The sequence below is a fragment of the Netta rufina genome (assembly GCF_964035555.1).
Source record: "Netta rufina genome assembly, chromosome: 12".
Lineage (NCBI taxonomy): Eukaryota > Metazoa > Chordata > Aves > Anseriformes > Anatidae > Netta > Netta rufina.
Genome location: NC_140135.1, coordinates 21,454,960 through 21,525,217, shown reverse-complemented (window position 1 = coordinate 21,525,217; position 70,258 = coordinate 21,454,960). Strand labels below are relative to the sequence as shown.

The 70,258-nt window shown below is 48.1% G+C and overlaps 2 protein-coding genes across 6 annotated transcripts; one reads left to right on the top strand and one right to left on the bottom strand.

Annotated features, from left to right (window-relative positions):
* The first annotated feature begins 23,790 nt into the window (after window positions 1–23,790).
* Window positions 23,791–40,007, top strand: LOC311213677 (G-protein coupled receptor 83-like). 4 transcript variants are annotated; one of them, XM_084293841.1, is made up of 7 exons: window positions 23,791–23,952; window positions 26,791–26,932; window positions 27,413–27,663; window positions 28,416–28,541; window positions 29,648–29,781; window positions 33,604–34,212; window positions 39,608–40,007. In XM_084293841.1, the coding sequence occupies exons 3-6, from the start codon at window positions 27,526–27,528 to the stop codon at window positions 34,196–34,198; spliced, it is 993 nt and encodes a 330-aa protein (XP_084149967.1). In that variant the 5' UTR covers window positions 23,791–23,952; window positions 26,791–26,932; window positions 27,413–27,525; the 3' UTR covers window positions 34,199–34,212; window positions 39,608–40,007. The 4 variants fall into 4 exon arrangements, with proteins under 4 accessions (XP_084149967.1, XP_084149964.1, XP_084149966.1 ...); XM_084293838.1 differs by having other exon boundaries at window positions 26,791–27,663; XM_084293840.1 differs by having other exon boundaries at window positions 23,791–23,973; window positions 26,791–27,663.
* Window positions 40,008–46,643: 6,636 nt separating this feature from the next.
* Window positions 46,644–62,158, bottom strand: EDA2R (ectodysplasin A2 receptor). 2 transcript variants are annotated; one of them, XM_084294168.1, is made up of 9 exons: window positions 61,967–62,158; window positions 56,811–56,920; window positions 55,952–56,130; window positions 54,975–55,060; window positions 54,501–54,665; window positions 53,823–53,969; window positions 52,927–53,441; window positions 52,064–52,112; window positions 46,644–51,638 (listed from the first exon to the last, which is right to left on the bottom strand). In XM_084294168.1, the coding sequence occupies exons 2-9, from the start codon at window positions 56,895–56,897 to the stop codon at window positions 51,343–51,345; spliced, it is 1,524 nt and encodes a 507-aa protein (XP_084150294.1). In that variant the 5' UTR covers window positions 56,898–56,920; window positions 61,967–62,158; the 3' UTR covers window positions 46,644–51,342. The 2 variants fall into 2 exon arrangements, with proteins under 2 accessions (XP_084150294.1, XP_084150295.1); XM_084294169.1 differs by lacking the exon at window positions 61,967–62,158 and adding an exon at window positions 58,123–58,251.
* Between the last annotated feature and the right edge of the window lie 8,100 nt (window positions 62,159–70,258).

Sequence of the window (70,258 nt, the reverse complement as noted above, 5' to 3'; positions counted from 1 at the left end):
AAATGAAATGTATCATCTTGTCCTTCCCTATGATAGTAGGAAAAGACAAAAATAAAAATAAAAAGTTTTTAAAAAGAGACTTGTCTATTAAAACACTTCCCCTGACCCACCACCCTCCCCAACTCCATTATCATTGTGGTACCTTTGTGGCTACCTGAAGAGCCAAGTAACCCTAGTATCACTCTAGCCTGTTTGCTAAGGCAGTGCATAGTGAGGCATTCATGTTTCCTGTAAAGCCCCTTGTTTTTATATTAGGCTGTTCATACCTGCTGCTTGCCATAATATCTTAAGCCATATTATTTAGTAATGTCCACACAGAGGTATCTGTACAGAACTTTTCCCTGCCTAGGGCTCCCAGCAGGTCTGGGGCAGAAATGGCCTTGAGCACCTTTAGCAAGTGGTAACTGGATCTGTTTGTGCTGCTGGTGGACCTGGTGATTTTGGTTTTGGCATCACTTGCTAGAGATGAAGTGATCTATAACCAATGTATGAGGCAAAAGTAGGGATCCCAGGGGGTTCTGCTATTCCTTGGCAGCCTCTTCTGTTGCAAGTTTCTCAAAAATGCCTGGGATAACTTGCCACAGGGAGTTAAGGCAGGAAATGGAAGTATTAAGAGCACATGAAGCTGGTATGCCAATGGTCTGTCACAGAAGACTTGAAAAATGTTTTATGAAAATACTTGTTTCACTAGAGATCTAGCCAGAAAAAGGAATCATCAACTGCCATGTAAGAATCATTTTTTTTATATATAATGGTTGTTTATATTTTAAGCTATTTTTAACTGAATAAACCTCGGGAAAATTTTCTATAAGAAACTTAAAATCATATTTTATAATTTTCTTTTGTGGACACCCTATTTTCTGCTTTTTTTTTTTTTTTTTTTTTTTTTGTATAGGAATCTCTTGCTGTTCTAAGCAAAGAGCTTGTGTTTCTTTCATCAGGACAGACATGGAAAAGCCATATTTTTTTCTCCCTGTCAGTCCTCCGGCTGCCTGAGTTAAGGCTTCCTATCAGGTTGCTGTAGCCTGAACCCACCTGTGGGTTCATGTCACCAACTTCATCACTCCCAGTTAAAAGATTTTTTTTTTTTTTTTTTTACTGAGTTAGCATGCCTACAAAGAAATAAATTAATCCCTGCTGTAGATGCACCTTGTTCCTCCTCTGCCTTTCTTGTCCCTTGGAAAATTGCTTCCTCTGGTGCAGTCTGTGCAACCAGGCACTTGCCCCAGTTTCCTCCCATGGATAGACAATTCTAAAGACTTGAGAGACACAGCAGTTTGGCTATATTGATTCTGAAACGTTCAAACTTGCTTTTAATGTCTTTGCTAATGAGCCTGCTGGCCTAGTATGATCTCCCATAAACTGCTTCTTTAACCTCTTCAGGGAGCACTTTATAAAATAATGCAGACCCCAGAAAAAGGTTTTGAAATGTAAAATACTGAAACAATGTGAAGAAAGGATTGCAAAACTACTGGTGCTTTGCTAGGCCCAATGAATCATAGAATTACTTGGTTTGGAATGGACCTTAAAGAACATCTAATTCCACCCCCCCCCCCCCCCCGTGCCATGGGCAGGGACACTTCCCACTAGATCAGGTTGCTCAAAGCCCCATCCAGTCTGGCCCTGATTGTTCACGGGAAGATTGCCAGATCTGCTATTACTTGATTTAAAGCCTATTGAAACAAATATCAATGAGTTCTAAACAGGGATTTAAAAATCCTTATAAAATTTTTCTGGGATTATAGCATTGGAGAAAAGGAATCACCTTGCCATGAGTGTCAGCAGGCATCAGATACTACTTTTTAACCAACACATGCTATAGTAATTCCCTTGGTTAACGTGTCTTGAGACCTCCTGGAAGAGAGGATGCTGCAGCAATATCCCATCATCATTTGAAGTTTAAAACTGAAATCCTATCTCTGCTGATAGTGGTGAAACAAGCAGTATGAAGATTTACTTTCCCTTTTTAATGTATCTTACTGATTTGCCAATCATTAAATTTTAGTAAGAAGAAAGCAGTGGTTTAAAGTAATAATAAGCAGTTCTAGAAACAGTGTTGTTGGTAGAGTCATCAACCCTATTAAATAAATGGGGAAGTCTAAAAGATTAGCACTGACTGTAAATCTTAAAACCTTGCCTAGCATCTTAAATGATCAATTGACAAATGAAAGTCCAGTTTAGAAAGGGATCTCAGTATAGAAGAATGGGTTCAAGAAATTTGGAGACAGTATGAGAAGGCAGAAAAAAGTCTTTCCAGAAAGATGAATGTCACCTGGAAGAATTAAGAGGTTTTTTTTAAGTTCCAAATAAGCATGTGTTTGTTAGTGCAAGCTGCGACAACATTAAGGTGGCAAGAAGCCCATGAGGAATAAATAGAAATGATGTTGTGAGCACGCAATCAGCTATGAGTCACCAGCATTCCTTTGCTACTCACATCATAATGGGAGCAGAACATCTGGGCAGTGTAGTTCTTAAAAGGGCTGAGCATCTGCCAGATCAGGCAAGGGAAAAAAAGGCATTTTCATGAGTCCTTCTAAACCAGGCATGAATTCTTCCCCGTGCTCTGAATCAAATATGAAGCAACATCATTCTTTAGTTCCATGACATTTTAGAAAGCATGATTTCCAATTATTCCCTCTTGAAAATGTGTGTATATGCACATGGTTATATGTAAATAAGCATAAAAGCCTCATTTGAAATATGTCCTTCATAGATACTAGTAAGAGTGGTGGAACTTTTCTAAGTTTGCAGAAACTAGCAGAATTAGGTCACAATTTTGGTTCAAGATCTTATATGAGATTGGATCACATTTTGGCACTTGTTGCAGTTACCACCCTTCCATGATGCCTTGCAAGTTAGAATAAAAATATGCTTAACGGACCCATCTGGGACTTTCTGCTCAAAGTCAAGCCCAGAGGCTCTTCAGTGGTATCACCAAAATCTCCCTCCCCAGACTGGATAATCAGATATTTTTTTTTCAGTTTCTGGAGACTGAGAAATGAAATCCAAACCAGGTGCAAGGAAATTCTCTGCTCATTAGCAGCTTCACCTGCTGTCATGGTCTATTTAACTGCTATTCCCCCTCAGTAAATCACAGCTTGCTGAGAACACTACAGGTACAGATTTGTAGTGAAAATGAACTCATTTAAGTAGTGAAGGAGTTAATTACTGGTAAAATAGCCAGAGTTAATGGAAGTAAGTATGGGTCATGTGAAACTGAGAGGGTGTGCGGCAATCAATAAGCTGGTGTCAGGATGAGGCCATTAGGGCCTATTCTACTCAGATTTGGAACTGCCTGTATTTTGGCACAGGATCTTTTCTGGAGACAGGTAAAAGTTTAGCTGTTTCTGAATATTTTTAGGTCAAAGTCTTGTAAGCAGTTGTGCTATTTCCCATCCTTCCCATTACTTGAGGTGACCTTCCCATAATGATCCCCACTTCTCCATGTGACTAGTGGGACCTTGTCCTTTCTGGTCCCTTCTTCCTATTTGTTTTGTCTCCTGGTGAGGCTGAGCTAGTCATCCTAGGAACAAAGCCATGAGGGGGAGGAGGGTGCATTTTTCCTTGTCCATGATTAATGGACAGTGTGCTTGGAGCTAGTAAGTGAGATGAGTCTTTAAAACAACATTCATCAAAGGAAAGAGCTTGTTGGTTGCTAATTTATGAGGGAGAGTGATTACCCTCCCTCCGTGGGCTGCTAATCCAGAACTGACTCACTGACTAAAATTGTTTAAACCATAATATTCCTGAAGTATTACGTTTCAGATTGAGGCTTAAAGGGCCAGGAGCATAACTGGCTGACACCGTTATGCATGTGTCCTCATCTATCTTGAGGGAGTACTGCGGCAGCAGGAGCAAAGCCCAAAAGCTCTGGTGGTAGAGCATGCCTCTCTGGTTCTCCCAATAACCCCAGTGCTGTTCCCCTTCTCCCTCTTGCCACATGCTTTGCACATGAAAGCCATGTGCTTTGAAAAGAGGCAGTACACTTAGGAATTTGGTAATTTGAATAAAGGCACAGAAAAGAGATTCTTTTCAGTGGTGTCTTCTGAGTGGCTTGGCCAGGTAAGCTTTCATAAGGCACACCAGCCATCTGCAGGCAGAACTGGAGTGATTATCACAGCTACACTCATACCCAAACTGTGTAACTAAATCATTTGCCCAGCAAGGGGAAGTTGTTCTCAGTGGGAGGATCTCCTCCCAAGCCCAAGGAGACTTTGGCCTGCGAACCTTGCTTCCTTGAAGAGTTCCCTTGCCTCCAGCAAACGCCCACACAGGAAGACTGCCTGAGACAGACCCTCCTGTGGAAAGCTCTTCTACTTTATGTGGAAACTAAAAATCATCTAAAAATGAATCAGTTACTTAGCAGTCTAGTAGAGGACTAATCATCTCTCAGCACGGCCACCTAAGTAGGAAGAGATGCGCACACTCCAAGCTGGTGCAGCTGAGCCCTGTGAGCATCTCCTCTGGGGGCAGTGAATCTCCTCTGCTGCCTGAGGGGTGGGGACAACACTAAGAAATCCATGGTCTCGCACAGGAATGTGCGTGGCATATGCCTGGGATCTTGGCAGGGACTGTACAAAGACTTGCTTTTATAAACCCAGCTCCAGAGTCTCTATTCTGGTTGTCCCAGTTGAGTGTCCGGGCGCTTGTTCCAGGAGGAGAGCGCTGTCGAGCGAGCAGCAAGAAAGACCCGTGCCGGTTCGGGGAGCGCGCTCCTCAGCCCCGCCGCACAGCCGGTGCTCAGCCTTTAGCTCCCCGTGCGCGGATGGGCCGCGATGCCCGGCGGGACGCCCCCCGCGGGGCGCCGCCGCTCGTCCTGGAGCGCCGCGGCCGGACCACCAGGTGTCACCGCTGCGCTGCTCCCCGGGGCCTGGCAGGAGCTCACCCGTGGGCTGCGGTGGTGGGGGAACCACCCCAAAAGTGAGCTGCACAGACCAAGCCTGTTAACTCGTTCCGTTTCTGGAGCTCTCGGGCCGAACGCATCTCCCACAGAATCTGCAGGTTCTCTGCTCCTCGCTCTCCATTTGTTGGTTTGCTGCTTCCCTGTTTCCCAGGCTCTGATCCAGGCTTCTCCAAAACTGGGTTTATTCAGGTGCTGAGATGTGTGCAATCCTGACTTCCTTCTGGAGGTTTCCATCCAGCCTCAAAGGCAGCATCCTGGATAGCATCAGGAGTTCCTGTTTGCTGCCTGGCACGTCCCGTTCAACTGAGCATAGCCTGCAGTGCAGGCACAGAGAGCTGGAGGCAAATTATAGACTTGCACTCTCTGTCATGGTTTCCCCCTGTATTTGTATAATGTTTAGCAAGCAGTTGTTAGAACTGCCTACGTCCTAGTAATTCTGTCAACTTGGAGACAAGTTTGGATTGGTTATGCAGTTGCTAAAATACAAACAAATATTAAAAAGGTCAAAGAAAAATACAGGCTTTGTAGAATGATCAGAAAGATTTTTTTTTCTTTCTTGGAGTCTTCCTCAGGTTTCTGCAAATGCTTAACAAAAGTTAAAGGTCTGAAAATGACCCCAAAACCGCCATGAGTTACATGTTTGGGTTTCTTGATAGCCTGTGAATGGAAGCCTGCTGTAACCCAGTTCTGCAATTATTAATGCGATTTTAACTTCCAATACATGTCAGGAAAGCATTTAATGTCTTAATACTTCCTCTTGATAGTGCTCCCAAATTGACCCTGTGATCTGTTTCTACCTTGTCAGAAAAGATTGGTGCAAAACCAGTGGAGGGTATTTGTTTTCTGTTTGTCTCTTTGGGCCAAAGGTGACAGCATGGGTCTTCCTTTTGCTGTGCTCCTGAGGCAGAACCACTTCTCTGCTTCCCGGATGCATGGCTTTGCAGTGAGCAACTCTGTTCTTGCTTCTCTTCCTCCAGCAGCAGCTGAAGTTGCTCAAGGCCTTTAATTAGGTACAAACTATCTGAAGTTAATCATCACATGGGTAAGTACGGACCCCAGAAAAACACACTTCAATGTTTTCTGGGCCTGACTGTTACAGACTTGGGCTGGGAACACAACCCCAGTCCAGTCTGCTCCTAGTCATTTATGAATCCTAAAGGCTGGAGAAGTCTCATTAAGTCCACTGAGCCTTCTGCAATCAGTTAGTAACAGCATCTTTATGGTGATTTTTTTTTACTGGTAAAGCCATACCTCAGGCTACAAGGAAACTCTTTTAATGGATGCATTTCTTAGAAAAATAAACACACACCAAAAAGTGCAAAATTAATTAGAGAAATAAAATCCCCTCTGAAATAAAATGGGAGAAAGAGAAAAGAAAAACTAAGTGGCTTGATTGTACAATGTGGTAATTTTCTTAAGTCTGAATAAAAATTTGTCACTAATGACAGAAAAAAAGTGTACCCTAAACTGTTGTGTACACTCTTCTTTGCCTTTAGTTATAATTGCAGGCTGCAGCATCCTATGTGTGTGACAAAATCAATGCGTTGTACAAACAGTTTTTCAGGGTTATTGTACTTCACAGACTGAGCTTGTCCAGAGCTTCAGAAATATCTTTACTGACACCTCCTCAAGCTGAGTTCTAGATTTTGGCAATCCAGTCTCCTGTGAGCTGAGATATGAGTTTCCAGTATATGCAGCATTAAAAACGGATACACGCCGATTGCTGAGAAGCAGCACTTGTTTTGTTCCCGTGTCAAGCATTGTCGGCACGTTCTTTGCGACTCGGCTGCATGACAGCTGGGAACCAGCTAACTGCTCCTATTTGTCAAACATGTCACTCAGCAAAAATAAAAACAGCTGAGAAAGCCCTGGCTTCTGGGAAGTCGGCAGATACCATCTCTGCATGTCAGAGCCATGACTGTGTCAGGGAACAACATTATCACTGTACCTTGGCATTGTGCGTGGAGCTCTCATCAGCCTGCTCCCACTGCGCACAAAACCCTTGGTGAAGGCAGAGCCACGCAGATGCTGGGCAGCCCTGAGCTGCTCAAGTTGCTCCTGCACCCATCCCACCTCAAAGATGTCAGAGGTGGAGCCTGATCATGCATACAGAGCGTGCTCTCACCAAGAAGGGGCATGGTGTCATCTTCAGGCTGATGGAAAGGGGCACTGAATGCAGAAAGTCTCAAGACTTTGCTGCCAGTCTGCCTGATAGAAGAGTGAGAGAAGGAAGACTTCTTTTACTGTCTTAATGCCTGAAGAATCCCAGAATTTATTTTTAAAAAGGTTGTATAGAATTAAAAAAAGAAAAGATGTGACTATAATGTGGTGTGGGACTGTGTTGGCTACCTGGAGAAGGACAGCTGGGGCTTGGGATACTGGCAACAGGTGGACCTTTGAGCTCATACTCCCACATTGACAGATTCTCCCTCTTTGTGTTCAGCAAATCACTTTATATTTCCACTCTCCCCTTTCTGTAAAGTGAGGTTAACGATAGCAATTTCTGTGCTTCACAGGACTGCTGGGTAGGAATTAACATTTGCCAAATAATGAGACATAAAAGACATGATATTAATGTGGAATAAAATTGCTGCAGAGGAAATGCATTTTTTAAATTGTTGGGATCTCAGGAGTGAAATAGCTGGGCATGATGGGTCTAGACTGAGGAATAAGAATTAGATCTCAAAAACATTTGGGAGTTCATGTAATCTGGACTGGAATGCCTATGGCTAAAGCAGTAAGAGCGTGGGGTTGTCTTCAGGGTACAAAAAATGTAAATTCTTTCACTGGAAATAGAAAGGAAATCCTCACGTTAATGGGATCCTTAGGTAAAGGATCCCAGCAATGGGTGCTTTTTTTGTCTTCCTTTTTGAGTTGGCAAATTTAATATTAAAACTCATGATTTTAAGATAAAAATTCATAGCAGCAGACAGAAGTGATCTCCCTTGCCCTTTACCTCCCAGCCACAATGTGGAAAGCCTCGTCCAATGTTTATAACGATTCCAGCACTGAGGAAGATAAATGAGGAATTTGTATTGTTGGACTAGATTGTGTGTTTGTCAATAATTCCGAAGTAGTTCCTGAGTTAGTCTATTATTAATAATCTATTTTCACCATAAATGGGAGGACAAGAAGTTCTAGCAGGCAATGCATGAGACATCCAGGAGAAACTGATTAAAACAAAGCCAGAAATATCATCATACTAGAGTTGTGAGTCAGATCCTGACCTTTCAAATAAGCACCACAGCGAGACAGCTCATGCGGCTGGGATGCTGGTGACCCAGGTGACACTAACTGGACAGCTCAGTACGGCAAGCTTTTAACAGAGGGGGGAACTGGGAAGGTCACACAGTGACTCTGGTGTGGAGGAGGCACGAGGGGCTTTGGGAAAGGCTCTCCTGGCCCAGGGCCTGCCTCCTGCCAGGAGACTCGCTATCCAACTCCGAGCAGGTCCTCCTGTGGGGCTGGGGAGCAGTGCCCTCCCCAGCCAGCCCTGGCTTGAGACCGGTCCATGCCTCCGGAGCACTCGGCTGTGGTTCTGCGGGGGACAGCAGCCCGGGTCAAGCCAGTGTCAGGCGCTGCAAGGGGCAGGATGAGTCCTGAGCCTGTCCCTGGTTCCAGCAACAAGTAGCAGAGGCATGCCATGGCAAAGTGTGCATTTGGTAGGAGCAGAATGCTGCTAATGCCCATTTGGGTTCTCCTCCTAATTTTGGCTCAGGATCCAGACTTTCACCGAAGTCAGAACTGATTAGTCTGGTGTATGACTCAGGCCATAGGCAGCACAGAACTACCAGCTCCTCAGCAAGCGAGGATGTAACGTAAGCCTAACCCTCAGCCTGTGTTTATCTCAAACTTGTGCCTCTCCTTTATCCCTCTTTGTGTTTTGTGCCAGCCGTCCCCACCAAAGTGCCCGACAGGATCCAGGGCCGCTGTGTGCCGGGGGTTTTGCTGTGCTTGCCCTGCCAGGTCCTGCAGCCCCAGAGCGATGCAGCGAGCTCTGCTCCCGGCGCTGCGGCAGACGGGAAGGAGATTCCAAGCATGTTAATCAGCTGAGCTGCTGACCTTATCCATTCTGCTGCAGGAAAACATTTTCTATTGCTCCCTCTTAACAACGACACACTGCCTCCCTTGTTCAGTCACCAAGGATCTCCACAAAGGCAGAGAAGAAAGCCCCATCTTCTCCATGAGCAGAGATCCACGGGGTCCTGCATACTCTGTGCCGAGGCCTCCTTTGGGGAAACTTTGTGGTGCCTGAGTCCCAGCTGCCGCTGCGGGACGCTGTGGGTGCTGGAGAGCTGCCAGCTCCAGCAGCCCTGGCTCTGGCCCCGCGGCCCTGGGCGCTGCCCCGGCGTGACGCCCAGGCAGTGGAGGGGATGCTCCAGCGCTGCCGACCCAGCCTCCCGGGGAGTCGCTCGCCCGCCTGCCCACCCGCAGCCCTGGCATGCAAAGAGGGCGAGAGCTTCCACGCCTTGGACCCAGGGCCCGAAGCTGTGTTATCCGTCGCCTTGCCTTCCTGTTCCCCAGGGAGCTGGGCAGATAGCCGCCTGGCTTACGCACACAAAGCCGTTAAAATGTACAGACAGCTGCTGGCAGGAAAACAGCGTTTGTCTGTATTAATTCACTGATAAAAAGCTAAGTCTTTTTTAAGGTCATGGGCAGCGGAGTTGTTATGTCACATCCTGCTGTTTATTCCTCCACAGCAGCCCTTCACTTTCTGAACACGCAGAGCAGCAATGCCTCTTTCCAATAAATTAGCTCTGCTCACCAGCATTGCTTGGTAGCAGCAACAACCAGCAGGCCACGCTCCAGCAGCAGGAGCACGAAGAGCAGCAGCACATGATCAAATGGCGAGGTGATACCCGGGCAGCCTGTGGTGCTTTGCTCTCACTGAACTGTGGGAGTTGCTGCCTGTGCAGCTCAGCAGTCAGCAAAGCCTAATCAAAAGCTAGGAGGTGGAATGAATAATTAGAAAATTGTCTTCATATTTAGTTTCCAAGCCCAGAGTTACTCGCCTTGCCTGGGGGCTGTGGATGTTTGACAGGGATCTTGGTTGTTTCCTGGGGTCATGGACACAATTTTCTTCCTCCAAGGCAGAAAATAGCCAGATAAAAACAAACAAAAGATACTGCTTGTGTTGATTCATGAGGAAACAATTTCCCTTCTACTTTAGCACCATACCAGCAGGAAACTGGAGGGCAATATGCCACAGGGACATAGAAAATGACACTACGTACAGATTTCCTGGGTGTTAGATAATTCCTTGATGGCCCTAAAATCTGTAAGTAGGTTTACACTGAACAATATGATGTAGATTAAAGATATTTATCTCAGTCTCTAGTAAGCTTCAACACAAGAAGGAGCTTAAATCATAGAATCATTAAGGTTGGAGTAGACAACCAAGATCATCTGATCCAACCACCCCCTCTACCACCAATGTCACCCACTAATCCATGTCCCTCAGCACCTCGTCCAACCTCTCCTTGAACACCCCCAGGGACGGTGACTCCACCACCTCCCTGGGAAACCCGTCCCAATGCCTGACTGCTCTTTCTGAGAAGAAATGTCTCTCGATTTCCAATCTAAACCTTCCCTGGCACAACTTGAGGCAATTCCCTCTAGTCCTATCGCTAGGTAGTTGTGAGAAGAGGCTGCTCCCCAGCTCCCCACACCTTCCTTTCAGGCAGTTGCAGAGGGCAATGAGGTCTGCCCCGAGCCTCCTCTTCTCCAGACTAAACAACCCCAGTGCCCTCAGCTGCTCCTCACAGGACTTGTGTCCCAGACCCTTCACCAGCCTTGTAGCCCTTCTCTGCACATGCTCCAGGGCCTTGATGTCCTTCTCCTAGCGAGGAGCCCAAAGCTGAACACAGCACTTGAAGTGCAGCCACACCAGAGTAGAGCACAGGGGGACAATCAGCTCCCTGGTCCTGCTGGCCGCACTATTCCTGACACAAGCCAGGATGCCGTTGGCCTTCTTGGCCACCTGGGCACACTGCTGGCTCATGTTCATGTGAGTATCAATCAGCACCCCCAGATCCTTTTCCTCTGCACAGCTTTTGAGCCATTCTCAGTGGAGTGTTATCTACACCACTGGAAAACGGGATGGGAAGGATAGGGAACAGGAAGGGAAGTGAATCTCCTTGGTGCTCCCTGCTGTCAGCTGTGCTGGGACTTGTGCATGAGATTTCTCCAGGTTTGTATCCACACCTTGCAAGTGGCTCTGCTTTTGAGCCACTCAACTCAAGTTTCAGTCCCCACATCTTGAAGCACTTAAGAGTTTTAATAGCTTAGATTTCACTTTGCAACTAAAAGCCTTATTTGCTACCCGTATAATTGCCTATTATTATCTGCTTTTCAAGTCACAAAGGGGTTTCTTCCTCCTGTGAATCTTTCCGTAATACCTCACTCCTCTGTCAGTGACAAGGCAGTTTCACAACTCTGACTTCTCTGAGCATAGCTGCTGTACTCTGAGAATTCAGTGGCATTTGGTTATGTTGTGGCAGCTGAAGCAACCCTTTTTGCCACTGCTGGCCTCAGTAATTACTCCAATAAATGACCTGAAATGCTCAGAAAGGTGCTATGTAGTGATTCTTGAACGTGCTGGTTCTGAACTCATGAAAATTCAGCCCTTTGGGTTGAAGGCTCCCATCAGCTCCCATTCATGGAGACAAAGCCTTGTGTTTTCTGGGTCTCCTGGTTGACTCTGGAGTCTGTGGCTCTGGCTTTTAACAGCAGCTGCTCAAATAATCCCGTTCTGTGTTTTGTAAATATTCAGGAGAAGAAGACAAAAGATCGTCTAAACGAAGTGAGCGATTTTGCTTTCTCTGAGAATTGAGTAGCTGCTAAACTGCTTCTCCAACAATTCTCCAACAGCTCCAAAATATTTTTCTCCCCTAGTGATCTGTCTTATTATTTCTGAGCTGCCTTGTGGCCACGAACATGATGATACAGTGAGTTAGACCATCCATTTCCTGTTTTCTCCAGCATTGGGGACATACTATCTTGAGTAGAGTGTAGCAGAATGTGTTGGTTTGGTCGTAAGAGTGGAGATAGCACAGGGAAAGATAGCAGAGAACTACTCAAACTAATCCAACATTAAAGATGTTGATTTGCATTAAAATATATATATATATATAATTGTAGGTCTGTATTTGTTTCCTTGTTTCTGCTATGATCTTTCTTCAGTAGTGAAATAGCTTGCAAACAGAGGTGCAAATTTAACAATTTGTTACACTCCATTGACCACCGCCCTAAAAGACAGTAAAAATTGCTGAAAACATCCTGTTTCTAGAAGCCCTCAAAGGAAATCATATATGGTCTGCAATCTTGAAGGGCATTCTGATGAATACACAGATTAGCTCTCCTGCAGTTACCCTCAGTTTGGAATTTTGAAGTCATGGTCATCAATCTCTGCGAGCAGTAACTAAGAGAGCAGTAAAAGCAAAATGTGCTCAGATATAGAAAAATCAAAAAAATAATGAGAAAGTTAGGTTAGAAGGCAAGAAGCATTCATGGCTAATCTTGAAGGGAACTACCAAAGGATCTGCACTCCCCATCACCAGTACAGTTTCCTCCTCCCTTTCTGCACCCTGTCCAGGATGTTCATGCCACTAACAATGCCCACTTGGCCATCCTTGCGAGCTTCTTATGTATTTTTATAGATTTTTCAAGAAACTTTTTTCTGTCTCCTAGGTTGTGAAGAAATGGATAGTCCTTTAGTACAGTTCATGGATGAAGCACGTAGGAACTGGGATAGGTTTTTTTTTGGCATTTTAGTGACATGAATATTCAGGCTGTCCTGGGACATTCACTGGAAATCTCTTTTCTACCAAAGTTCTGAGCTTCCTAAGAACCCAGAAAGAGTTTACAAGCAGCAATTCAAAAAATGTTTTCATAGCCTTTGAAGAGCCACCCTGTATCTTCTGGTCCCCTTTTATGTTCGATACTTGTCAGAGCATTAAGATGAGTATTAATTGCTGAGCCCTGTAGGAAATGGGAGTGTTATGATGTGGTCTATAAAGGAAGATCTCACATATTTCAAAGCACTCGAGAAACAGACAAACCCAGATAACAACATCAAAGCTGACATTATGTTCTTCTTATAAAATACACAGCATTTGGTAGAGGAAGAAGATTTCATAATATAGTTGTGTTTCTGGAAGAGAATAAAATACCACTTTGTGAACATTTCAGAGCTGCAAGAGCTGCACTGTTCACAGCTCCTAAGCTCAGTCATCAATCAAAACTCTCTGGGAGACCAGTTCCAGTAGTCTGATGGGCAAGTGCAGAGAGCAGTGAGGAATTACACCTGGGCCAGGGAGGGTAAACTGGTTCAGCCGGGCATTTGCCAGGTGTGTGGGAGGGGAGGAATTTGCAAATGCTTGCCAGGGACTGGAGTTGACATTATCTTGAAATGATTTTAAAGTTCTTTGAAGTACAATTACACTTAACAGCTTTTCATTTTAATGCACTGATTTCTCAAAAGTAGGTATGAGATAACCTGGAGAAAAACTAGTGTTTAATCTAGATTTGAAATTTTGAATTTTTATTGTCTGTCTCCAGACCAGACCAGGGTCTCCATGATAACATCCAGTAGTGAGATCTACGTACAGATTGAGCCCCACGTTTTATTTAAAAACTAGATACTTTGGGAAAAAAATAATAATAATAATAAAAAGACTAACAAGTTTGAAGAGCAACCAGTAGAAACTCCATCATGACCTGGTAGCTCATCTCCAGAAAGCAACTGTGTATTGATAAAGTGTTCATTAAATAAAGCTTATTTCCATTATTATCCAGCTCTGGTGGAGAAGCAGCAGAAGTCCCAGTGGAGAGATAGTACTGGATTACATAGATGAAGATTATCATAAAACAGACACATAAACAGCATGGATTCATAATGCACAAGAAGTCTACTTGATTGCTGAGTCTTTGGCTGTGCAGTCCTAGCAAGCACTCCACCAAGGCAGTTTTCCTGTGGGTGTAATTGCAGATGAGTCTGGAATAGCTTGGAGCCTGGGGTGAATGTAGTGCTCAGAAGCTGTGATATTTCTCAGCTTTGCTGCAGGAAGCTAAGGACTGCTGGTAAGCCACTACTGACCGATAGTCAGTCCTGGAGCACAGTGGGCTCTCTGTGGAGCAGATCAGCTGCCAGAAGGTCTGTGGCATCTGGTCTTTCAGAAGAAAAGATAAACTAATATTTTTAAACTGTAGAATGGTATTTATTTTGCTCTTTCTATTGCCCACACATTCATACATCACTTTCTTTCTTTTCGAAGTCTTCTTTTCAAGCTCTTTTTCAGTGTGTAGGATCCCAACCATATACTAAACAGAAGAGAAAGGAAATCACTTGCTGAGCAGCCTTGCAGAAGAATCTCATGATCTAAGGTGCTCACCCTGCTTGCTGTGGTAAGGAAGGTATCCAGGTGCCTATGTGGGCCACTTCCATCACTTTATTGCAGTCCTGATGATTGGCTGGAGCAGAAAACTCTGGCTGGCATGAGTAGGAGAGGTGAAGAGCTGCAGCTGCCTTGAAAGCTACCTGCAGCTTTAGCATATCTTTTCTGACAATGAGCTTCTCACACATGGAGAGGTTGTCAATTCACAATCACTTCAAATGCAGGCAAAGCAGAATATTGGCCTATCTTTGTTCACAGCCCCATGCAACTGTAACAGCCTTTTCTGCACCTTTTCTTTTTTGAGATAAACAAATACGAGTTCCTGAATCAGAATTGAAGAGCTTAGACTGTAAAAATAAGCAGATGGCAATAGCACAGAGATTTATCTGTGCTCTCATATGAGGTCTCCAATGTTGACAAGAGATGACTACTTTCATAACAGAAGGATTTTAGGGTTCAATTCCATAACTCAGTTTAGGCTGGTCTGAGTCAGGCTTTCCTCCGTCTCAGCAAGCCACATCAGTGACCAGAGTAACTTTTTTTTTTTTTTTTTTTCTTCATTTAGATTATACCCTGTTCATTAGCACAAATGAACTGAATGGAAAGAGGAAAATTGCTCCCCAGGCCCTGCATTTGGCAGTGAATTTTCTGTATAAAAAGGAAATGCCTGTCTCTTCAGCTTTAATTGTTCATATTCTTAAGCAAACAAAGAGAACATAGTAAAGAGAGGTTCACGGTATTCTTCCTCTGAAGCCATTCATGTGCCTCTGGGAAAGATTTGGCTTCTGTGCTTGCCAAGCTAATCAGTGAAACAGAAAACACAGAACATTAATGCGCATTTTAATCCCAGGCACTGCATAGTCACAAAAAAAAAAAAAAAAAAAAAAAAAAAGAGAGAGAGAGAGAGAGAGAGAAAAAGTTTGAAAGATAAATCCACCTGATACCCGTGACTACTTGACACTAAACACCTTGGACTAGAGAGAGAAAAGCAGAAGGGACTTTTCCCATTTTAGTACCAGCAAGGACAGGAATAACAACTGGAAGAAGAATGGATAGGACCCAAGTTCCAGGTTGGACAAACCCCAAATACACAAATTAATCCATCATCCAGTGTAATTAAGCATCACTGACATGAGCAGTGGGTTGCCAGAGCGGCCAGATGAACAGACAATGTGGCAGGCTTTCCACAGGTCTCAGTGTTAGCCTTGGCTCTGCTTGTACTGTGGATAGCATAAAGCCGACCAAAGGCTTTGAAATCCTGCTTCACGTTTCCTCTTGGGAAAGGCCTTCACTTAGCATCTGTATCTGAATCCTGACATGGCGTGGCTCTCCCTCACTTTGACAAAATATTTTGTAGCTGTGGGTTAGGTGTTTGGAGGCATGCACCGTGCGATGCAGCACACAGCGGAGAAGGTCAGGCTGGAGTGTGGGGCAGCCTCCCCTCTCCTTCCCTCTCCTCCCCTTCCCAGCCCCTGCTTGCTTCAGTTGTGTCCCAGGCAGCTTCCCTGAAAAGACGGGATGTGCCATGAGCAGCAGCAGAGGTGACTTGTCTCTTCTTGTGAGCAGCTTGCAAAATGTTGGAAAAGCAAGAAAGAGTTTCCTAAGTTTTGTTCTCACATCTAGAAAAGGAGGAACCCTATAGGACTGTGATTTAGATCAGCCCCTCAAGTGAAAGATGGACGCAGGAAATCAGCATTCCTGTGACATCTTGTATCGAGGCTACGGCCTCAGACAGGACTAGCAGCCTCTTATTTGCCAAGCACAACATCCAGCAGCTGAGCAAAGCCGCCCCAAAATCCAGAGGAAGATCAGAGAGTTTCAAGAACATTTTGAAGCTTCATTTGACATTTCCCTGGAGATAACAAATCTGCAGGTGCTGCGTGCAGGGTCATGCCCAGAGCACCCATCCAGGCTGCAGTGGCCAGGGGCTGGGGTTTGCTCCCCAGGAGACTCAGGTGTCACTGCTGGCATCCGTGGAGCCGCACGGCCACAGATCACGTCAACAGCCATGGGCAAACTGAGACTGTGTTGGGAACTGGAGATCAGCAGCTGCTTGATCCACGAAAGGTGTGGAAGCCTCGGCAATTCTTCCGAGATGAAAGCACTGCAAAGAGGTAACAGGCAGTAAACCTTCATGTATTTTCATTCTGCTTTGCATTTGTTCCACAGTCCTGGTTCCGGAAGATTTAAGATTAACTCCACAGAAGCAGTATTTGAGTTTCCATTTGAGTAAGTTGTAGAAACTATTGCAGATAAAGGAGCCTAAATTTACACATGTAAACATATTTTGCCCAGTAATTGGAACTTGGAACAGTCTTCACAGAGTATGCTGGCTGGCTACTCCGTACAGCCACATGCTATTTGGGTGGTTTGCCTATTTACTTGTTCCCTGGATTGTTTAGAATACTGGATGATTCTGCATCAGGAAGGAAAAAATGGAAAATTACTACCTTGACCACAAAGTATTACAGAAATCCGTCCCCAAATAGCTCTGGAAATCTTTCTGTATTGCTTGGTCCCAGGTCCAGAGGTCACTTTCCAGTGCTTTCATTTAGCTCCTTAGACCTGAGATTTTGAGGCTGCAATTTTCCCAAGCACTGCATTTTGCAAACACACTCAAGCTCCGGAATTCTTTGCCTGCTTAAAGCTGTAGAGATGTGAGTGTGGTGTGGCATAGCTGTATGTCTGAAATAGCAGTATTTTTCAGCAGCTAAATGCCAGCCCCTCAAGTAAGTTCCAGCACTGCTCAGCAAACCTGAGGCTTTCCCTGACATTGAAAAATGCCCCTCTTTGCTTCTCATCAGTTAAGCCAGTCCTCCTTTGCTGCAGTATTTTCCTGGACTGCCGTGGAGAACATCACAGCCTGCAGCCCTGCTGCCTGCCAGTGTCCTGCACAGGCTCTCCTGCTTGTTGCCCTGGGGCAGGCAAAGCCACCTGAATTCCTTGCTGCCAGGTTTTTGTGCCCCTGGGCTGTCCGGGCTGTCCTGGGCGCGCCATCACATGATGGCTTCATTTCTTCAAGAGCCTTTGGTGAGAAATCCAGCACATACCTTTCTGGGGACCCAAACTGGCTGTACATAGTGGGTCCTCCTTGTCCACACTGCCTTCTTTAAGCAAGAATGTTTCTCTAAAACCAAGGCATCCAAACATTTCCTCTAGTCAATCACCTTTCTCCACATGTGTGTTGATTTTGTTTTTCAGGCTGCCTGGAAGGGAAGCTGGACATGCTGATTTGAAGTGACCGGGATTGCCCCGGCTCTTGTTTTAGAAAGGATGCCACATTTGCCATTTTGTGTTCCCTTGGTGGTAAGACAGGTTTAATTTATAAATTAAAAAGCACGGTAATTAGTGTTTTTGTATTTGAGCACTTCAGACCTTCTGGGGAAGTACTGTTTGGAGTATGCTCTTCAGATTTCATTATTGTAACTTCATAACCTCTTTTGCCTGAATTAACTGAAAACTAAAAAATAAATGCGTCAGAGTGAGTGACTGACAAAAACAAATGTCCCTTTCTGATTGTTTTTGCTTCTGCTGCCACATGTTTGCAGGCACAGAGAGCTGTACTACTCATCCCACCCTTGCTGAATTTCTGACCTGCAGAGGCTTTCAGCTGCCCATTCTCCCCACGAGGTTGTGGCTGCTTCAGGCATCACCTGCTGCCCAAAGCCCTCCTGAGCCACAGCTCCTTGCACAGCTGCCCACAGGAACACTTGTCACCATATTCAGGTACCCATATCAGGGGCCTGAGGGGTGCTTTTGCCCAAGCAGAGCTTGGAAGGACACTAATTGCTGCCAGCTTCTCTGTGGGACCATCCTTTGTAAGCTAATACATTTTTTTTTCTTTTCACTTCTCTTCCTTTTCTCAGAGCTGCACAAAGAGACAGACTTGAAATGAATGCACACGTGGCCACTACAGCTTGAGCCCCATCTTTCTTCATTCCTCGCTTCCTCAGTACGTGAGTTATCCCAGCAAACCTATCACAACTTCAAATCAATCCAGGAGCAGAAATAATGGGCAAATGCAGGATGCCCTTGTTTAAAAGCAGGAAAATGCACAGCAAATGCTGAGGTGCTACTGAAATTTTTCTCACCTTGTCAGATGTATCCAAATTTCAGTTAATCAATTTGACTTCCTAGATGATGAGTGGAGAGGTGTAAATGAGAGGTCTCCGCTGTGTCTTCTGGTCTCTAATGCTTTGTCAATGGCTCAATGTGGCAGGATTCCCGTTACAGACTCTTGCCGGCAGAGTTGGAGCTCTCTGCCCTCAGATCCACAAGGCACTTGTAGATAGGCTTGTTTTTAAGACTGAAAAGTGAAAAAGTTTTGAACTTCTCATCAAAGGCAACACAACTCCATGTGAATGCAGAGAGAAGTGTGCATCTAAATGCAGTTTCTGGATGGTCTCAGCTGAACTTTAGGGTCTCCTGCTTACGGTGTCTGTATTTTCACAGACAGACTAAAAGCAATACGCAGAGGTTGGTGCACCGAAGAGCAGACTGCTTTCAGAGGTGAAGAAGTGTACAGTATCAGTATATGTACATGACACAGTAAAAATCGCCTACTTTCTCCATTCATTGTCAAGTCATTTTTGTTAGCAGTGAGTTTTCAGTTAAGGAAAAGATGGTTTGGGTTTCTTTTTTCTGTCCTATATTCCAACAGAGATTATGAAGAATGACCAGATTTAGCACCTACCTAAGAAGAAAACTTACCCTAAGGCGCGTTAAAGGCTTGGAGACTTCTGGAGCCAAAAGTCTACCACAGCAAAGGATACTGCATTCTTCAGAAATGTTAGGGTGGCTGCTCTTCCCACAAATGGGGGCTGACCCTGTGGACTGCAGAGTGCCTACCAGTGCAGTGAGCTGCGCTGGCGTACCCAGAGACTCCAACAGGACTTTGCTGTCTGTCAGTGTTATCTGCTGGTTTCATACCACCCACAATGGATATCATGTGGCCAGATGTCAGATGGGAACCGAACACACTGTCAATGGCAGTCTGTGTGATTTTAAGGAGATAAAAAGGAAAAAAGAAAAAAATAAAGAAAAAAATAAAGGCTCAAGATGCAGACCCAAGAGGACTAGCTAGACAATACCCATCAGCTCAGGCAGAGGGAAGATTTACAATGTCATATTGGTTTTCTTTGTTCTGTCACCCAAATCTTTCAGCTGAAAATTCAAGGACTATCAAATCCATTTTAAAGCCTTTCTTTTCCAGCCACTCTGAAGTTCCATTATTAGTAGCTATTACGTACTTGCCATTTGTGTTTTGAATAATAAAGTCTAAATTGTAACAGTCCACAGAAAATCAAATGCAATTGCTATTGCATTGTTGGTCTTTTCTTGTTTTCTTTCTTTTTTTTTTTTTTTTTAATTTTTTATTTTATTTTTTTTTCTATTGAAGCTCTTTTTATAAGACTTTTCCCTCCACCCACTTGCTTATGATGAATGTAAGTGCTCTTTAAAATATATGCTAATGGAAGATTTTAATTTGAAATAATGTGTCTGAAAGCACTGTTCCCATTTATATGGACAGCTAGTGCTGGATCATACTCTGACCCTGGGGAAACTGTGCCTGAATATCACTGGAAGTTTAACTTACAGTTCCTGCCACCTGAATTTTAATTTGACTTAAGACAGCAAATGAATTTAAAATTTCATTATAGTTTCTGTTTTGAATTTGAAATATCAGATGTTTAGATATCTGACATTTTTATCCCAGGTAGGCAAAGCCTCCACACAGCTCTGTCTGGAGGGAGGCTTGAAGTCCCTGCTTTGTGAGCTGAGCTCAAATGGAATAGTAATTTGAAGGCAAGTGGTCTGGTGCAGAAGATCTTGCCCTGCAGTTCAGAATTTGTTAATTCAATCCCTGGCTATGCTGCCATCACCTTATGTAAACCTGAACTGGCTTTTTAAATGCAAGTCTCATGAGGGAGAAGGGGTGAGTAACCTACATGTTGCCCATCTGTATACATTAAAAGGTGAATGCAGGTATCATGCATGGTGATAAATATTTCAGGGAATTGGCTATGCCTTTTGTGCCTCAAAATATGATGATGATAACAGAGCAGACATCAATATTTGAGAGCAAAAGGAGTTTTCCTGAAGCTGGTAAGTTACAATGCCTCTGTACCTGTGTATCATTAATTCATCAGTCTAGAGGGCATTTAGCCCTCCAGGAGACAAAATGACCTTCTGACATTTAAAAGTAAGACACCAGAAGGAAAAATATTGAATGCCTTTAACATCTTCAGTCTGCAAAGTCTCCACAGAGACAGGCAGGTAACTTGAATTTTGCCCAAGGAAAAAATGCAGAACACTCGAAGCAAATTTATTCCACAGCACAGCCACTCCTGCTCCTAAAATATTTTCGGGTAGGCAAAGAAGCAGACTGGTGTCAGAATGACATGGAAGCAAACGCTGGCTGCTCCATAGGGTGCCTGAGGGGCAGTGGGGCCAGCAGCTGGTGCAGGGGCTGGGAGAGAGCTTGCTGTGAGGAAAAAAAAACACAGGAACCTTAAAGCCAGAGCATGACAAGTCGCATTAACATGAATTATTTCAAAATAACTTGATTTAAATGAAATGTTTTAAACAGTGCCTTTGGAAACATGGCTGACTTGTTTTAGTCTCCACTTGGATTTCAGGTTGCAGTCTGAGACCTTCAGTTCATCCAGAAGTTCAGGCACATGCGTGAACGTCAGGTGCAGCAGAGCACCACAACCTGTGCTAGCTCTGAAAGCCACAGACAAGTGCTGTACTGAGTCAGCTTACCAAACGACTCTGGACGAGGACATGCTGTGGGTTGTGTGCTGGCTGGCTGAGGTAGATGTGTCAATGTTAGCTATCAGGGAAGTGCACAGAGTGAGTGGCGTGGAGAAGGTGGACTGCTCCTGGCCAAACCTCTTCTTCTTCCCCCTTCACTAAACAGGGGGCAGTCGTCCTGGGCAGGAGTGAAGGCCAGGGAAAGTAGCAAGCATCACCCAGCTTCTGGCCCATCCTCAGTGCAGAAATGAAGCAAGCAGTAAGGCATAAGCAGAAAATAGCAGGACCAGCTGCAAAGGGGAAAGTCACTGTCCCCAGTCAGGAGAGCTAATAAGGATTATTGTTGTAATAGGAATACTGGAGACAGTGACTGCTGTGCTTCAGGTTTTCATTCTTCAGCAAATAAGTGCTAGACTGTTTCAAGAGGTTCTAGCACATACATGTAATTAAATAATTTGTACCTGAAGAAAGCTAATATGCCTGGGATTCTGCTGGGAATTTGATTGAATTCATAGCTTTCATCTTGGAACACGCTTGCAGTTAGAAAGCAAGTAATAATGTGTGTCAGGTAAGACAAGCATGAGAAGATAATGAAATGGCTCTTGAGATGCAAGGGAATGGCCAGCTTCCATTGCGTGGTAACACAGAGAAAGCCTGACTTTAGGAAAGAGAAAAGGACTGCGCTTGGTGCTGGCAGCCTGAGGAGAGGAAGGTCCCTGGGCGGCGGGGGAGGCAGCAGCCCCGTGGCCAGGGCACCGAGGTGCCATCACCAGTGAAGGACCACGGCTTCGCTAACAGCCACGTAATTCAGACCCCGAAGGGCTTGTCAGGCTTGGCCGATGTTTGCTGTGTGTGGAGATTATTTCAGCTTCCTTCAGCTGAGATCGCAAAGTTCACCTACAGTTAGGTGGCTAACATCTAACTTAATTTTAGTTTTTATGTATCTTTATACAACTGAATGCTTTTTTTTTTAAACTAAACCCATTGCACCGTGTATGATAAAAGTCTAGTGCAATCAAGGAGTTGTGTCATAATTAAACTTCTGGACCAGAAAGAAAGATGTGTTAACAACAAAATGGTCAGTGATGGCACCAAGGAGACCAAGATAAAAGGGAGGTGGACTATGGAAAGGAAAAAAACACTGGTAGGAGGCAAAAATTGTGCAGAGGGAAAGGAGGGAAAACAGCCATGGACAGAATCAGATCATAGGGGAGACTGGAAGCGGACAGAAAGCCAAACCTTTTTTTTTTTTTTTTTTTTTTTTAATAAGGTGTGAGCTACACACACATACACAGGGTGGAAAATGAGAAAGACAGTAATCTCCACTTCAGAGATATGTCTTCTAAAATCTTTAACTGAAAACTAAGCTGTCTTTATGTTTTTGCAAATCTGTGTCAAAATCCATCAAGAGGGATCCAGGCATGGGAAAAAGCATTTACCTAAGAAGAATGCATCAGTGCTGCAAATCCACTAAGAGCCCCACTTCAAGAATTCGGACTTGGAGATTTTTGTGATTTTTTTTTCCTTTCCCATTAATTACTTTACCAGCATCTCTGCACAGCCAGATGCTCCATACCGAAAGGTCAGTGGAGGACCCTGTCTGTGTTCGACGCCCACCCTGTGCCCGCCGCCCCAGCCCCCTGCCAGCAGCCTGGCCGCAGGCTGTGCTGCAGCACCTGCCGTGTGCTCGCTGGGACCGCAGGCAGCCTGGCTCCGCGCTTCCCAGCCTGGGGACTTGACCCAGAGCCCAGTGAAGACAACGCAAAGATCTTCATTGAGTTCACTGGTCTTCCGGTCAAACTTCTTGGCAACTGCCTTTCAGAAAGGTGCCATAGGCACTGAGTTTCTGTGCCAGCTGGTCTGGGAATTAACGTGTGGAGGAGACCAAGCTTTATCCTTGGCATCCGGGGCTGTGTGTTCTGGCAGCCCACACAGAGGAAGGCACCATTCTAGCTCCCGTAAATGACTTTTGAGACTGACCAAATCTCTTGGAGTAAGAAGAAAAGAATCTCATTCTTTTTTCACAAGAACTGATGAACAGCTTCTGTTCAAAAGGAAGTGACAATTTTACTACACGTATCAAGCATCCTATCTGCTTTTTCTTACACTTTCACAGTGAAAGAATAGCATGATCCTTGTAAAGGTAATACAACAGCACGAACCTCTTCACTCTTCTAAATGTCATAGAGGAACACGTGAGTTATGATTCCCATAGAGCTCTCTCTATAGGAAATTTCTATCTTTGGACCTCTCCTTTATGTTCCTGCAAAGCATACGCGAACCCACGGCACAGAATAAACCAAAGACTGGCTAATCGCCGGCGTTGCTCGCTACCTCCACTCGTCCATGCCGGGAGATGAATCGTGTGCCTCGGCGCTCGGGTCCACCTGGCATCCAGCTCTGCAGAGCCGCGGGCTGCCGTCAGAGCAAAAAATCGGTAAACGCTGCGGGAGCCGGCGGCGGGGAGCCCCCCAGCTCGCGCCCGCTCAGGGAATGGCCGTGGCCGAGGGATCTGCCCTCGGGCCGCTCCGGGGGGGCAGCTCCGAGCCCGATCCAGCCCGGACACCCCCCGGCTGCCCCCTGCGCCCCTGGGCTGCGGCCCGGAGGGGTCGGGGAGGGGCCGGGCCGTGGCGGCGGCTGCCCGCGGTGGGGGAGCGCCGCCCCCGCCTGCTGCCGGGGCGGGGGCTCGGGGCTTCGGCAGCGCCCCCCGCATCAGCGCCGCAGCTCGCAGCCGGCCCCGCTTCACCTCCGGCCCTCCGCGGCTGCTCGGGGGTGGAGCGCAGCCCCCGGGCCGGCCCGCCCCGCGCCCAGCCCGGCAGCAGGACCCCGGGGGGCGCCTGCCGAGCCCCGGGGGCTTCCCGAGGAAAGGATGCGAGCGGGAGGATGGCACGAGGGGACGTAAGTGGCGGCGGGTATTAGGTTTTTTTTTCCTCCTGTTGTTTGGGTTTTGTTGGGGAACTGTGAATAACTTGTGCTTGCAACGCGCGTGCTCTTCTTTAAAGATTTATCCGGTGCAGAAAGTGAAGCGTTGATTTATGTTGAGAATGCAAGTAATTTGTCAGACTGTGTTTGGAAAGATGTACTTAAATTCTTTGGAATGAAAGCATCAGGAAGAAATTACTGTTAAAGCAGGGAGGTGTATTCAGCCAGCCTCTTGCAACCAGATTGTAGAAGAGCCGGGAAAAGTTGAACCAAGGTGTGATCTTCTTCTCTGGTCCTTCAGACTATATTAAATTATATAATTGTATAAATTTTCAGTTGAAAGCTGAACTCTCGTATTGCATGCAGCCATAGTGTTCCAGCTCATCAGGGTAATCTGCATTTAAACACTGTCTCAGGAAGACAGGATGGCCATCTCTGCTGCACCTGTGGTCTAAAGCAACAGCCAGTGCTGACAGCTTCAACAAGCACCTCAAATAACGTTTTAGTGGGTACAGAAAGATCTGAAGAGAAATTCCATGTCAGAAAATCAAGTTGTAGCTCCGTCATCTTTCTAAGCTCTTCCATTCCCCTTGTCCATTTGTTCCTAGAGCCTTCCTTGGAAGAAATAAGGTTCAGCCATGGAGTGGGCCAGGTCAGAAGGCTGATCCAGCTGGAAAAGCTGATTATTTAATTTTCAGCTGGAACAGCTTCTTGATTTGATTGTACAGGTACCTAGACATAGGCACAAAAGAAAAGTAGTAACCAAGTCCCCCTTCATTACCCACATTTAAGGCTGTGGCACCCTGATCACTGTGAACTATCTAGAGTGCAGGTCCTGCAGGTAGTCCATGAGAAACAGGCTTCTCAGTCACATGGGCACTTCAGAAAACCTGTCTGCACATTTTTTAAATTAAATAATCAGTCCTGAGATGTTTCTTGATCTGTTTTGACCCATGCATTGTAGTAGTTTCTTGAAACTCAGATTCCATTACAAGCCACTCTCTCAGGGTAGCAAAGACAATTGTACACATGAGATGCAGGGAAGGCAGTAGGTGTTTTCATCTGTCATACCACAGCGTCATCTCTCAGGCTCAGTGATGGCATTTCAGTGCAGCATGAATATCCCAGATGTGCTTGTTCAAAGATGAAAGTGGTTCTGCTAGAGCTGACTAAAATTGTCTGTCTTTGTTACACGTACACTGCGCTACCTTTACAGATCACTGTGGCTTCCTTTCATTGAAGAGTGAAGAATGATTGCCTTGGTGTATACCACAGCAGACATTAAAGAGGCATGGAGAACCACGTGCGCCTTTCCCAGACATGATAAACCTCACAGGTCTTTTAACACCCCAAGTGGAGCGGAGAGACTGTCTGCTCTCCCCTTGCAGAAGTCCAGATGAATGTAGTTCTGGAAGCTCTCATTTCTGGTGTGAGCATTAAGTCTTTTCTGGGTTGTGCCAAGCTCCTAGTCTCGGAGACGTGTCGCTGCAATGAGTCCCCTGTGCCAGCCGTCTTCTTCAAACAGGATGAACGATCCCTTTCCTCACTTGCAGCTCTCATTTCAGTTTCATAGCAGCACCCCAGCACCATGTCTTGTGAGAAAGTCAGATTAGGACCTGCTCTAGGGCTGGACAGATACTGAAACAGGGAATAATGAGGTCAGGTATAGAGACCGGGATTTTCTGCCTGTTGCACTAGAGCTGCTTTGCTCTAGCAGAGTCCATGAGCATTTGTCATGCTTCCTGTCCTTTCAGGGTTATTTCATGCATAAATTTGCCCAGGAAACTGCCACTGCCTGTACTCAAAATTTCTTCTTCTCTTTGTCTCCTGCATAATTGCACCTTCCTCCCACCCCAAGTTGTTTCACATCCACTGCTTTTGAGGGCCATCCTCTCGTAGGTCCTCTGTATTCCCAACACTCACCAACGTAAGCAGACAAGCAAAGGAGATGTTATTATGGGAATGTATGGGTATGAACACACATATGCTGCTTACTTCTGTAAGAAATCTGTTGATCCCTGATTCTTGCTCAGTGATATTTGCAGCTGAGGTCCAGAGGCAGGAGCAAGCGGTGTGTTAGAGCTTGGGATCTGCTGAAAGCCTGCTTCAGGCCCACCACCTGCTATGCAGTGAGTTCACTGCCCTCAGCAGCCTGACAGTTTGCTGTGTGGGGAGGTATTTCAGGGAGCTTTTAGCGATCTGAAAGCACTGATTATTAATCCTGCACTCCATATGAAGTCCATTGATTTGTGCACACAGTCATGGAGCTTGACAGGAATTGCATGTACAAAACAAACCGTCTCTCCTCTCTGAGAACCCGGAAGAGTTTCTAAACAACTTTCTCCTCCTGTATGCAGCATATCCAGAAATACTGGTGTGCGTGGTTCGTAAGTTCCACCCAACATCAACAGATCAATGCAATATAAAATAATCAGAAATGTGTAAAAACAATAAAAGGAGGCCTAAAGGTGAGTAAGCAGAGATTTTTTTGTCTAGTGAATTGTTCTGGTGCATGTAGCATTATGCACTGGTTTGTATATGGTATAAGTGTATAGTCTGGAACTTGCATGCCACTTTTATTGCTAAGTCTCACCTTTTGCAGGAGAGACTATTTTCTCACTGAAAATGAAATGCTGTAAGCTGAATTCAGCTGTTGTTTAGAAGAGAAAATATGAAATAGATCAAAGTTGACTTCTGATGTGATTTCCACATTCTGAACCACTTTGGGATAATTGTTGGGGTTAGATGCAGACAAAAGCTTCTTGTGCTTTTAAAGGTGGTATCCCAAATGGCTCTGTCTTTATGTTTCAACAGGGAAGAACCAGGTGTTTTGAAGTAGAGGATGAAAGCACCAACTGAGCAGCCTTCTCTGAAAGCTGGAGGAAAAGTGGGCTCAGCTGAGAACAAATTAGAACAAGCTGACATGGAATTAAAGCAACTTCAAGCTCCATCTGAGGTTTTCCTACATTTACTTCATGTAATAACTAATTATTCTTTCCAGCCAACCTGTGGAGCTATTACTGTTCTTGATATATGAAGGGGTTGAGGGTGTGCAGTGCCAAACCAGCCCCTTTCCAGTGTGCCTGTTGAAAATGCTCCCCAGTGCTGCCTCTGCCCCTGAGGAACCCATCACACCTTAGAGGCTCCCTTTGGCTTTGCACTTAAAGATATTGTTCATAATGCCAACTGCATCTTCATCAGCTTCCTAGAGAACCGAGCAGTTGAAGCTGACGGATCACTTGCTATGCCAGCTAGAGCTGTGGTCCCAGCTGCCCTGAGTGATCAGAGTCTGGCTAACCCGCCATGCCTTACTCCCTGCTTCAGTCGTACAGGCCACAGATGAGAGGTTTTCTTGAGGAGTTTGACCATTACTCTTCCTTGGTCAAACTCATGTCAGTATACCAAGCAACTAACAGGACCACCTTCAATTGGACAGACAGCCGCATTGTGGAGTGGGAGAAATTTGCTGAGCTGGCTAAATATGAGCCAGAGTCCCAGAAGCCAACAGTAAAGGCTCTCCTCATCGTGGCGTACTCGGTGATTATCATCATGTCGCTCTTTGGGAACATGCTGGTGTGCCATGTGGTGCTGAAGAACAAGAGGATGCTCTCAGCCACCAGCCTTTTCATTGTCAACCTCGCGGTCTCTGACATTATGATCACGCTGCTCAACACACCTTTTACCTTGGTAAGTGGCATGCTGTGCTGTCCTTTCAGCCAGGAGGGACATCTCGTGGAAAGGCTCTGCCTGGTGGTCGCAGGCTCTCTGCGCATGCTGTTCTAGGACTGAGGCATGAACCCAACAGAAATAAGTCTGATAGACAACTCTGCCAGGCAAGTAAAACTCTGGTCAGGAAACTGTGTGCTTCCCTTGCTCTTCTAGACTCTATTTCCTAAAAGACTCCGAAGTCTCTCCAGGTATGCTGCTGAATGGGGAATGGAGAATAGGTGTCTGGATATGTACGTGATGTTAACATACATGCTGGGGGATTGCAAGGTCAAACTTAAGACTTAGTGGGTCAAAACAACTTGAATGCTGGTTGTACTTAGGTAACTGGAAGAAAGAAGGCAAGTTCTTCAGATCTACCAGATGGGTTAAGTCTTCAGTGAAAGTTCTCCAGACCTGCAGGGGGTGGTTGTGTGAGCAAACTATGGTCCGCTTTTTCCAAATAAAATTGTCAGTATAATCAAAAAGTTATTACCATTGCTCACGAATGATGTTTATGTGATTACGCCAGGAGGGCTGCAACAGGACCATTCATTTCAACTATGTTTTTTAACCTTATAAACTCTTCTGTAAAGTGTTTTGAAATCCAGCATAGCTAGTTGGGTTTCAGGTGAGGCTGCCCAGACAGCCAACCAAAAAGCATGAGCTGGCTCGGGTGCTGTCCAGGGGCTTTCCTTGTGGTTTTCCTTACTGATGGCTTGTTTTCCCCTCAGGTTCGGTTCGTGAACAGCACGTGGATCTTTGGGAAGGCCATGTGCCACATCAGCCGCTTCGTGCAGTACTGCTCGCTCCACGTTTCCACGCTGACTCTAACAGCCATCGCCCTGGACAGGCACCAGGTGAGGCACTGCTTGTCTGCGCTTCCCTTGCAAGGCTCCCCCCAAGCCCCTGCCAGTCTTGGCTGAGCCGGCGGTTCAGGCTTTATTTTAAATGGGGGCCTTGAAAGACAGCAGAGCCGCTGCTGAATGAAACACATTTGTTCAGCTATACAGGGAATTTTTTCAAATATTTTCAGCTTTCTATCCCTAAAGCCATAAAACACTGGTCTGTATCATTCTGAGCTTAAATTCTGACCTCGTCACCTGTTTGTTCTTTTGTTCTTCTTTTCCCACTGGGCATTTGCTGCATCATCCAGATGCAGGGCAGATTGAGTTGGTAGCAATTCTCGTCTCACTGCAGCAGTGAGTAAAAAGCAATCCTGATGTTAAAGTTCTAAAGTAGAGGATTAAAGTGTAACTGTGGGACTGATGCTGGACCATAAAGGGGAGTGGCAGAGTGAGAAACTTCTGTTGGCAACACTGGGAGGACACGTTGGAGCTGTGAGAAGACTACCTGCCATCTGCCTACAGCCAAGCTGCATCAGTTGCTTACTTACTGTAATAAATACTCGAGGTACTGCAAGTAGACAAAGGAGGAGGTAGACCAGGGCAGTGCTTATTTCTAGCAGTCACTCTCCTTTCCTGTATTATATATACACCTATCAGCCAAAATGATGTTCTTCAGACTTTGAGCTTTTATAAGCTTGTTATCTTTTAATCTAACTCAGGAAATTTCGTAAAAGGTGAGTTAATCCCTCAAAACATGGGAGAAGGGCTCAGCTTGATAGGTTTAGCTAGTACAGAAGACATTTTGTTATGTAATTTATACAGAATAAATGAACGTACTCATTATTGAAGAGACTTGTGTAGATTTTTTTTAAGTAACCTACAATTTAAAGAAAATTAGTCTCACAGAAGAAAATAGAGAAAAAGTTTATTTGAAAGCACTTCTGAAAAGTTGAAGGGTTGACATTTTCTAGGTCACTCTAATAAGCAGGACATTTTCCTAATCATGGATGTTATTTTCTTAATAGCATTAGATCATGTGAAAAATACCTCTGCTGTGTGTACTGGTGGAGGCTTTGCTTTCTCATGAGATAAGAGTCACTGTGAAGTCTTTATTACAGGTCATTCTGAACCCACTAAAGCAAAGGATGTCACTAACAAAAGGAGCGCTGAGCATTTCTGTTATCTGGCTGATGGCAACCTGTTTCTCCCTGCCACATGCCATCTATCAAAAGCTTTTCCAGTATAACTACAGGTGAGTTCCTCCCTGGCACATCTGACCCCTTCTAAGCAAGAAGTCTTGCAGCCTTCAGCTGCAGTGGTGGTGGCTCTTAGCAGGCAGAGCTCCTGGAGGGGCTCCCAGGTTCGGGGGGGCAGGCAAGAAGTTGGTGGAATCAGTGGGAATTTGTGTCTGAATAAAATCTAATTTCCTATGGCGGAGGTGGCTGCTGTGAAGAGCCTTGTGGCTCACTTCAGTGCACATATGCGCTCAGGATGTCAGTTTGTTTTCATCTCCCCAAAATCAGGACGAGTGGGTCAGTCTCACCTGTGCAGCCTCGTGCTGGTGGTAGGCTGTAAGGCACAGGTGGGCAGGTGGTGCGGCTCCGCTGGGGCATGGCAGCTCGGGGCCTTCTTGAGTTTCATTGTACCTTCGGGGTGGGCTCTGTCCCCAGTTTCTCCCAAGGGCCTTTCCTCTTCCCTCCTCACACTCACTCAGCTATTTAGTCCCAAGAAGACCATGTCTATCCAGCTTGCCCAGTACCCAGACAAGGAGGAAGTGGAGAGCAGGTGCAGCAGTTTGAAAAAGAAAGAAAATAAAACTTACCATGTAAACATCTGGTACTTGCTTTAGCAAGACTACAGAAAAACACCTGAAAAACTGTTTCTAGTATGCTTCTTTGTCTTCCCTAGCAATGAAGAGGGCTCTTTGCTTGGCAGAACACAACAAAAACTATTAAAAGAAGGTAAAGTGGAATTTCACACCCACGTGAAGACTTCTGAAGCATCAGAAGAAAGTGAAGGTTCTGCTCTGGAGAAAAAAAAATAAAAATAAAAAATATGCTTATCTTCTCATCTACCTGTTAGTCTAGTGAGGGCTTTCATTGTTAGGAAGTCACCCTTTCTACTAGGAAGAAATAAAGAATCAGAAGTCTTGTTTGTGTTTGCCCTTGCCATCTGCTTTTCCTCCACATTATCCGATCTACTGCGGTCCTCTTGTCCTCATGAGCCTCAAGAGTGGCATGTGGCAGGAATGCCGACAGACCCATGCGAAGCTTTTCCCTGGGTGCACAACATAGGTCAGGAGAACCCACAACCCACAGCACGCCTGTGGTGTCACTGCAACCTCCTGGCCACAAAGTAGGCCATAATGCTACATGGTGTGTGGTTTTCGTGGTGCTGCTTCATATTGCTGCTGCCTGCGTTTTGCAGGAATGCCGGGCTCGAGGCCAAGGGACTGGAATTTTCAGCCTGAGAGCTGAGTACCAGGGAGCAGAGTAAGAAGACAGCAAGAGAAAGATTTTTGTTGTAGGTATTGAGCTTCTGTATAAAGGACAAATGTCTTTCTTCCTACGGTATGGCCACTTCTCTCCTATCAGTGTGACAGGGAGAGCATTCAACTATTCGCACAGGCTTTTTATAGCTGTTTGCGTACAGGAGGATACACAAAATAGGAGAGTGATCAGGGCTTTCACAGCTCTTCCTTGCTTGTGCTTGTAATTTATTTGCTGAGAGATGCCTTATGGGGGATATAAGATCTTCAACCGCTTAGACTTTGTAAACAAAGTGCTGGGTTACTCCAGTGCTTGCATTGCTTCACAGCTGCGCTCAGGCTATTACTGAACGAATTGCTTATGAATGAACAAATGCCGCTATCTCTTTCACTGCACCTGTCTCTGCTCATCCTTCAGTGTGCCCAGAGGAAACCTAGCCTCGAGCTGGCATGAGGCAGCTCGGCGATATAAGGACTTCCAGGACACGTTATTCTCATCGCTGTTTTCCATTGAATAAAAATCCCGGTTGTAATATCGCCCATAATAGGTCCTGTGGGGCAGGAGCCCCTGAGACATCCGAGCGGGGAGCTGTTCCTCCCATGGGAACAGGGATGGGCTCCAGCAGCGCCGGATCCCGCTGGCTGTGGTGTGCGGTGGCGCAGCCAAATCCGTGGTGACCCCGGGCTCCACCAACACCCAGCGGTCTCTCCGGCCTCGCTCTCTGCCAGCCACCGTCCCTGAGCAGGCAGGAGCTGCTTCTCACGCCTGCACCATCCGCAGGCCAGCTGGCAGCCCCAGGGCACGGCCTGGCCTCCCCGTGCCCCCCAGGAGGAAGCGTGGCTGCTCTCCTCTCCCACGAGCATCCTCGGAGCCCGCTGTGGCTCCGCTCAGAGCTCTGCTCCCTGCCCTTCGTACTACCTCTTCACAGGCGCAGCTCCACTCACGGAAGTCCTTTTCCAAGCAATCTTCTATTTGTGGCACAAAAGCCAACTCCGAGGGTTGAAAACAGGATATTAAAGACATTAATCAATACTGCAGCAAATAATGTGGCTTGATGGAGGCTAACAAGTGAACAGAGGACAAGGTTTGAAGAGAAAAGGGCAAAATGGAGTAAAAGAAAAAAAGCAGGGGAAAAAAAAAAGAAAGAAAAGGAGAGAACATCCACAGGAAATAAATTTCTGAGAGCCCCTTCCTCTTAAGGTGTTATTGTTTCCAGGCATCTGCTGTGCCATGTGGAGGAACACTTGGTTCTCTGCAGGGGCTGTTGAGGTACGTGTGCTGAGAGCAGCAAAGCAGCGAGGGAAATGCTAACAGAGCACGTGTCTGTTGTGCTGAATTTGGCAGGTTAGTTAATTTCTGTTGAATTAAGCTATCAGATATAGTTAAACTATTTTTTAAAAATTTATTTATTTTTCAACTATTGTTATTTATTTATTTATTTATTTATTTTTGTTAGTTAGCCACCAGAAGTTAAACTGGTGTCCAAGTTAAACCAGCGTTAAGCAATCAATTTTTCCAATAGCTGTGCCTGTTTTAGGAGGCAGCAGTAAGGTCCCTGGAGGAAACATGACGGGCAGGACACAAAGCCGTGCTGTCAGGGGTGCAGGTGGCTCTGCAGGGGGCACCTGAGCGCTCCCTGGTGCAGCTCTCGGCCTCCAGCCCCGGCTGCCTGCAGTGGAGCCCCGGACAGGAGGGTGGCTCAGTGGCATAGTGGGGCCCTCAGGGTGCCCTGGGCAGGGGGGAGGCTGCAGCAGTGTGGGCAGGTCCAGTGTGGCAAAGACAAGTGAGAGCTAGGGCAAGCAGGCTGCAGCGATGACCCAAGCATGTCCTGAAACTCTGCTGCGTCCCGGCTGTATCGGGTCAGTTGTGCGTGGACAGACAACTGCTTGAACAGGCCATCCACAATAGGAGTAATGCATCCTGGGCTGGATTTCTGGGTGGACACATTTAGGGAGACCAGGGCATCATGTGTGCTTTACCTGGGTATGTAGGAATCATGTACAAGCTGGGAGAACAGCAGGGAGTTCAGTGGTGCTCACCCTTTATCACCTCTCCTCCTGCATTGGGATTTTCAGGAAGAGAAAGGTGACACTGCTGTGTCTGTGCCCAGGCACACACAGGGAAGGGGCAGATCTGATCAGTTCAGTGCTTCTTCCACAGGAGCCCATTTGGTAAAAAGGGGCCTTCAGGAGCAGCTTCTTGCCATGTTAAGGGGACTCATCCAATTAAAATCCACTGCAGCTTCAAAGAAGAAACTCCACATTGTCATTCTAAGACTTTCTTGTATCAGACAACACAACAATTTAGGAAGAAAGGTGATACAAATACACAGTAGCCAGTCAGCATCAGTGAGAAAGATGTGGAGAACATCATGAGAGAAGGCTTTCTGGGAAACTGAAAATAAGCAATTTTGAATTAGCTTTGTTTGGTTGAGATTAGCAAAATCTGGCCCTCCTCTGTCAGCATTACAAGCCAGAGGAAGTGGTTGTGGGTGGTGTGAAAGCCCCTCTATGGTTTGCCAAATTAGCAGCATCCATTTACAAAGCAATGTCCACATACTATATACGTATTTCTTTGTTTTCAAGGGAAGCCACTGTCCGGAGCTTGTGCGTCCCTGATTTTCCTGAGCCTGCAGAACTGGTCTGGAAGTATCTGGACCTGTCTACCTTTCTCCTCCTCTACCTCCTGCCCCTGCTCATCATCACCGTCACCTACACACGCCTGGCTAAGAAGCTGTGGCTCCGCAATGCCATCGGAGACATCACCACGCAGCAGTATATCACCCACCACAAGAACAAGAAGAAGAGCATCAAGATGCTGATGCTGGTGGTGGTGGTCTTTGCCGTCTGCTGGTTCCCTCTCAACTGCTACGTGGTGCTCATCTCCAGCCTAGGCATCAAGACGAAGAACTCCCTCTATTTTGCTCTGCACTGGTTTGCCATGAGCAGCACCTGCTACAATCCTTTCATCTACTGCTGGCTGAACGAGAGCTTCCGCTCGGAGCTCAAGTCCCTGCTCTGCATGTGCCAGAAGGTGCCCCAGCCTCGGGACAACGTGCTGCCGCCTGTTATCACGTCCTGCCGAGAGGCATGGATGGAGCAGGCCAGGTGCAGGAAGGGACCTTCCTCCCAGACCATTTGCTCCACTGTCAATGTCCAGACAGCCAACACCGATCTGTGAGCCAAAGGGCAGAGGTGAGTTGGTTGGTGGACATCAAAGGGCATCTCCATGTTTCTTCTCAGGAATCCGTGTTGCTGTTCTGGTTGATTATTACTGCTTTTCACATATTATTTACTGGTATCACAGTAGTACCCACTTTACTCAGTGCTGTGGAAACACAGACTTTCAAACACCCTCCCTCCAAGCCCCCAGTTGAAACTGGCCCAAGGAGCAGGTAAGCATGCAGAGAACATGGGAGAACATGGATGGGGTAGTTGCTTTGCAGGGGGCTCCCATCACTGTAACAGCACAGGCTGTGGGACCCCTAGATTTACAGAGGAACAAGTGGATGGAGCGACGTGCTGTGCCCAGCACACAGAGCTCCGAGCAACCAAACCTCCACCCTCAGCGGCACCTGGGGAGCAGAGACAGTAAACAGGAAGGGATCGTCCCCACACTGCAGCTTAGACTGGAGCTGTGCTTCATAACCAGACACAATTTCATATAGTCCAGTGAGAATTCCTTCTAATTTCTATTATAAACTCATTAATTCATCAAATAAACCTACACAGGAACTAAAGGCCACAAAATATTGCATCAGGGCTGTAGCATTCACTAACTGAAGAATTAAATTATTCTACATAATTACTATTTGTAAGAGAAATTCATTTAGACAGCTGAATTGACTCAGAGTAAGAGGGAAAGTTTTGTTTACAATCCTGGGAAAAATACAGTTTAATTTAGATGTGCTTGGGAGGTAGATGAAGAAAAGAAGATGGAACAAAGGAAAGAGAGAGAGAGGAAGAAAAAAAAAAGAAAAAGAAAAAGACAAGGACAAGAGACAAAGAGGCGGGCAGAAACCAGATTTGCTATGTGATTTGCAAGCAGTGTTGGGCATTGGGAACAGGATCTGCTTCTGACCTAGCCAGAGCTATCCCCTCCCCATCATGTCACCCCTGTAATAAATTGCACCAAGACTGGAGATCAAGAGAGGCTGAAATAGTCCCACAAAATGCACTGCTCTAAAGTTGAGAACCCTTAAAGCAAGCCTCAAAATGTGTTCATTGTGCTCTCCGCAAGTTGTGCTCAGTATGTCTTTTCATAGTCCCCTTTATGTGTGCACACAAAACACATGGTTTCGAAGAGATCCATCTTTCTACAATTTCAATTGTACACTTTACTTACAGGCTTCTATGAAATAACCATAGCAACAATATTAACATGATATATTCCATGAGAAACATGGCTCTCACTGTAATTCTGTATTTTCTTGTGGTATTTGTCCAAGAGTGCTTGTACAGACTGGCTGCCTATTTCCCTAGAAAGAGCCACACTTCTGGGGAGCAGCGAGCCAGCCCTGGGGTCATACCTCCTGGCATCCTCTTGGTACAAGAAATGGTCTGGGAGCACCTGTCACGTCTGTTGGCTATGGGAGTATTCGAAGTCTCTCAGAAATCTCTTAAGCTTGTCTCAAGTCCATCTTTAAGATTTATTAGTGTTTTTTCTTTTTTTTTTTTTTTCCACTTTTTTTTTTTTTTCTTTCTGTCTTTAAATGGCTTCATGATCTTTTTCTGGAGGAATCAAAGACCTCAGTCCAAAGCAGGTCTCTGTTCATGCCTTGGTTTACTGCCAGTCCCCTGCCATGCATTTAGCTGTCTCTTGCTATGAAAAGTAACTCAGCTTTTTTCCTTAGATCTGTAAACTGTAGCATGTCTTTATTGCTGAGATTTTTCTCCCCTAAATGGGCATGATGTAAGAGCTGTCTGTATTGCATCTTTGTAATGACTTTGCTATCTGGACTGACAATTATCAATGCCTGAATGAGATTCAAAACCTCACACGTTTTACTCATTACCTAGGGGCTCTTATATCACTTGAGGATGGATGCACTGGCTAATCAGCTTGCAAGGAAAGGTTAGGATGCATGACTTGGAAAAAAAAAAAAAAAAAAAAAAAAGGAGGAAAGCTGAGCTATGTTGTTTGATGTGGGAAGGGACAGTGACTGAGGGGCAAGAGGGTGCACCTCTGCTGATACGCAGGGACAAGGTTTGCTCCTACCATTAGAAGGCTTACCTGGCCAATGTCTGGAAGAAAATACTTAAGAAATCTGCTTTTGCTAAAATGTGTCAGGGTCGAGCCTACTCAGCAGGTAAATAGATGCTGAAGTGCTCAACACTTTGTCTTCAGACACACGCTCACCCATGGGAATGGCTTCCTGAACGGTGCCCAGGCAGCTGCATGTCCTGCACCATGGCTGTGGCCAGCCCTTCGCGCCGGGTGCTCCTGTCCCCCCGCTGCCCCAGCAGGCTGCCGGGGGCTGGCTGTGGCTGGGTGGGCAAGGCAGGTGTGCCTTGTGCCATCAGTTCCCCATGGCCCTTCTGGCCCTGGACACCCTCAATGCTGGGGTGGTGGGGTGGGCAGAGCAGTCCCAGGCAGCCTGACCGCCGCGCAAGCCCTTGTCCTGTCCCTGGCCAGGCTGAACCGGCCTCTGCCGCCCTGGCTGTGGCCCTTGGCAGCTCGCAGGTGACTCAGATTTATCACTGCGGGAGGCAAGATCCCGAGGGTGAGTCTGGAGGACACAGTCCCAAGACGGCGACTTACAGGAGCCTGCTCTGCAGGAACTACCCGAGCACACGCAAATCAGTATGCAAAGATTCAACAGGGAAATGTCTGAGTGATTAACAACCCAGATTTACTCATGTTAGCTCATGCCAGATGTATCCAACTGCCTTCAGCAGAGTTGCTGATGAAGGCGATAACAGAGAGCACAGTGCAGAAGATACCTGAATTCCAGAGACAAATCCCCTTATATAGCCCCACCACATAATGAACAAAGAAACCACAAAATGCCAACTAGATGAGGAAAAGCAAAGCAGAAGAAAATGCACAATGAGTCAGAAAATTAGCTCAGGAAGGAGAAGCAGAATAGAATTATTAGCAGTTAGCTCTTCAAGCTGAAAACAGTACAGAAAGTCTGTTCAAAGGAATAAATGGAAATGTTCTGTCCGATCCAGATCAAGCCCTGAGAGGTGGGAATGCAGCTGGGCCAGCACCAGAGACCATCCTCTTGCACTGCTATAAAAATTAGCAGATTTGTTCATGCTGATACCCAGAGGGAGAAGAGGGTGAAAAACCCCCAAACCTCACACAGGAAGTTTGGATGCAAAGTGCACACCTAGAATTAGCAGCTGGAAATTAAAAAACAGACAGCCGCTGCCATGGCCAGCAGAGAAGAGTTTCTCCCGCAAGTCAGGGAAGATTGCTCTACCCTCTCACCAACTGAAAAGCAAACGCCCATTTCCCTCAAGCTATCACCTCCTACATTGTGGTGGGGAGAAAAATTTGTCTGATCTCTCCAGATTTTGGATGAAGCCCAAGCAAGAATACTGAAGGGATAAGGACAGGGTTCTAATGCCCAGCTTAGAGCTGCAGTCAGCTCTCATCTTAAAGATTCAAGGCTTTTCACAAAGCTGTCCTGTCCCACCGCTGCTCAGCAGTAGTCCCTACCCAAATTCCGTGGATGTTCCTACATCCTGAGTTTGATCTCCAAGCACTCCCAAGGGCACATGCCTTTCCAATAACAGCCGCTCCATGTAGCTTGTCCTGAGCAGCTTCTGCAGGTACGCCGGCAGCAATTTTGATGTTGGCCATACCGTATTTTGGGTGTCTGCGCAGGAACAGAACTGCAGTCCCTGGCAGAGCTGTCAGGACAAGCAGCCATGCAGGAGCAGATCCCTGGATGCTGCCGAAGCCCCGGTGCGGGTCTGCCTGAAGCACCGAGCTGCATGAGGAGGGGGGTGGCACGGGGTCAGCATACCCAGAAGAAGGCATGCAGGAGGCTGTGCCTGATGTGCTGCACTGTAACAAGCCCTTCCTAAGGGGCTGCTGGATATCTCCCTCCAGATCAAAGCCAAAGCATTTCTTGCTTCCCCTCCTGTTTCCCCTCACTGTATTTACTCCTCTGCCCCCAGTAATAGGGGTTAAAGTAACACCTTTGGTCTATACAAAAAAGTTTTTTTCTCCTGTGAGTCAAGAGTGGCTAATAATGCCTTGTTTGGCAATGCTAAACTGTGTGATGATCTCTGCAATGAGCCGCCAGTGAAGAGCAGCTGTCACTTATCGGAGGTGACAGGGAAAAATATAATAATAATCACCAGGCTGAATCCCACAGAACCCAAGTGCTTGGTTTTATAACACAATAGTCTGTCACTTCGAGAGGCTTTTTTTTTTTTTTTCCTATGACAGCCCTCATAAAAATCTCCTTGACAGATAAGAACAGACAAATTGCTTTATAAAATTGGACTGATGGACCATCTAATTTGTCTGCTGGAGACAAAAACAATTGCTTTATGGAGTACCATAAGAGACAATCATAGGGAGTGTCCCGTTTAATGGAATTCTTGCTTATTGACTTGAAATTAATGCTGCTTTAGTGTATATAAGTTTATATCCTCACCAAGTGTCTTGTCTGTCTGACCTACCTGCATGCTTTCCTGGTGCACATAAGTAGCTAATCCATATCATGTCCTGGCAGGCTGTCGAACCTCGGCAATCTCTTGCAGAAAGGATTTCTACTCTGGCAAGGAGCTCTGCTGGGTACGTGTAGCTGAAAGCTCCAGTGATTTTCAAGACATTATGGTTGACAGCTTCATGCCATTCTAGCAGAACTGCACCAGATGCTTCTGCCAGATCCGCAAAGTCTTGTGGCTTCTTCTTCTTTTTTTAATTGGTTGGAAACAGGAGTGCTGAGAGACTAACAGGCTGACTCCCGTCCTTACCCCTGCCCTCAGAGTGGTTCCAAAGAATGTTTTTCAATGTGGTGATAGGTGCTTTATGTACATAAATATACATAAAGACTTTGTTCAAATCCTCACTTGTAGCCAGCTCTAGTATGGTAATCAGTGTAATTCCAAAGTTGCCAGACTTTGAATGTTGTTAAGGGGATAATTTATGATACATTGCAAAAATGATGGTGGGCAAGTGTTTGAGCAGCAGATCTTGTTCCTTTTCTCAAGACAGAAATGATTGCTGGCTGCCACATCTTGTCTTGGGCAATTTCAAACAGGAGTTAAGTGACCAATGACCTAAACCTAGACTCTTTCTCCCTTCATTGATCTCAAATCCTGTTTGCCTTGGCTCTGAAGGGGAACAGGGGGGAGTGTGTTGGAGAGGCTTGTCCCCAGCCGTCATGGCTTTCCTTCGTGCTTTTGCAGGCACAGCGACACGGAGCTCTGGCAGAGCAGCAGTGCGGCCGGCAGCAGCTTGTGCTTTTTTTCCTCTTCCAGTCACTGAGGAAGACAAAGAAGACTGAACAAAATAAAATATACTGCAGATGGAAGAAATGTACAAAGCAAGCAAGAAAGAAGTTTGGTAAAGTTTTTTCTCCTTATGAAACAGTTTATTTTCTTATTTTCTTCCCCAAATCTCCAGATAACCATCTAGAATGCAGCTGAAGCCTCCCACGGAAGCAGCTCGAGAAAGGATGCTCACAGCTCCTGGGGGTCTCCTGAAAAGAGACTTTCTTCCTTCTCCTGCTGCTGTGACTATGCGTGGTGTTTTCAGGTTATCTGCTAACTCGAGGCACGTGGCAGGGTGGAGCTGCTGGCACAGCAAACATCCACTGCTCCTCAGCCTGCCTGAAATACATCTTCGTTGTTAGTTCAGGACATGTGTTTGATTAACCAGCTCTGGTCGCTGCCCATTGCAGTGAACGTGCAGTAAAAAGGGAGCGAGGCAGCACTGCACCCCAGCCTGCTTGCTGGCCTCTGCCACCAAACCCTCTCATGAGCAGAGCAGCTCCACTGGGATGGGCATGTTCCCCACCTGATATTCCCCGGTTTTGCTTTTGGGAATGGGGGTGGAGAGGGATTTTGAAATAAACGAGTGCTTGTAACTCCTCGTGGCACAGCTCAGTACATGTTTTGGGGGCAGCCCCTGACAAACCCCACAGAGAGCAAACACCCCCTGCCATGGGAAGGGCAGCCTGAACCAAGGCAGCATTTCCCTCCCCATGATAACAGCTGCAAGATAAATGAATTGCTGGGCTGTAACCCTCCTTTATGCATTGGTTCATCTGGATAACACATCTTTAAGTTCAGAGAAATGGCTGATTTTCAGCTGCACAAGCTGCCCATGGCAAAGCACCTGCTGAAGTGGCAGCAAAGGGAAGAGCTGCTGGCTGCTGCCCGGCTGCTGCTCAGGCAGCCTGGACTTGGGAACCCCCTGCCATCAAGTACCCCCCCAGCACATCCAGAGCACCTTTAGGGAGAAGGTGAGATTTTTAATGGGGCTGAGACAAAGCAGCCATAGGCACTGCAGAGCAGGCAAGCTGCCACTGGGTGCCAGGGGACAAAGGTACCCTCTGAAATTTGGCTTATTTGCAGCACCCCTACTCTGCCTGAGCTGCTTGAGCAAAGCAAACAAACCTGAAGTCTATTACATCTGCATTAGTGGGATTTAAAACTACCTGCACCAACACAGTAGAGTTAGCTGCACTGATAGCTTAAGATTCGTTTTCTGTAGCCTTAGTCCATCACTCCAAGTAATTTGCCTGCAACAGACACTCTTCAGGCTTCACTCAGTCAAGCATCACTCAGCACGGTTTGTCCTCCCACAGCAAGTACAGGGCCATTTCCTTTTCCCTTGCAGCTGAAATCACTGTTGAAATCGTTCTACAACTGCTGCCAACACTTTTCCCATTGCAAGAAAAATAAGGAAGATAACCCCACACCTCCTGAACCTGCTTGGTGAGGTTGCTTCTGGTTGCTTAGCACATTTTATTCCAGCACTTCCCATTTGTTATTTGATTCCAAACTTAAAAACTAGAGCAGGACAGCAATTTCAAAAACAGCAAAATAATAATGGCACCAAGCTAAGGCCTGGTATCATGTGCTTTACCAAGCTGTTGTTTGAAAAGCTCATTTCCCCACTGGGTACCAGTCTCCCCACCTTCAATATGTTTACCAGGGGCCAGCATCAGCCTTTGCTGCTCCACCAAGCTGCCACCCTCAGCCCCTGCAGCCCAGCAGCAGCTCATGCTCAGACGAACAGAGCAGGTGCTCAAGCAGCAGCAGTGGTGGTGTTGGACTAGCCAGGTGTAGGCAATTCCTTTAACAGTGATAAACTGTCAGAAGCCTGGAAAAGAGAGAACAACCCTATTACTCCAGCATGGGAGAAAACATGGGTCTTGTGAATGTCCATGCAGGCTCCTAGAGGAGGACCCTGCCCAGTGGGAACCTCGGGGAGCACTGGTGCCTTCCTTTCCCTCCACCCCTGCCTGCCTGCCTCACCCTCTGCCTCAAGCTCTCTGCCTGGCAGTTGTTGCTGTCCTCCTGGGCTACTCTCTGCCTGTGCAAAATGAGTGACAGCTGCCGGGGGAAGGCAGGAGGTGAATTACCTATTTTTCCTGAAGCTAAGTTGTCAGTGATTTTCTTTCACCGTTGCGTTTCCTCTGCCATTGTGAAGGAAGGAGAGGTTGAGGGTGAAGGTAGGAGGACCTCCAGTGTTTTCCTAATTTTTGCTTTAAGCATTGCTAAAACATTCTCTGCCCCCTCTCCTGCTATGAATTGGAGGATACGAGCCATTCCTCCACTATGTTTTATATAATTTTGTTTACATTTCTGAATATACACATACACTGCTGATGCTGGGCTGACCTCCTCCTTCCCAAACCCACTCCCCAGTGCGTGTGCTAGGACCGGGCTCTGTCCGGGCAGCCCCTGGGCAGGGCTGGGGTGGGGGGCTGGCAGCAGGGCCCCGGCGGTGCTCACAGCAGCCCTGCTGGGAAGCCCCCTCCTGCTCCCTACTGGAGTCACTTTTGCCATGGGTGGCCTCTGGAAGTGGCCTCTGGGCTCTCAGATGCGGTATGTGCTCGCTGCTTCTGCTTGCTTCAAATTAACCGTAGGAGGTAAGAAATTGTGAAAGCTGGGCCTATTGTTATTGTGTTTGATTGGGGTATTTATTTGTAATCCAGTAATTTCTTAAAAGCAGCTCAGGGGATGAGGTGAGGGGGAGTTTGAAGAGGTACTGAATGGGTTGCAAAAGCACATTATTTATTTTCTAAAACTGTGCTCCCCAATGCAGCTGCGTTCAGATCCAAAATCAGCCCATTATCCCATCTACTGGCTCCCGTTAAGGTAATAACTCTTGCACAGAAATAGGCTGGCCAGTCTCAAAAAGACTCATTTACCACCAAGACTCGGAGAAGGAATACAGGAATTTCACTGGGATAATAGTGTATTTTTTATGAAGAGTAATAATTACTGGCTTCGGGCCGTCCCTGAAGAAAAACAGTGTTTATTTTTAATGAGCAGGGCTTTCTGATTGGAGCAGCGATGCTTTCCACTAAAAATGAGCTTCTGCTGCCAAGAAAAGGCAGCGTGCCCTCGTTTTTAATCTGTTGCTCCCAGCTTGGTTCCAGTGGGGAGGCTTTGCTCTCATGGCTGTTCCCCAGTGCTCTGAGCAGTGAGCGCACTCCTCAGCCCTGGCTGTGCAGCCAGGGGACATGGGCTGGGGGGGTTCGGGCCAGGGGGGCTCCCCTTCAGACCAGGTTCGGCCCCAGGCCTGCCCGGAGCTTCCCCTGCCCCATGAGGCGCCAGCACTGGGGCTGTGCTCCTGGCTCGGGCAGCACAAAACATTTGGAGAAGCTGCACCCCAAACACGTGACTCATGAAGCCTTTTGGCTGCCTTTGGAAAGCTGCGTCTGGAGAGTCCCTGTGAGCCAGCCCAGGGGGTTGCAAGGTGAGTTTACCTGAGGCAGAAGAAAAATGATTTTCTATCTCCTGGCAAGCACAGTCAATAGTCCAATGATATGCTATAAAATGTGTGTTTTCATTCACATATAATTGCCCTAATGTCCTGCGGAGAAGTAATGAGAACCACACACACAGGGGGAAAACTGTGGAAAATATAAAATGGAAAAATCAGAGAATGAGCAATAAAAAAATCATCTGTCGGGAAGGAGAGAAAGGAAAGAAACGTGGCCCTGGAAATTCAGTTCTCTCTAATGGATTTAAGTCTTCATTTTTAGCAACCAAAATTTAACTAACTGTTCTCTAACCTTCCCTGTAGAGGAGACAGGAACGCAGAGAAAATGGTGCAGGGCGCATTTGAGAGGTTCAGTGCCACAATTACTCTGTCAAGGAGAGCACGGACATGCACAGCTGTGAAAGATGAGCCCAGCAGGAGAAGTGGTTTATTACTGTGCTAAGTGAGACCAATTCCTACCAGGATGAGTAATTCACATGCAAGGAGTATCGGCAGACAAGAAGAGATGACGAACATTGCCAAGGCCCTGTCCTTCCTGAAATTTAAAAGCACAAGCTGAAATTTAATTACTGGCTTTCTGCTCGACTTTTCCCTGTGTGAATGCACTCCCCCCTCACCATCGCACCCTCACGGGTGGGGAATGCACAAGCAGCAGGGCCGGCTGCTGCCTCCCACCTGTGCCCCCCTGTGCCAAGCAGCGGCTCACTGCTACTGCAGTGATGGCTCATGGGGACACGGGGCTGCCACAGGGACTGGTGGCGGTGCTGGCACAGAGGCAGCTGGTAGCGTGTGCCCACCTTCAGGGCTACAGCCAGCCTGGTGCAGATGTCTGAAGGAAACGTCTGCTGGAAGGTGAGCATCTGAGCTCAGGTGTGGTTGGCTGCCCAGCTGCCACGCTTAATTCTGCCAAATTATCCATGCTGCCTAGGTTGATGCTAAGGACTTGGCTGAAGGTGCCTTCAATAGGCATAAAAATCAGATGGACCACCTTTCACTGCCTGAATGTCAGCCGAGCAGGATGGTGCTGCTGAGGTTAGAGCCTAGAACCGGCACCCACGTGGTGACGGAGGGCACTGGACAAGGAGGAACCAGAGATGCTAATAGCCAAGACTTGAGGGTCTTGAGAAATATGCTCTGATCATTTATGAAAGATGCTAGTGACTGTCACATAACTGCATGTAATCAGGCATCATTGTGTGCTAATGAACAGCTGTGCCATGTTAAACCCCTGTGGAGCCTCTGTTCTGCTTACCATGGGTGGTTTTGCTGCTTCTCATTTGTGCGTGCTCAAACAGCTTTGGGAGGCCCCAGGTTGCTCCTTGTCCACTTCTACTACATTTTATAAGCTCTAGCAAGCTAACTGCACATTGCTCTTCTGCCTGTTATTACTCTTCTGCCTGGTCCTATGGTCCCTTTTCCTGCCCTCTCCTCCATTTGAGCACGGGTTTTTCGTCTGTATTTTCATGTAATGTTTTTAATCTGGATCCTCTCAGACCAAAAGTGGACAAGCAAGCACAGGGTTTGAGGGGCAAACTTTTATTATAAAAGTACTCACTGGGTGCATCCAGACTCTGTGCACAAGAGAAAACCTTAGAAAGGTCACTTGCCATTACCATTCACAGGTTGGGCAGTTGTTCACACAGTAACAGCCAGGCTCACTGCTGGTTGTGGCTGTAGGCTGCCAAGCAGGATCCCAGCACAAGCATTCTGCTGATGGTAACAGCTCCTTCAGCCTGACCTGACCTCTCCCATCAGCTCTCCTGTGCCGCTCAGCACTCGCCGGGCAGAACGATGTGCCCTCAGATGCGAGCTCCCTGTGAGAGAGATGCAAAGACACACTTGACTGGCAGGGCCACCTCAGTAGTTCCTAGGTAAAGCACGTTCAGGGTTCCCAGGCCTACACAAGGACATTGAGAGCCTCTGTTCTCCATGTCTGCAGTTACTTCACACACGTGATGTGTTTCAACATCCCGTGTCTTTCAGCCAGGCTCTTTAAAGCAAACCCCCTTGGTAAGGAATATTCAGCCTGGCAGGATCACTAGCTGTGCACCGGGGCTGCTGTCAAACACAGGATGCACTTTTGCATTCCTGCTTGAGACCAGCTCAGGAGACCGCCCAGTGCACGTGCCTTGCGTGGGCCAAAGGGCATTCACTGGCATCCTCCTCTGGAACTGGAGGCTCGTCAAGCAGTTGGCCCATGTGCTTTGAATGCCTTCACAGCAGCTTTGTGTCCCAGCTGGAGATGCTCCTCCCAGAGGCAGCTGAGGTGAGGACCCCGTGTACCCCAGCATCTTGATATGCTGCCAGACTCTACAAGTCATGTCTGATGGAGCACCAGACTCTGTCTTATTCTGAACACCTCGGGGCTGGTTTTCAACCCCACACTTCTTACATGGAATATTTTCCTCCTGCCTGCTCTCATCCTCAGATGTAGACTATTATCACAGTGCTGAGACCAAGAATGCCAAGTACTTAGAGGGGAATGTGGCTTCGCATCACTCCTTAAACATTGGCCAAACATGAGAGAGCAGACAGTGCAAATGCCCCAAGGCAAGCACAGTGGGGTGTAAAGCTCTTGTTCAGAGGGGACTCCTGGTCTGGGTGTATGCCTCTCCTCTGCATAGGAGTGGTCACCCCAGGTTGTTCTCCAGAAGAGCAGAGAAAAAGGCCCAAACCACCCCCACCTGACCTACTGCTGCATGGTGCCCACAGCCCCCCAAACCCAACAGTCGCTGGAAGATTAGGCAAGGTGTATTCTGATTTCCCATCCCATCACACAAGCGTGTAAACCCAAAGTCTTGCTCTCCCACTGAGTTGGCCCCAGGCCTCTCCTCCAGACCAGCCTTCCTGCTTCAAGCTGCAGAGGTGTTGGGATCACTTCCCCTGCATGCCTTCAGGAAGGCTGATTGCAGTCAGTACGGCCACTAATGCACTTCACTGTGTACTTGGAGAATATTTCAAGCATGTGTGATAACAGGCAGCATACACCCAAGATGCTCTAAGCAAAAGGCTTCTTCGGAAGCCACGCATTGCTGAATGCCTTTACTCATTCTGTACTTTTGCATCCAGTGAAGAGTGAGTGCTTTCCCATGCCTTGATTTCAGAGGCTCCTTTACTGACACCTATTGTATCGCTTCAGTGGTACAGGCTCACTGGACTGCACATGGCTACAACGCACGTGGGTGTTCCTTACAACTCAAACAAGCTACACTAGTACAAGAACCTGCAAAGCATGAGAGGGTTTGAGCAAGTATAATAGCCTTAATTGGAACAAAAAATGATATCCTACACTCTAATACGAATACTAAGAGCAGACCGAGTTCAAGGGCATGAACAGACTTAATAAGGACTCTAATTACAAGCTGAAAGAACAACTGCTCCTCATTGAAGCTGCAGAAACAGAGGGCTCCTTGGGTAGCACGTATAGGGTCTCCATAGTGTCTCTGCCTCTTCCCCCTCCCCGGGAGCTGGGCCCACAGACAAACCCCACCCAGGATTTGGCACTTCTGAGAGAAACCAGGCCTGCAGAACAAGTAGCAGCTGCTGTGTGCCACCGAACATGAAAAGGATATCAGCACACAACTCTGCTTCTGCCCCCAGCCTGTGTTTCAGCAGTGTGGGCACTGGGTCAGGCTCCTCCACACCCAACAGACTGGGACCCCTGCGCAGGAAGGACAGAATTAAAACTCACAGCGCATCATCACCTCCAACTCTGGAATTTATTTAACTACAAGCACACAGCATTCAACAGCACTATGTCTGGGTGGAATGTGGGGAACTCAGACACCCCTTGTTTAACAAAACTTAGGAATTTCAGACACTTTTATTTGAATACAAACTTCACCCCAAAAAAAACAATGGAAACAAATAAAACTTCAGAATTACAATGCTAATGACACAGGATTTACAAAAATATAAATAACCTATTCATAACCTTAAAGAAAACAGAACATCCACCATAAAAATTATCATGTATTCCCAGCAGTAAACTATGACTACAAAAAATTATTTATTTAGTTTTAGAAAAGCACCAGAATTTGCATTGTTAATTAATCTAAAACACACAGGGCACCTCCCCATAGGGCATCTCCACTTGCAGATTTTTCAGAGCGTGCCCATATTGTAAAAAATTTTCTTCAGTATTGTCCACTCATGTAAGAGTGTAGTGAATTCTTATAAGCACCCTGTTTGAGAATAGCATCCAAGGATGTACAAATTACTTCTTTATTTTAATAAGATTTAAATATATGCCTATTTTTAAGTGTATGCTTAGAAGTTTTCAGAACAGGGCTGGACTGAAACCCATCACAAATTCTTCTGTAAATCAGACTTCCAGACAGGACTAGTGTCAAAACAATTGCTTGTAAAAAAAAAAATAAAAAAAATCTCACCACCCAAGAGTATTTCCATTGTTCAATCACAGCTAAAGTTTGCATAGATACTGGATTAATTTATTTCTTTCAACTCTTTTTGAACCATGCCAGCTTGGCTTTGGTAGCTTCCTGAAGCTGAAATGTGAGATCCAGCGCTATGAGAATTTCCTTCCCTTACATTCCATCTATTGTGCTGAAAATACCATTAAGAAAAAGCAGAAAAGTCAAGTACCAAGTCTATTGGTTCCCAGCTAAAGAAACTGAAGCTCGCCCACCTGCCCAGTGATGGCCACCGTTTGCCAGTGTCCAAAGTGCAGCGCCAGAGCCTGTCTTTCAGACTCTTGTGGTCCCCCTTCTTCTGAGGACTTCAGCTAGACTTGTGAAAAATCAGCCCAAAGGGCCTTGAGCTGGCTAAATTAAAGGCCATGTAAACACAGCTGATTCTGAGACTGCTGACAGCACAGCTGGATGGTGGCTGCTGGCCATGGACATCAGCACAGGTGGGAGCAGCCCTGGGACAGGAGCCCATTGCCATTAAAAAGCCCACTCCAGAATAGTACAGTGTGGGACTGAGCACCCATGAAGCACCATCCACAGAAGCTCACACTGCGACTGTGTAAAAGGCTCTGAGCAGGCTCGAGTCTTCCCAAGAACAGTTAAAACAGTTAAAACACAGCTACCCACAGACCTGCCGTGGAGGTGGCTGCCCCGGCGCTCCCAGTGCGCCAGGCAGGGCTGGCAGAGCAGCCCCACGTGCCGCCTCCTCAGCACCACGGCGAGGTAGGTTTTGGATGTGAACAATGTTGCTCAGATACCAAACAGCTAAAATATAAGTTTACCTTAAAAATTGTTAGGGGAATGGGGTTGATTCCTTAATAGAACAGCAACAACAAAAAAGAAAAACAACAAATGCAGACCCCACCTACGTCAACAGGAACACCCAGCAAGCACAGGAGGGACAGAGACCACTGGCTCCCAGTGAGGCTCTGCAGCACACAAGTGATGACAACCCTTTTATTCACTCCATTTCTCGTTTACCAGGCTGTTGCTAGCCATTGTTTGCTCCCAATCCCACAGCGTTGTGCTGGGAAGGAGCCTGCTTCGCCATCCTGCACCCCACTGGATGGGCAGGGACATGCAGGACAATCCACACCTACACCTACTTCAAGTTCAAAGCCATGCCTGATTAGTTAAGCTGCATGGATGTTTTTAATTCACCTACAGATGTGTAAGTAATCTTCATTCCCGTTGTGTGTCCATAAAGAGATTAAATATTTGATTTTGTTACATGATTAATGCGAACACACTCTCTCCCTGCCACAGATAAGCCTCCAATGGAAAAACCTTATCCCCAGGCTGCATTTACACTAGAAATACTTTTTCTGACTACTTTGTAACAGACCAAGTACATCACCCCAGCCAAAAACGGGTACAAGCTCTAACGCTTCTGGTTCTCACAAAGCAAAGAGCAATAAAACGACCATGACTCTGAAAGAAATAAACAGTGGAGGAGATAAAGTGTCACATCCAGTTGAAGCTGTCCATGCCTCCTGTTATCTGACCACATCCTGAGTGTGGTCAAGTCTTAACAGCATTTAACAAGAGAAAAGGGGGAGGGGGGAAACAGAGCAGCTATTAATACTGCTGTTTGGGCAGATCTGAGCAAAGGGCTATGTTCCCAGAAGGTCGCTTGCTTTTTCCAAGTACTGTGGTCAGATAAAAGGCAAAGCCTGGGGATGCCCTGGTGGCGGCGGGCAGGGTAACAGTGCCGCTTGCTGGCGGCCACCATGCCGCCAGGGGCAAGGACAGCGCAGGAAGCAGCGCTCAGAGCCAGCCGTGAGCTGCAGCCTTCAGTAGGGACACACACACAGCGAGCACCGTGGCTCAAACCCCCTGCAGGTCCTGGGGCAATCGGGGCCCACAGCCACCCAGGGCACTGAGCCCTGCAGGAGCCGCACCGCGTACGGGGGCTGGGAGTGGAGGCTGCGAGGGGACAGCAGCACCAGGGAAGGGTGGAAATGGCATGAGATGTCCAACAGACCCCAAGGACAGGGCGGAAAAAGTTGGGCAGTGAAACTAAGCAGGCACAAAACAGCATAGAAAGAGGGGAAGAAACAAGACAGGCTTGTTCTCCCTGGCACATGGCAGCAGAGGCAAAAACCTGCTCCCGCTGACCTAAAGGCATTTTTGACTCTGATCTTCAGTGGGATCAGGCACTGTCCTGGTTGAGTAAGCACAGTGGGTCCATTTCATTGCTCCAGAGGAGGGTGTAAAAGGCTTTAGTAGTCCTGGTGCAAGTGGCAGGGACAAAGCTGGGGGCTGACACCTCCTGCCTTCCTCGGCAAGCAACCAGCTCGCAGCAGGCTTCCTGCCCCGGCCACAGAGAGGCTGGAGCCAGGCACAGGGCGAAGACCGCTCAGCTGCTCCGCGCCATGACCTCAGTGGGACAGGCATCCCCGTCCCGGGAGGCGGCGGCACAGCGGGGCCAGGCGCGTGCCGGGCGGCCGGGGCCGCTTCCCCAGCTGACGGCAGCCCCGCATTCCCGTCCGCCCCCACAGGGCCGCTCCCTGCGCCTCGCCTGCTGCGCAAGGATTCGCCCCCGACAAAAATCCTGGAGCGGGAGGCTTGCACAGACATTGCTGCTGGCAGGCAGGGCACGGCTTCCCACTGCAGGTCTTCTCTAGCCTCATGAGCCACTCCACCATGGACCCCCAAGTCCCACTTGTCAGACCGCCTGGCCAAACCCCGTGTGACACTGGGAGACCCTGAAGCTGGTGACAGACAGCGGAGAACAACAGCACAGCAGCTACCAGCCCTGCAAGCTGCCCTGCAGCTCCACAACCAAAACTGAGGGGAGCCTCATGCAGGCGAAAGTGCTGCAAGCTCTGACAAATCCTCCAGGAACAAATTAAATGCAGAAGGGTGTTCCTTCCATAAGACCTACTCCCAAAAATGAGAATATTAGCTTGTTTTTAGGCAGGAAAAGAAAAAGAAAAAAAAAAAAAAATATTCTAAAGCAAACCTGCTCTGCCACAGGGACTTCAACACTCACTGCAGCACAGTTGCAGTCTTCAGTCTCCAGCTGACCCCTACACGCCTGGCACTGGCAGGGCACCAGCTGTTCCCTGCAGAAGGCAGAGGAGGGTCCCTGCCTCTGGCACCCCGTGCTGCACCCCGCATCAGCCTGCAATGCCTGATGCACACCGAGGAGGCTGCCAGCACAGCTGAGTAGAGGCAGTCACCAGCAGACCGGGGAGCAAAAACTGCCCTGGGCAAGGAGCAGCACAGCACTGCACCTAACACAACTGTACATCAAAGTACCCTGGTGATCAACTTGGAACTTCCTTAAGAAAACTATACCAGTTCAAGTAAAGGAAATTAATTTACACATGCCATGTGCTGCACTGGCACAGAGACTGACTGCTCAGCTCTCCCTGCCACAGCAGCAATGGTCACACAGGAAGGAGCAAACAAAATTTCAACTCAAAGTGGCAACAGGAACCCAGAAAAAAATAACACAGTATTGGCCAAAGGAAAATGTTCTGAAAAGCTGGAATGGGAGAGAAGTGATTGTTGGCCCTGTAAGAGAGTGGCACACAACCAAGCCCAAGCCCCTGCACAGCGTGTGGCCAGGGACCTCACAGAATTCATCCCAACACCAGCAACTCGCAAAGGACAGGGCTTATTACAGACAGGCAGCACAGTGATTGTGACACCACTCTGCTGCTGGACATGGGTTAAGTACAGATGAAGAAAAATGAACTCGGAGGTGCTGAGCACAACCTGCCCAGAAGGGGCAGGAGTGACAGCTGTGAGGATACACAGTACTGTCACCTCCCCAGCTCCTCCACTCTTCTCCAAGGAGGGAGACTCCTCCTCATGTGCTTCTATTCCACAATGCAAAGACTCTCTCCACATACTCCCCACATGCATGTTAGAGAGATTGTGTGACCACAGGGCTACCAGATCCTCTCCCGTACCAGTACACACAATGCTTGAAGTTTCCTCCATCCCTTCCATCTTATCCTAGCACTGGTGGCCCTGAATCTGGCTGAGAGCAAAGTGGTCACACAGCAGGAGCAAGGCGTCAAACCGCTGCAGTCGCTGCAGAGCCTGGGCCAGATGAGGGATTGTGACCGAGTCTCCTGAGTAGGTGAGGTGAGTGATGAGCTGCTCAAATCCAGATATCCGTCCCAGAAACTGGGGTGCAACCCCCAGCTCCAGTGCCACGTGGCTGAAGTTCTTCACACCATTCAAGGATGGGTCTAACAAGAAGGCAAGCGACTGCACCAAGGAATGGGGCAGCTCTGCAACAGGGAGACCTGGGGGCAGCAATACAGAAAAGTGGGGTTAGAAACCACGTCCAGGTTTGGTGAGAATAAACACTAACTAGATTCAAACCCCCGTCCCTGCCAAGCTGGTGAAACATCTACTTGTCATGGCAGGGATATCTCCTCCAATATTGCCTTCAGAGCTCAGCAACACAAAACCGGATCAGTCCTGGGGAGACTGCCAACAGGCAATAACTGGGTGTCCATTCACCACCCACCCTCAAGCCACTTTGAGCAGTACTGCAGGATATCTAACCTGGAAACTAGCACCAAAGGCAGTGAAAGTCACCACAACCCTGTAATGAGTGTCACCTCCACACAGCCAAGGTAGGCTTTTGGAGGAGCTCCTTATCAAAATCTGCATCTCTGCTACGCCAATGCATGGTGAACAAAAATGAGGCTGGGAAGACACTTACCCTTCATTGTGTTACTGATCTGAGTCACAAGGCTCTGGGCATCATTCACCTGGAAAGAGAAAGACACCAAGGTTGGGGACAGTCTGACAGCAACAATGATGCCTGTCAGTCCTCCCAGGGCCACCACAAAGGTTCAAAGCAATGGCACTTGTCATGCCAGCATTACTATCCCAGGAGCTAACAACCTCCGAGGGCCTCCCAGCAAACTGCTTCCATAAACAGTGACCTGGAGCTAAGTTTTATATATATATATATTATATTATTTATTATTATATTATATAAATTATATTATTTTACCAGGCATTTTCTGAACCTCAATTATGTTAATGACTAGGCTCATTATAAGCTAACCTGGGCGGGAGTAGGAATCACTGCCTCCTGGTGCCAGGTCAGCTTTCTAGATGAGCAAGAGTCTAAGAAACACCCGCAGAGTACATCAGTTAACGCATAGCTAAAGGTGGGTTTATACACTGAATAAATGGACTCCGGTCTTTTTATTATTTGAAACCATCCCAACAGGTCCTGTCTGTGGCTGATGGCCCTCTGAGGGCTGGTGACCTTATGCCACCTGCAGCGATGGCCAATCCACTTAGAATGCTAATCCTTTCCTCTGGGAGATACACTGGACTTGTGCTGGCTCACCAGCTGCTCCACAGCTCTGACATGACCTATGGAAAACGATCCTCACCTACTCCCAAACATGCCATGAAACATCTGGCAAATCATTTTTGGTAGTTACCCGGTCACCCTAGACATTAATGACCCTAAATCTTAGGAACCCACATCCCTAACCCACTAGCCTTCTGTGCCCAAGGGCCAGGACATGTGATGGTGTGTCAGAGAGGTGATGAGGAAGAACTTACCGGCTGCTCCCCGCTCTCAGCAGTGGGGTTTTGGACGGTGGGGGACAGGCCCCTCGCCGGGTCCACCACGAGGCTGCTCCCAGCCTCCAGCGCTGCACTGCCCCCCTCCCTGGGGACTCCTCGTGTTGCCTGGCTCCCCACCTCCTCCGACCTCTCGCTGCCCACAAACTCCACCTGGGAGGAGAACTTCTGCAGGTCGAGCTCGGTGCACTCCACCGGGGCATGGGGCCACTTGTGCTGCATCTCGGAGGCACAGGAGGAGAGGGGGGCCAGTGCCTCCGCCACTCCCCGCTGGCCTGGCCTGAGGTCGGAGGGGGCCAGGGCGGTGGCCAGGCGGTCGCTGCAGCCCGAGCTCCTGACCAGGGGCTGGCTCTCCAGGACGCTCCTCACCAGCTGGCCTTTGGAGGCAGGGCTGACCGCCACAGCCGATGGCAGCTCCAGCTCTGGCTGCGTGGGCGGCAGCTGGAGGCTGATGGCTTCTCCCTCTGAAATGAACTGAACTGCTTCCACCGGGCCTGGAATAGGAAGGGGCCACAGCTCAGTGAGGTGTGGCCTTGCCCCGTCCCACCTCCCACAGCCTTCTGCCCTTGGCCCAACACCACGACTCCACAACCCCTCTGCAAAGCTTTGAGTCCCATCTGTGCCACCCCCACCACAGTGACAGCTAGGGCATGGCTGGATGGAGGCTTGAGAGCCACCAGAGCTGAGTGCAAGTGTTTCTGGTACAAAATCTGCGAGCAGTTGTTAACAGAAGACCCCAAATTTCATTTTGGTGGAACCTGGACACTCTCCGTCTTCCCTCCTCAGAAAGTCTCAGATTATCTTCAGACTGTGTGAACTGGAGCCCAGCAATGTCTTCCCTTCCCCCCCAAGAGGAAAGCGAGAGGAACGGGTACCTTCCGCCTGCCTGTAGCAGGGGCTCAGGTTCTTCACGCCCAGGCAGCAGGGACCAGACATCTGCTCTTCACACAGAAACCTGCCAGGTGCAGCCGACGTGGGGAACATCGCTCGCTGGCCTGAGAAATTCTGAGTCCTCAGGAAGACTTGGAGGATAGAGAAGAACCAGTCTGAGCAAAGGCTTGGCTTGTGTCCCTAGCATGGCCTCAGCTGCATGGTATGTCTGATGGCGAGGAGCTGGGAGACAGCAGCTCCCTGGCTCACCATCTGGTGAATGCCAACATGAATGCACCCCAGCCCGGGCCATCAAACATACTCCTTCCTACCTCTGTACTTCCAGCCCCACTGGTCCTGCACTGCAAAAAGCCACTTAACATCTACCTGCCCTTGAGAAGCCCCAGCAAGAGAGAATGCCAACTGACAGCAAAACAACATTTTCCTCCCACTAATTATGGTACTAAGGAGGAGGGAGGCTCCTCTGTGTCTTCGTGCAGGTACAAAAAAGCAAGAGAAGTCCTGCAGATGTGAAAAGCAGGACGAGCCATCTATTCTCTATGAATAGAGGAATGTTTGACTTCCAGTGCTCAGGACAGTGCTCTACCCAGCAACAAAGGGGCCAGAAACATGTATAAACAGCAAAGGGAGAACAGAGAGAAATGCTGCATGCACTGACTCACCTCGCTGGCACTGGCTCTTCCAGAACCGCTTGCAGTAGATGATGGAGAGGGCCAGAAGCACCAGCACAATGATGACTAGGGCACTGCTGGTCAGTGCGAGAAGGGCTGTGTCCTGGGGAGGTACCGTGGGGACTGCTACTTTCACCAGGTTTGTTCTGGATCGACCTGCACACACACCAGACACAGTGTTGGAACCCGACCCAAAGGCTTTGGGCCACCCCTTCCCTGCCCCTTCACCCTTCACATATAACAAACAAGCTTCTTCCATCGGGCCCACACAGGACAGGGATTCAGTGTTGTGGAGAGAACAAGCAGCAATAGCTCAAGGATGGTGCAAATGTACATCCGAACACATGCCTTTGGCACGGTCACGACGGCTTCCCACAGACGCCACAAAGCTGCCCAGCCCCGTCCCCCTGCTCCCTGCACCCAAGGGCCAGGCCACCCACAGGAGGTGGGCTGTGGGGCACCTACACTGGGGCTCAGAGGAGGGCGTCTGCTTGGTGCACGGGATACACTCCCAGCCCAGCTGCCCGCTGATCCGTGCCTTGCGGTAAAACCTGTAAGAGAGCAGAGAGGGTTCTCAGCAGCGTGGGGCCAGGAGCCAGCCCGCGCCCCCCCCCCCCCCCCCACGAGAAGACGCGCCCACCTCCCTCAGCCGGTGGCAGCCGAGCCTCCTTCGTGCCACAGCACGCCGAGAAGGCACGAGGCACCATGTCTCTCCCAGATGCCGGCTCATGCAGTGCTCAGAGCTACTTTTTCACTTCGGTAGCTGCTTTTGCCAAGGAGTGACATCACCCAGAAGCAGCCTCCCGCCTCCCTCCTCCCCCTTCCCTGGGTCTTGCTAAAGGAGGGCGATGGTGATTAATAGCTCCACAAAACCACAGAAAAACTCCAGCTAGCAACTTGGTCTGGGAAGGGATTCAAAAACCAGAGCTCTGACATTCCTCTGTCACAAACCACATTGCTTGCTAAGAAATGGTCTGCAGCTCTCAGGCATTTCATAGGCTGTATGTAGCAGTCTTCACTTTGGGAACTCCTTAAAAAATTTGCTAAAAATCAACAGTTAAAGAAACCACAGCTTCCTCCACATGACTGTGCTTGGAAAGAGGCACCCATCACTCGAGGTATGGTCTCTACCCTCCTCTTCAGGGACTGCTAATTGCAGTGGTCAACAGACACTCCTCTTCCAGGGCTTGGCCACCCGGGTGTCCACAGGAAGAGCTCAGGCCTGGAAGTCTTCCACTGCTCATTCGTGGGAGCTTTCAGGTTCCCTTCGGATGGCTCTGATTTGTGGTTCCTCAGAGAGGCAGCTCTGGGCCACCAGGGCTCATCCTAAGCACCGTGTGAGAAGCGGCCTCAGGGGAAGCTCCCTGTAGCCAACCCCTCCCCGCATGCTCCCAGAGGTAACCACCACTGCGGGCCTGGGGCAGGGATCCAGCCCTACTCACCCCGGCAGGCACTCCCCACAGACCGCGTTGGTCGTTGCTGTGCAGTTGGACTTCTGGATGCGGTTGATGAGAGCGCAAGACAGGCAGGGCTTGCAGCTGTGATGGCCCCAGCTATCCTTAAACTTCCTGGGTGGGCAGGGAACGCACTGCGCATCCCCCCCTGTACCATCACCACATTCCTGCAAGACACGAGGTTGGGCTGCGGTGAGAAGCCACTTCAGAACCCCAGGTTATACTGAACGAAACGGCATCTCTTCTTTGGAGGCATGTGGTGTAAAGGTCCTCCGAACACAGCTGAAAGCAGAGAGCCTTAGACCTGTCCTCATGAGGAAGCTGTGTTTTGCCCAGCAGCAGCCCACAGGTTGCCCCAGCTGCTGGAGCACGTTTTAGAGAGGAGACCCCTGCAGGGCTGTATTTCAGGAGGGAATGCTGGAGATGGCTGACCATGACTGCCATGGTCAAGGCTGGGCCAGACCCAGGTGTTGCAGGAGTGTCCTGCTCATGCTCACCCAGCCTGCAGCCTGGCCTGCATGGAGAGCTCAGGAAGGAAAAAAGCTTCCTCAGAAGGGCTACACTGCTGCAGCTTTACCCAGGGTACTGACTGGGAGAAAATTCAGATTTCCTTTGGCAAAAAGAGAACCACCTGAGCAGAAACCTGGAATTCCTCCCCACTTTTTACTTCTGTCTTCTCACCCTCCTATGCAAGGTGAGTGAAACTGCTTATCTTCCCTTCCCAAAGAGGATCAGCTCCTTCTAATGTATGGGGATCATCCTTCTTAATGACAATTAGCAGAGGATTCATCCAGCACTGTAAAAACCTTGGTGCTAGATGATTCCTAGTTCTTCCAGAGCAATTTACCTTGGAAAGCTCCTGCCCAGGCATGCAGTTTCGACATGGGGTGCATTTGCTGTGCTCATACGGGTCCTCGCTCTCTTTGCAGTCCATTGAGGCTGGGGAGGTGCCGGAACCTGAAGAAGGGAGGAAGAAAAAGCACAGAGGTCATAGCAAGTCCCAATACTTACGAGGAGCAACGTGCCCTTTTCTGGGCAAAAGTTTCCACACCGGCCAGGAAGACAGCCTGCACTTCTTATGCACCAAGAATGTCACTTTGGCAGGAGCCAGACTGCCTGCTCTCACCCACGCGGCAGCCTGCACAGAAAGCTCAGGAAGGAAAGAAGATGCTTTCTCAGAAAGGCTGCAGACAAAGTACCCGATTTTGCTGCCGTACTGCAGTCCTCAAGGTAGAAGAAATATTAAGCTAGATACTGTGACCACTCAAGCCACTGGTTCAACAGGCAGGTAGTGGGTTTTGCTGGCTCCAGCTGTATTTTAGGGCACCCCAGACTGTCACCCAGAGGGATGAGCCCCAGCTCAGGGATCTGGCAGCCATGCTCTGGCCAGTGCCACGACAGGCAGTCCCAGCCAGCCAGGACACATGCCCAGACCCCACAGCCACAGCCCAGGGCTGCGCAGGCTGCTCGAAGCTCTCAGCATGACACGGACTCACTTGCAGCTGCCTCGGAGGGCTGGCAAGACAAGCACCCATCTCCCTGCAAAACACCATCCAGAGCCTTTCCGAGGGGAATGAATGGCTCGGCTGAAATTAACGGCAGAACTGCCCCTAGTCTCAGTGGAAACACAATTTCCACCTTCAGTGAGTGTGGCTCATGAGAGAACACAAGACTTTAAAGATTCACCAAGAACAAGCAACAAAACCCAAAGCTACAAAACTGAGCAACTTGTTTACCATTTCAGGGCTGTTTGCGCTTTTCTGTATATTCTAGGTGGGTTCTTATGACAGAAATGAAATAAAATCCACCTCCACAGGACCACTCTTCCTTCTACTTCTCTCTGAACCTTCTGCAGCCGGCCAGTAGAGAAATTCATCCTGCCTTGACAGCAAGACCTGTTAACTTCTGAACACCCACCAGGAGCAGGGAACACTTGGAAACGCTCTTTTGAAGAGCGCCACTCCAAACAGTCTGAAACACCTGGGAAACTTGGCATTTGAGCCAGAGCTGTCCTGTTTAGGGCCCCAGGAAATGGCTGGCTCAGCCGGGAGGACAGCACCCTGCCAGACCCCTGTGCAGACCAGGGGGACAAGAAGAGGACTGCACGGCCATCGAGCTCTCCCCGCCACCCCCTCCTGCGACAGCCCCTCGCATCCTACCTGCTCCACCAGCAGGCACGGATACAAGTGTCCCGCAGCACACACTCGAGTCTCTGCGGGCTTTCTCTGGACTTTGTCTAATCCCCTACCACTCCCATGCAGACTGCCTTTAGGAAGCAGACATTTGGCCAGGCTCCCCAGTCTCTGAACCATCAGGATTCATTTGAGATGAAGTCTGCCCCGGACAAGCTTAGAAGGTGAGTCACTGCTTACTGCAGCTCACACACATGGCCAGCGGCTCACTTGCTACAAGGAAAGGCAGTGAAAGCCAGCGAGGATTGGACGTGAAGACATACGGCAATGAGAAGCTAAGGGAGCTAAATTTATCTTGCAAACATCTCGGGAGGGGCACGATCACAGCCTATAAATAGTGTAAAGGTTACTGACAGTATAGAATAAATAAAGGAAATTTGTCACCATCTCAGAAGGTGGTAAAGAGGGACCTCTGTGCTATTGTCAAAGGACAAACATTCAAGTTCAGTGTTAGGCTCCTGCTACGGGCTGAATGAAGGAGGAGAAACAAGAAAACAGGAGACGGGCTGAGCACGGGTGATAGCCACCACTTCAGCAGGCTGCTGCTCCTCGGGGCTCCAGGGCCCCAAGCCTTGGTAGGATCCCACCATGCCGGGCTGCCCAGACAGCACTGCCGATACTCCGGTACCCAGGGCTGAACTCAGAGAAAAGGAGGAAAGACTTCAGGCTGCCTGCCTATCAGCCCTCTAAAGTGTCCTCGTAATACAAGAAAGAAATACAGGTGTCAAAGGAAGTCTTGGTGAAACTGTAGTGCAAACAACTTCTGCTGCCATGACCTCTTTCTCTTGTGAATTTACAGACTTCTCTGCATGTCAGAAGGGTTTGCAGATAGGGACACATCCCTTCCAGACTACCTCCCCAGGAGGGGCACAGCTTAAGCCAGTTTGCCAAATAGAGAAAGTTACACAGGCAAAAGGAATCTTATGCCAGTGCAAGTACGCGTACATTAGGACACCTGCCAGCATGACGGTATCGCTGAGGGATGGCGGGGGAAACATCACACCACAGCCATGCCAGCAAAACTGTGAAGCATAGACCAGGCCTGCTGTTTCTCAAGCCACAATATAATGATAAGTGGAATGAAAGCTTTCTTGGATATCTGGCATGAAATTCAAAGCGATGGTACTTCTTAAAAACCTTTTTATATTAACAATACCTGAACACCAAGACATTTAATTTGTAAATGAACCACACATCAAAAACCACATAGCACTGCCCTGGTAAAGCAGCAATTTCTGATTGTCTAATGAACAATGAAAACGACTAGTCCTAATTAGCTGAAAGTAAAAAACAAACCCCTCCCACCTCTCTGAAAACACAGGATCTTAGGGTGACTACCAAAGATCAATATAAACCTGGTGTGGTATCAATGTACTTGTCAGCTGGAAGGCAACAAAACATACTGCCATTGTTTCAAGATGTGTGAAGTCTTCTAACTTAAAAGAAAAGTCGCAACTTGTTAACGTACTTTTTTATTGTCTTAAGGGGACAATTGCCTGAGTTGGGTGAGCAGCGTGTGCTCCCTGCTGTGTTATTACTGAGACAGCAAAAATGTAAATTGCTGAATGAGTTTCATCAGATCATCATCATCAGATAAAAAGAACATTTCATCAAAGCTACAGTGCGAGTCCCAGATCATTTACCTCAGTGACAGCTCTGGAGCCCTGATTCTCTTTTTCCTGTGAAAACTAAGTTTTCAAAAAAATTAAACTACATGGGGATCTAAACTATTTATACACTCCCTTTTGCATCCAGCTAATGGATTGTGGTAGGGAACAAAAAGGAGAAGGAAATAAATGAAGAGGTACCAAAAAAAAAAAGTCAGTGCAAACAATGTCGCTCCTGGTCCCTGCCATGTCACCACCGCAGCAGGTACAGAGGTTGGGCAGGGCAGGACCTGCAGCAGGAGGTCAGCCCCACGAGCCCCTGCCCTGGGCCACCCCTACACGGACCCACAACCCCCCCCTCCAGGCAGGGGTGGGGGTCTCTGCCTGCCTCCACTGCTGGGAGAGCCCCAGCCAAGACCTCTCCTTTGGGTGCCCTTGTGTCTGCGCACAGGGAACAGCTCCTGGGCACCGCTGCTCGAGCCAAGGGGCCGGGCTGCCCAAGCAGATCCCGATGGGCGGCTTCATGAATGAAGTTACTGCCTAGCAGAGCCAGAAGGCACTAACAGGACCTCGAAAGGAATGCTGGTATGTATTGAGAAACAGAACTAGAGAAAAAATATCCCAAATAAAAACTGCAAGTGAAAAGGAGGGAGGAAAAAAAGAAAGGTTATTTGGAAAATATGACTGTATGTCTTGCATATGGCAATGCCTAACCCCAGCCTCTTGCTCATTAATTCCTCCACTCCTGTTCATTAACCCGGAGTCCTTTTCACCAGGCAGCATTTCCGTGTGTCTTCCTTTGCTAACCAGCACGTGGGGAGTGACCTGCCACCCCTAGGGGATGCCTGGTAGACCAGAAGACTCAGAGAAACAGAATAGAGGGAAAAAAGGATTTAACCTGGATCTTTCCATGCTCTTTTTGGAAATCAGCAGGTTTTCCAAAACATTTGTAAGTTCCGCTCACAAAATTGTCCACTAATTACTTGGCATGGAGTGGCTGGAAACTTATATTTGCTTTAGGGGAAAGCATCCTAATGGCAGACAAGAACTAGAGGTACTCTGGGAGAAGCTGCATCTCTCCTCACTGCCCTGCAGTACTCTCAAGGCTACGTTCACTTTCTGCTCCTTGCATTCCAAGTGCAAAGGAAGATATTTGAAACTACCAAAACCACCCACAATACAGGACATAGTGCATCACTGCTGCTTCTGCTGTTGTTCCCATTCAGCTTTACAGTCCCACAAAACACCCACCCGGCAACAGCCTCATCCCTGCCCACAGCAGCGGCTCACCCAAGGCCCCAAAGGAAGGGCTGCCCATGCCAGAGGAGCTGCATGAGAAACTGTGGTGGGCAAACGGGGCTTGGGAAAGGAGAATAGAGCATCCTGCCAGAGCAGACACCCTCAGCACCAGGATACCTTCAGTCACAGGGCCCCCATGTACAATTCCACATGTTCATATAAACTGAATGAAATTCTGGTCATCCTTCTTGGGTGTCTGTGACTTGTGAGATATCTCAACTAAGACTTCCAGAACTACCACTTTACATGAAATCTTGGATTTTTATGTTTGTGGTTTTTATTTCCTTCTCTCTTTTCTTGTTCTTTTTGTTTTTCTCCCCACTTCTACTCATTCACAACTGTCACTGCTTCGCTTGCAATAACAACTCCGGTTACCTGCAGCGTCTGCTTTTCCCTCCAACTCTTACCGCAATTACGAACACCCTCACGCAGGTACAGTGCGAAGGAGAAGGGGCACGCAACCCGAGCAGCAGCTGCTGGGCGTTCTGCACAACTTGCCACCGGTTCTTACACACCCACGCGCGGCCCGCCCGACCCCGGCCCCCAGACGGGCCCCGCCGGCGCCCCCCGCCGCCCACCCTGGGGAAGGCGGCAGGGCGCCGGGATATGCCCGGGCACGCCTCGCCGAGGGGCCCGACAGCTCGCCACCGGCTCGCCACCGGCTCGCCACCAACTCGCCACCAGCTCGCCACCAGCTCGCCGCCACCGCACCGGCCCCCACGGCCGCGGCACCCCCGGCCCCGATGCCACGCGCCCGGGCACAGCACCGGGGGCGGCTGCAACCGCGCGCTGCGCCGCTCCCGGCCCCGCCGGCAGCTCCCGCCCGGCGGTGACACCGGCGCCAGCGGAGCGCCGGGAGCCGCTGCCGCGGGTGGGCGGGCGGCTGCGTGGGCTCCGCCGCTCACCTGTGTCCCGGCGCGCGTGGGGCAGGGCTCCGTGGGCAGGCTGCGGGGCTCCGCGGGCGGGACGCGCGGCGTTCCGCGGGCAGGACGCTCCGCGGGCGCGGGGCACGGTGCGCGGCGGGCGGGACACGCGCGGCTCCCCGGCGGGACACGCGTGGCTCCCGGGCAGGGCGCGCGGCGCCGCGTGGAGCGGGGCGCGCCGCGGGCAGCGCGGGGGATCGCCACCCGGCCGGCCCCGCCCCGCCGCCTCCCATTGGCCGCGCGGGGTGAATGGGCGGGGCTATGCAAATCGCAGCGCCCGCAAATTCCTCTCGTGCGGGCCCCCTGCCTCCGTTCCCCGCATCCCCACCCCGCACTTCAGGCGCTCCCTCTCCTGCGGGTGCTTTTGCTGAGTCTCAGAGCTGCCCCCAGCAGGGTGTGAGGAGGCATCAGGCTGGGACAGCCCGGAGGGGTTGTGTGCGATCCCACGCAGCAGCCACCTGCCCCGCTGCGTCCTTCCCAGGCCCTCGGATTTTCTCCATCCTTCAGCCAGCTTCAAGATGCAATCTCCACAGGGAAAAACCTCAGCTGGACTTGTTCTGCGGAGGGACAGGGCTGGCTTCCCTGCTCACGCGGGCAGTTTGCCTCTCACAGGTCTGTGCCTGTGCAGCTGGCCCGCACCGTGCGGCTGCTGCTGCTCCTGCATCGCTCCTGCATAACAGCGGAGTGTGAGCAGCATGCTCGGCTGGAGGGCTTACACACAGCCAGGACGGGCAAGGACGTTAGCATCAGCTCCTGCACTTTGGAGAGCTGATAAGAGGGTTGTTGTCTCCAGAGCTGGGGCTGAGGCGTCCCTGTCTCCCAGCTCCTTTCAGTGAGATTATGCTGTCCCCTTTGTGGTTTTATGCACACCAGAGCAGAGTGCTATGAAATCTGGAAATGTTATTACCGTGTTTTACTTTTTCCCCATTCAGATCACCATCTGGAACCTTCTCACAGCCACAGGCACAAGCAGCAATGCTGCCCCACGCATGTCTGCAAAAGCTGAGAGCCACCTGGGGAGGTGCAGCACTGGCCTTTGGGTGGCAGCACAGACTTAGGCTGGCTTTAGTGGCTTGTGAAGCTGCACGCGGGAGTGACTGGCTGTGGGATGTTGGCCAGACACCTGATATTCCAGATGAAGGGATCTGTTGGGTAGGTAAAGTGCTGTACATCCAACAGATTTGGATGTATTTTGCAGCCTAAGGCCTTTCAGATGTTAGCTTCAGCCTACAGAAACATGGCCTGAGACATTTAGTGTTGTGACTGTAATTACCTGATATGTTCTGTCTCACGTTCTCTTCATTGAGTTATAATTATGAAATATAATTGGCAGCATTACTATGTTACAAGTCAGCACAACCATGAATCCCAAAGAAGGGAACTTGTTTAACGAGCTTTTCTGATACACCGGAATATTCACAACAGTAGAGGGCCCCAACTCCAGGCACGAATATATTGTGGGGGCAATTGCAGACCATAAACACCCCACCTGCATGCAGACACACACAAACACACAGTTCCCCTGCTGAAACAGCTTAATCATGCACTTGGAACATGATGTGGTGAAGAAATCACAGTCATTTGGACACCTTACACCTTTCTTTCCATTTCAGATCAGCACTCTGCCCAACCCTGCCTAAGACTTCACAAATCATATTTTAACCACACGGGGAGGCCATGAAATGTGATGGGAGCGGTGCAGAATTCCCCTCTTTGCACATGCTCTGATGCACCTGGCATCCAGCTGGAGGAGGTGCTCCGAGGGAAATGCTCAGCGCCCAACCAGCACGGTGTTCAGGTGAAGTCTCATCCCTTCCAGGCCAACATTTCTCCAGTTTTAGTTCTTGTTTCATGGGGAAGGCCACCTTTTCAGAAGCGCCTTTGGTTGCTTACCTTGTGAGAAGAGCCGCTTTGGGCTGAGATCTACTGACTTTTCTCTATGAGAAATTTTATGATTGCGTAAGATATAGCTGAGCAGTAGAGTTTTGGGGTGATTTGTGACTTAAATGTTCTTTGATTCAATGTGTTTTCCATTTACAGTGCTCAAAATAATAGAGCACATATTCAAAGGAACTTACTCTCTTGCCTGGTTGTATAGTGTTTCCTGCATCTATCCATCTAGCTCAGTGAGAAAGGTTTCTTTTCTCCAAGGCCATTACATGAATTGGGTTTTTCATGTGATCACCCCATGCATGCTATGACTTCTCTGTACATGTCAGTTATGATTTGTTGTTGGCATTTTTAAAAGGTGCTCAGAAGGCATTTGGCTTCTATAAGACACGGTATTTTGGTTCTCTGGGGTTTGAGTCAGGAAATTAGGCGAGACTTTTATAAGACACGACTGTGCTTCCCAGTGCGCACGATATGCTCCTAAACCTGGGAAACCGTGACCTGCAAGTCTAACTGTGAGCTGGACGCTACCTGTGATTTACAAGCCAGAACACAGGTTTCAAGATTCCACCTGAATCCATGTTCCTCTAAAAGAGACCTGTGCCTCCAAACCCACCCAGACTGCCCTGTCTGCATGGGTTGACAATGACAGCATGACAATGCTTCAACAACTTCATACCACTGCCAACCCCAATGTAAGCATCCAGCAACCAGCTTTTCTCCTCTTCACTCCCATGGGATTCAACCTCATGGGGGCGCACTGAACCCACTTTACCCGTGCGGACAAGTTAGGGTTAGGGTTAGGATTAAGGTTAGAGGTGGAGGCAGCCATGCTCACTTTCTGCATGCAACCTGAGGGAAAGGGGTCAATGGCACTATCTGCTTTTACACAAGCACCCGTTCTTTCCTGGGAAGCAGAAGAGGTAAAGTCAGTTCCCCTCCCAGCATGAGAGGTCACAAAATCCCCTGGGAGCAAGTCTGGCTGGCCAGGAGTCAGCTGGCTGACAGCCTGCCTCTGACAGTGACCACAAGTGTAAGGACAAAGCTAACACAATACCTCTCCAAAATAGCCTCCCAGCGAACTGTGGTTCAGGGACAAGAGGTGTATTTGCACTAAACAGTGCAGAGAGCTTATTTTCCTTGTGAATTTGTCCAGCACATAAGAGCCATGCAAATTTTTATCCCCAACCTACCCAGGAACAGAATCCCAACTCGGCTGGTGGCAGACAGTCAGCTTTCCTTTTGAGTCTCTTAGGTACGGGGCAGTAAAAAGTAATATTGCATCTCATTTGCTAATGCTTAAAGATTTTTTCCGTACCTATACTACTGGTCACAAATCTTCCCTGGGCATTAAAATGTTCAGAATCTGTTCATCTTTACATTTGGAAAACAAACAAGCAAACAAACAAAACAAAAACAAATAACAGCCTCCAAAACAACTAGTGTCATTTCCGAGCCTGAAAACTCATTTCTTTGTTTTTCCCCGGCTATCTTAGACTAACAAACCAGCCTATCTCTTTCTGTAAGCCCTGCCTTTTGTAGCCCTCCTATATGACAGCTTTCCGTCTCCTCTGGTGAGGCTGGCTCTGGGTATTTCCACGTGCTCTGGGAGCTCAGGATGCATGTTCACAGGCAGGCACGGGCAGGAAAGAGGAGATTGCCCGCAAGCACTTCGGGGAGGGTCAGAGCAGCTTTCATTTCAGCATTTCTCCAGAGGGCCGCGAGAGCTGGGTTTTCTTGCTGCCGAAGGAACGCGGAGCTCGGGAGTTGCCGCGCGTCTGCTGCAGCAGGCTGGGGCTGCCAGCAGGGGGTGGTCGGAGCCTTCGGACAGGATCACGCCCGGCCCGGGCTGTTCACCTCTGCTGCTCGGAGCAAGTTGAGAGTAAATTATGCCCTCGTTTCCAAGTTTAGTTGATGAAGGTCACGCAACCACAGGCACGGATTTAATTTCACTTTGCCTTAACTTTTCCATTCCTTTCCTTTTACTCTCTGACCCAGTTTTGCTCACTGTCTCCAGTTTTTCCTTACCACTCCTCTCTATGTTCCTTCCCAGCCATAAAATACAGGGCTTTCTGAACAGCTGAGACCTCCTCCCCATGACTCCACTGACCAGGATTTCACCCCTTTCGGTCCACACAGCCTGCCCACACCATAGCCAGCGTGACAGGCTGCTCTGGACCCCCCTGCTTCATACAATTACATGCAAAACCCTGCAGTTTGACTATAAAATATAAGCCGGTAGTACTCCTGACAGAAGAGATGGTGTGTTTGAACTCAGTATTGTGCAACCAAGTGGATCTTGCTTTCAGGCTCTACTTTCAACAGTGAGACCCAAATGAGCTGTGCTCTGCCTTACCCCACTGTTTCCTCTCCATCTCATTGCTAAATGCCCTGTTTCTCCCAGCAGGTCTGCACCCTTCAGACAGTTACAAATGACTCAAATACCTGTACTTAAAGTCAGCCTGAGGTGAGAAGTGGGACTCAAACCCCTCTGTCCCTACTTGGTTTCACTCATACGGCAGCACAGAGGAGCCCTGGGGCATGGTCTTCATCTCACAGGCGGAAGACACAGGCTGGACTTTTCCAAAACATTACATATGGTGAGAAGACTGTTATAGCTTCTGGAGAGGGGGCTGGGGAGGCTTTGGAGCTCTGGGTGACCCAGGGATGCTGCAGATCTCTCCCCCTACTCCTTTTTAACTCACAGATCTCCAAGTGGCCCAAGAGAAAAGAGACTGGGATCCCTCTGGGGGACATGGCACTGCCCCTGCAGCCATCCTGCTATTGCTTCCCTCTCCTCAGCATCCATTAGCTTCCCGTGTTGCTTTCTGTTACAGCACTGAGACATTTTGCTCCTTCCCTGTTGTATCTCTCACTTGCCTTGAGTAACTCACTCAAAGTAAGTCAGTGGCTTCCAGGCTTCATTTATTTGCTTCCTTCCTCATGCTTCATTTAAATGCTTCTTCTCCCCAGCAAGGTCACAAGGCAGCAGTCTCACGGTCACTGAGGCACTGGCCTTGACATTCAGGTTTTGCTTCCAGACAAGGCTTTAACCCATGCCATGGTGATGGCACAGAAATATGCGAGGCAGTTGCCACCTTTCACTTCACTGGTTTATTACTGGCCTGTGACTCTTGCTCCTGCAACTCTTTGGCAAACTCTTTCTAATTAGCACATCGAACTTGCTGGGCTAGCGTGACAATTCATCACCATGCATTGCAGTTTTTATGCAGCCTCTCATTTTCTGAGGTGTATTTTCAAAATCCATTTCATCCCAACCACACAATTTTCATGGCGGCCTGCCCCGCTGAGACACATACATCGGAGTCAGAAATTGTTGGATGTTTGAAGTGGGTCCCTATCCTGAAAATGTCATCTTTACCTTCTGTCCCTTCATCCCAGTGGCTCAGTTTCTAATTTGTTCAGGTTTGGGAGCAAGAGGATAATTTTGGGCTCTGCCTTAGTGCAGGTCAGTGCAAAATCATTATAAGGCCTCAATCACATGGATTATTCTTACCTTGCAGTCACGTTCTGAGCAGCATAACTTTTGCACAGTTTTTCGGTTTGGTCCAGTTCCAGTGACAACAGTGGAGGTAGGATCAGACCTCTCTGGAACAATGGGAAGGTCTGGATTGTCTTTGTGGGCTGAATATATCTGTCCCAGAGCAACACACAAGAGCCAATTTGTTGCCTAGAGGTGGTAAGATGAAAATGAACACTCTCAGAGGTGAAAGCACTACTCCTGTATGACCCTATTGCCCATGTGAGTATTGCTGGAACTATGTGCTTGCCTTTGGCTCTTCCCAGTGCTCTTCAGGTGGTCTTTCTTAAAGGAAAGAAGTTAGGAGTACCCAAGTATTGTACCTTTTTAAAATTACCACAGCCTACAGCAAAACTGAATCTTCAGCTGCATAACAGAAGCAATCACAAGTATATGGGCAGTGCAGCAGCACTGTTTTGGGTGGAATTACTCTTATTTACATCAGTTGCCTGCCACTCTCCCAACACAGCAGCATGCTCTGCACCTCCTTGCACTCCCCAGGCTGGAAAAGCCGAGAGGCAGTCAGTCATCCTTAGGCTTGTCAGCCTCCTCCTGTGCCTCTGCTGCCTTTGTCTGGGGCAACACCATCCTGCAGAGCATGGACAGAGCTGCAGGGGGGCCTGGAGATCTTTGGCAGCAGGGAAGAGAACAAAAAGATACTCTGATTTGAGAGAAAAAGGACAAGAGATGATTTTAGCTTTTTTCACATTCCCAACAGAGAAATGAAGAGCTCTAAAAAGTAGAGATGGCACATCAGCAAGTCACAGCTCCAGCTATCTGGGTCATGGACCAGCCACAGCGATTAGGAACATTAAACATTCAGCTTTCATACCTGTGCTGCAATTAAGTCTGGAGTTCAGATTCTGAGTCCTCTATTAGAAGCTGACATTTATTTAGGGACCACAGCAAATAAGGGCTCATTCCAGCTACTACTGTAAAAGTGCTTGTGCACAGAAACCACATCTGCAGTTGTATTCCCTGACCATCCCTGGTGGGTCATTGCCAGGATACTCTTAACTATCCAGAATCATAACTGCCTCACCAGAGGAAAATGCCTAAATAAACAAACAAATGCACTGAATGATCAAAATGAATGAGAGAGCAAGCCCCAAGAAAGAACTTTAACCTGGTGAAATAAGAAGCACAAAATATTCTTTCAAGAGGGGATAACTATTCTCACACTGTCTTTCTTTCTTTCTTTCTTTCTTTCTTTCTTTCTTTCTTTCTTTCTTTCTTTCTTTCTTTCTTTCTTTCTTTCTTTCTTTCTTTCTTTCTTTCTTTCTTTCTTTCTTTCTTTCTTTCTTTCTTTCTTTCTTTCTTTCTTTCTTTCTTTCTTTCTTTCTTTCTTTCTTTGGTTTTGCTTATTTGTTTCTGCTGGGGGTGTGTGGGAGGGCTGTGTGTTTTACCTGGATGCCTGATGCAGCCTGTCTGTAATGGAGGAATGCTGTGGAGACTGGCTCCCTGCTTGCATACAGAAGCAGGGCTTCAGACGGGGATGGGGAGCACTGACATGGAGATAAAGACCTGGCAGACAGTGGTACCGCTTCCTTGGGGCCCCATCTGCAGTTAACAGAGCAGTTCAAGGGCTAGAGAAGCTTCCACAGCATTTAATAAGAGAACACTTAAGGAAAACAATGCGTAAATGATGCACTTGCTGTCTACAAGCAACCGCCCAGCCCAAGCCCAAGAGCTACCTTTCTGTGAGAAAGAATTTTGAGCTATTTTATTTGAAACACTGTCAATGAGCAGGCCTCTAGGAGGTGAATTATTGATGGTAAAAAGATCTATCTGAGGATAAACAGTAAATAAAAAAGAAAGGGAAAATGCTGAACAAAAACACATTGAAAACCAGAAACCGGAAATCTTCTGCCTGGCATTTTAAGGCTGTCTGGGACTCTGGATATGCAACTCTTCATTTTCATGGGAGTGGGGCATTCACTACCCTCCTGCAGCTTGGCAAATCTCAAAATTATCACCTTCCTATGCTGCTCAGAGAAATCCCTAACTATGTCAATAGCCTTATTACAGGTGAAAATGAGAGGAAATAAGAGGAGAAAAAACGACAGAAAATAAAAGAAACCATGTGTTGATTTAAAAGCCCAGAAATAAAGGCCCACAGCACCTCTCTAGCTCAGGGTTTTCCTGCAGCCATCTTCCTTGTGCCTTTCCAGCCCTGCCCTTTGCAGGCTCCCCCCTTAGTCTATTGGTCTACTTCTGTGCTGAGCACTTCAGGTCTGCAGCACAAAGATGAGCAACAACTATCCCCTGCCTAAACACTCCAGTTCTGAGGAACAGAAGGTATGTCTATGCTGGATGTCAGCCACCTCCAAGTACCCCATATTCTCTGTTTATTGAACAGCTAACTCCCCTGCACACAGCCTGCACTCACTTCACAGCCTCTATAGCACTGCATAGCAGGTCAAACCTTCTTTGCTAATTCATGCATTTGCAGCAGCTGAAAATCTGGACTTTATGTGATAAGAAGCCATGTGGCACATGAATTGGCCTCAGCGTTACAAGGCTTTAAGTATAGCCTTGCAATATAAGGCACTAGCACTATGATGCAGCAGACTCCTCCATCCAGAAAACTTACTGTAAGGAGCTTGTACTATTGACCATTGCTGATGCTTGTTCATGGTCCCAAAAGGCATGAAAATCACTATATTAGACTCTTTCTCATTGGACCTGAGAAGAAAAACAGGTGCTCTAAAGCTGACTTGGTAAAGTTTTTCCAAGGCATTCCCAGTCCCCACTGTCAATGTTCATCAGAAATCATGCTGCCCTTTCACAGCTCTGCTCCTGAGATACTGAGATTTTCCTAAAAGCTTCCATCCATTCCCTTA

Excerpts from the sequence above, each read along its gene's own strand:
- LOC311213677 (XM_084293838.1), top strand. The coding sequence starts at position 27,280 with ATGCCTTACTCCCTGCTTCAGTCGTACAGGCCACAGATGAGAGGTTTT. Across the intron at positions 27,664-28,415 it reads TCAACACACCTTTTACCTTG|GTTCGGTTCGTGAACAGCAC; the intron begins GTAAGTGGCATG and ends TTTTCCCCTCAG. Across the intron at positions 28,542-29,647 it reads TCGCCCTGGACAGGCACCAG|GTCATTCTGAACCCACTAAA; the intron begins GTGAGGCACTGC and ends TCTTTATTACAG.
- EDA2R (XM_084294168.1), bottom strand. The coding sequence starts at position 56,897 with ATGGACTGCAAAGAGAGCGAGGACCCGTATGAGCACAGCAAATGCACC. Across the intron at positions 56,131-56,810 it reads CTGGGCAGGAGCTTTCCAAG|GAATGTGGTGATGGTACAGG; the intron begins GTAAATTGCTCT and ends CGTGTCTTGCAG. Across the intron at positions 53,970-54,500 it reads GAAGAGCCAGTGCCAGCGAG|TCTTCCTGAGGACTCAGAAT; the intron begins GTGAGTCAGTGC and ends CTATCCTCCAAG.